Source organism: Thalassophryne amazonica, chromosome 2, assembly GCF_902500255.1.
Source record: "Thalassophryne amazonica chromosome 2, fThaAma1.1, whole genome shotgun sequence".
Lineage (NCBI taxonomy): Eukaryota > Metazoa > Chordata > Actinopteri > Batrachoidiformes > Batrachoididae > Thalassophryne > Thalassophryne amazonica.
The window spans coordinates 42,405,069-42,477,157 of NC_047104.1; positions in this window are offsets into that span (position 1 = coordinate 42,405,069).

A 72,089-nucleotide genomic window follows, 5' to 3' on the forward strand; every position below is an offset into this window, starting at 1 on the left:
GGTCACCTGAGTTGTTTTATTTGTCCTATTGGAAGTTAAAGTTATTTTCTTAATTTGTCTCGGTCGGTGTGATTCGATTGTTTGGGACGCGGCAGGTGTCGATATTCCTTCTTTGCATCCTCTCGACCTAATGAGTGGTTTTAAGTTCTATTGGCGACTGTGACGTCCCCGGCGAGTCCCATGGGGTTTTTGTGAGGCTTAATTTGGTTGCGGTGTACCCACTTGAAAACTGGTTCTCTTTGACCCTTGCTGACCTTGATTTGGTATACGATGGCAGAGAGTTTATCAGTCACCAAATACGGTCCGGTCCAACACGGTAGCAACTTGCGAGTTAACCTGGTTGTTTTCTGGCTGGGTTGCCTGAATGAGTAGTACCTGTTCAGTCAGGTCAGTCATGTGTTGTTGAGCCGTGTACACTGTCGCAATGTTTGCCTCACCTGGCTGATACAGCAGGTGCAGGGGGAGCGTCATTTGACGGCCTGTCATCATTTGAAAAGGGAAGAACCCCCTCGATTCATGAGGGGTCACCCGGATGGCCATGAGGACCAGGGGAAGTTTCACATCCCAGTCTCTGTGGTTGTCTGCCACATATTTGTGCAGGATGGTCACCACAATTCGGTTGGCCCTTTCCACCTGTCCTGATGACTGAGGGTGGTGGCTGATGTGGAAGTTCGCCTTCACCCCCAGCACTTGCCAGAGCTGTTGCATGACTTCGCTGGTGAAGTGGGTGTGTAGAAGAATTTTTAGGTCCATATTTGAACTGTGATGAACTATCAAGTGTCCTGATCCGAACTGTATGTCCTCTGGTTGAACTAGCAGGTGTTCAACCCAAAAAAAAGGGCTCTATTAGTCATTTAGTCTGTCAGGGGCTTTCCAAGGCCTTTTAGGTGCTTTCCCGCAGGCCGCGTGCAGGGGCCTCAGGCCAGCTGCACGTGTGGCTGAGGCCACGTGCGGAGGGGGCCTCAGGCCAGCTGCACCTGTGGCTGAAGGTCTTTTAAAAAAAATCAGTTGTAAATCCTTCATGTTTTAATGGGAGTGTTTGTCACATTGAAATAATGGCCTAACACCTGCTTAGGGTTCACTAGAGGACGCTTCCAATAGAAAACCATGTCTTGGGAATGAAATAAATAAAAAAGTCGAAGGAGGAGCGATGCCCGCGGGTCTCCAATAAATAGACGAGCGCGGTTGTCATATTCAGTCTCTCTAGAGGACTCAGTTTGTCTAAGCTTTGTGTCGAAGGCTTAAATAAACTTAAAAACTCTGTGCATTTTATCTTGCTTAAGGCTGAATTATTCTAAAGTGTTGTGTCATTTTCTAGCATATCACTTGCAATTAGTTTGTGTTATCTAAAAGACGACATCCTGAGAAGACTAAAGACGAGCCGCGACAGAACTTGGCGAGCCAGCTTCAGGAGGGTCCAGGGGCATTCCGGCAGCTTGGGGCAGTCCAGCTCATCCCTCCAGACCGTAAATAACAGTGATCACGACTAAAAGGTAAGCAGAAACCTTTTATAACTTCTGCACGATCTGGAGGAGTGAGTCGGGATTTCCGCCCAAGTTGACAGGTGATATTTTTAATTGCCTCTTACCCAAAAGAACCTGGACTAAGAAAATTGATAAGAGACTAAAAAAAGATAAGATTGAAAATTATCAGGCCTTGTAGATAAAATGCTCAGAAGGTGTGTGTGTTCCCGGGAAAAAGAATGTCTGTGTGAGTGAAAGGTCAGGAATGTTCATGAACTCTGGTGCGGAAAGAGTGCGTGGAGAACTAACCTGGATGCTTGGGGAATAATTGGTGTTGAAATTCGTTACTAACGTGCCGGCTGATAGCATGCGCTGTAGGGGTTAATTTAGGGGAGTATACTGACAAATAGATACAAGGTAATACAAGGTTATTTAAAGAGTTTAACAGAGACTGAAGTGAAATAAGTGAGAAAAAAGAGTTTAACAAGAGAATACGTGCAGAGAAAGCACAAGATAAGCGCCTGAGGGGGCGCAGTAGAAATACCGTACATGATAAAGAGATTTAAAGAGGAAAGTGCAAAGTGGCACCGCTGACAGTAAGTAAAAGAGCTCAATAAAGGACGTCATTTTTTAAGAAAAGAGAAAAACTATAAAAAAAAAATAAAATAAAATGAATGAAGAGTTAGTGCAGAATACATGAGAATTAATGAAGCAGAAAATAGTGCAGTAAGGCACCAGATACACGCTTGTGGGGCGTGGGAGAAGAATAAGTAATTAAGTACACAGTAATATGAGTTTTTTATAAGAAAAGAAAAAGAGAATATTTTCAGTGCAAAGGCACATTAAGCTCACGAGGAGCTCAGTAAGTGAAGAAAAAAGGTAGAAGAAAGTGCAGAAAAGCACAGGATACGCACGCGAGGCGCGGTAAGGCGCAGAAAAGCACAGGATACGCACGCGAGGCGCGGTAAGGCGTAGAAATAAATGAAATATTGTATGCTCAGAAAGGAGCTTGTGAAAATAATATAGTAAGCACAGGATACGCACGCGAGGCGCGGTAAGGCGTAGAAGTAAATGAAATATTGTATGCTCAGAAAGGAGCTTGTGAAAATAATATAGTAAGCACAGGATACGCACGCGAGGCGCGGTAAGGCGTAGAAGTAAATGAAATATTGTATGCTCAGAAAGGAGCTTGTGAAAATAATATAGTAAGCACAGGATACGCACGCGAGGCGCGGTAAGGCGTAGAAGTAAATGAAATATTGTATGCTCAGAAAGGAGCTGGTGAAAAATAATATATTAAGCACAGGATACGCACGCGAGGCGCGGTAAGGCGTAGAAGTAAATGAAATATTGTACGCTCAAAGAGGGCTTGAAAAAAGTAATATATGAAGTTGCTGACAGCGCCGGAGAAGCTGTCTAACGTGAAGAAGAGATACATGCTTAAACAGAACACATTGGTGTTAAGTGAATAAAAAGGTTGTTTAAAGCCGCAGAGTGAAAAGTGGCAGAAGTCTAGATAGAGATATATAGAAAGTTGTTTTTAATAATTTTTGTGTATAAAGCTTTTGAAGATTGGTGTGTGGGAGAGTGGAGAGTAATCTGTGTAAAGCTGTGAGAACTTGCAGGCTGGCTGACATACAAGATTAATGTGAAAGAGTACGAGGGGGAGGTATTTAGACCCAACAGGAGGACTTGGGAGGTGCATGACAGGCAGAGAGGAAAGTGTGAAACAGAGGCAGTGAAGAAAAAGACAGGAGAAGAGTGCTATGTAAATACAGAGAAGGTAGATATTATTTCAAAGAGAGAAAACTAATAAACAAACATAGCAGAAAAAGACGAGAAGCAGAAAGTTAAAAAAAAAAAAAAAAAAAAAAATAAAAATTAGAAGGGAAATAGAAAGTCGGGAGCAAAGACATTAGGAGGTGTTAGGGTTGTAAGAGGATTAAATAAATAAAGTTGGTTATAAATCAAAAGAGTTAAAGCTTAGATTATAGTGAAAAAGCTGACAGACTGATCAATGCTTGGGACAGTCATTGATGGGAGACTTAAGTGATGATGAAATAATACTCCCAGAACATTACTTGACTGACGGAGACATCGAAACCCAGGGAATCAGGACACATTTTTGGCTGGAAAGGACCTATTTTGACAGGGTAGGAGCAGAACATTGGCAGGACGAACAAGAGATCAATCAGAAATTATGGCAGATTACTAAGGTAATCAATCTGAAGCAAAAGAAAGAACAATTCCCTCTAATTAATTGGGAGCTGCTGATAAGACGTCTGTGGCATCAGGGTTTAACCCCGTGGCTGGAGCTGCTTTGTGCTGACCCTAATAAAGAACTTAGCATACCATTAAATCATTTAGTAACACTACCAACCGATCCAGGTGAAGAACTGTTTCCTAGGTTGACTCTGACTGTGGTCCCAAGGAAGGTTCGGTGGGAAACAGGTAAATTTTCATATTTAGTTAAAGAAAAAGAAGACGGGCATAGCAGTTGGAAATTTAATCCTTTTAAGGGTTTAAAATACAAAACAGGTGTTACAGCCAGCAAGTTATTGGTCTGGATCAGGACAGCCCCTGAGGGACTACCAGAACACCATAGAAACACCTCACATAGCGTTTGTCAGGGTTACATGGGTAACTCTCAAGGTCAAGGTCGGGAAAGTACCCCGCTAGACTTAGTACTAAGAAAATATCCAGGAAAACGCACTAAGGCCAACCAGTGTATGAGAAAGTGGCACAAAAGGTCACATGGGGGCAGGCAATGGCCTTTGGTGGGATCATTTGATCCGGTGATGTGTGAAGCAGTTGCGGTAGAAATACAGAAAAAAGAAATTAAAGATCAGCAGAAGAACGTAAAAAACAACAAAAAACGCACTGAAGAAAAAGAAGTTTTGGCCTTGTTCAAGCAGGAAGCACAGAGGCTACAGCAGAAAAGAGAAAAAATGACAGAGGAAAGATCCAAAGAGACTAAAGCCAGTGCACCGAGCTGGGAATCAGAGCCACCCCCATATAAACGTCATGATATGGGAAAGACAGCTGGACAATTTGTATTAGGAACTCGTGAAGAGGACCAAGGCATGGATGTGGAGGGCAAATTCACACTGACACTAAAAGCTCGAGAGCCACAAGGAGACAGGTCCTCAGTCTGTCAAATGGATCATACAAGGTCTCCAAGTCCGAAAGTAAGTGGTCGCTCACCACGACCAGCAGGGGGGGCCACAAATAACAGTGACATGGAGGCAGACGAGGATAAAGAGAGAGACCTGAAGGCTCCGCCTGCACATCGAGGTCCACTGAAAACCGTCCCCTCCCACCATAAGTCAGCCGACTGGACCTTCACAGGCTATAGAGGCTCCGAAGAGTGGCACAAGAGCTTCTGTGACACACTGGATCTGGCCAGAAGAGATAATGAAGAACTAGCTGAGCAACTTCGGCTAGCGAAGGAAAGAATACAAAGACATAGGGACGCCGAGGAAAGAAGAATATTCCAACAATCGACGCCCAATCAAGGGAATCACATTATAGAGCCACCCACCCGAAAAATTTCTGGTGAGATCATCATTGAGAGTGCAAAAGAGGCCCGACTCAGGCAAAGACAACAATGTGTAGGCAAAGACATAGCGGCTTTAGAACAGAATATAACCGACTGGATGGACTGCCTGGAACCAGTCAGTCGCACTCGATCTGGAAGACAGTATGGAGCCCCCACAGAAGAAGAGGAGGACGAAGACCTCATATGCCCATTGGTGGTTAGAAATGGTCATCATGTGTATACCCCATGGACCTGGACAGACATGGTGGGGCTGGCCAACAGGCTGCCAGACATCACCCAAGGAGCTGGGAGATGGATAACTGCCTTAGAAGAAGGCACTGCAGGGGTAACCTTGTCTTTAGGTGACATAAAAGCCTTGCTAATGCATGTCATGGGAAAACATGACACTGAAGAATTAGCAGGAAAGGTTGGACTAACACAGATGATGGGCACAAATCAACATGATGAAGTCCCCTTTAATCGCTATAGAAACTCCATGTGGGAAGGACTGAGAAGAAAGTACCCTGAGGTCTTGGATCCCTCTAAATTGGATGATGAGGAGTGGACACCTGAAGAGTGCCCAAAGAAGTTCCTGCACCGATTCCAGAAAAGATGGGCGGAGGAAACAGGAAATGCATGGAACCATTCTCCAGCAACAGAAATCCTGTTTAAAATAACTGTAAAAAAGGCTCTACCAGATGAGGTTCAGAAAGCCCTAGATGGAGTCGTGGGACTATCAAAAATGAATTGGGCTTTATACTCTGAGCATATTTGTCACCATCTTGAAATCTACAAGAAAGAAAAACAAAAAGAAGAAGATGCAGCAAAATCCCTGACGAAAAAATTGGTGCAGATGCAGTTGGGAGAGCTAACCAAAGTCAAGAAAGAAAAAACAAAGACCCAGGCACCAATGATGACCCCTGTTCCTTCTGAGTCGGCAAGCCTAGGCCCTACGGCAAACACTGCTGCCACCATACAGGCACCTGTGGTAACAGCCACACAGAGCCCCCGAGGAGCAGCAGGAAGCACTCCTACAGGAGAAGTCTCAGCACCAGTGGAGCATCACTATCACTACCATAGCACTGGCACACCCGGAAATGGACCCACCTACAGTCATGGGTGGAGAGGAGAGTCACGGAACTTTCAAGGTCAAAGAGGAGGGTGGCGAAGAGGATCTCGCCAACCTTCATTTGGAAGCAGATTCCAAAACTCAGCTCCCAGGAACAGTCAAGCGGGACCGCCTATGGGACCAACACCCCCAATAGGGGATCAACCCTCTAATGAGTGTTGGAGCTGTGGACAACCTGGACATCGAATGAGAAATTGTCCGGCCCGACCTTGGGTTGGACCCTCTGCCTATTGGCAATAGGGAGGCCTAGAGAAGACAGAGGGGGAAACGGTGGCATTGGCTATTTCGATGATACCTAAGGAAGAGCCAACCGTCACTGTTAATATACAAAACAGAGATTTCCCTTTCATGGTGGATACAGGGGCAACATACTCTTGCATAGGGAAAATGGGCGCTCATCTCCCCCTCTCTGGGTCTGTAATTAAGACCATCGGCTTCTCTGGGAAAACTCAAATAATACCTTTTACACGCCCACTTCCTGTAACGATTGCAGGAAAAACAATTGAAGCACCCCTGTTATACTCACAAAATACACCTGTGAATTTGCTGGGAAGAGACATTTTATGTAAGCTACAAACCCAGATAGTGTGTACCCATCAAGGACTGCAAATACACTTTCCTGACGAAGCACTCGCCAACATTATGGTGCTTATGGACATGGAAAACAAGGTCCGACCTGTGCAACCCATGGTATACTGGCTGAAGTTACAACCAGAAAATTCAAATCTTCAACTGGAATGGGAAAAATGGAAGCCCTGGGCAGAACAACACTATGAAGCAGTATGTACACCTAGTTTACCTTTACATGTCACCCTGATGTTCGATGCTAAACAAGAACAAACTGACTATGCATGCTGCTGGGATGCATTGATGAATCAACGGCTGTTTCACATAACCACCACAGAAATTTATTTAGGCCCCCAAGGGGCCGCAGCTTCTGTCAAGCTAACTTCAGCTGAACAACAATGGTATCAAGTGCCGAATGCCATGCCTCATGTGACCCTTTTAGTCTCAGAAAAGTATGAATCCCATGACCTAGGTCCAATGGTAAAGACAGCCTCAGAAGTTGAAGAATGGCAAAACATGGAAAGTCCACAAGTATATCTGTCAAAAGACCAGCAGTTTGTACGAATTAATTTAAAAGTAAATGATGAGGCTATAGCTCAAAAAGTGGAGCTCAATCCTAGACCAGAGGGACAGATGGTGTTATCGGCCCAACAAGAGAAATTGTTAGAGCAAATACCACCAGTGGTGTGGTCCAAAAGCAAAACGGATGTAGGACTAGTAAAAACAGCCTTACCAGTAAAAATAAAAGTAAAACCGGGAGCAAAACTGCCTCACCAAAGGCAGTATCCATTAAAACCTCAGGCTATTGAAGGCATAAAACCAGTAATCAAGGGACTAATGGCAGCTGGAGTTTTAATAAAAACTGCAAGCCCATGCAATACTCCTATCTACCCTATCCCTAAAAACAATACCAAAGAGTATCGGCTGGTACATGATTTGCGTCCTATCAATGCAATAATAGAAATGGATGCACCTATAGTACCTGATCCGCATACTATACTATCAAGCATCCCTGCTGGAGCAAAATGGTACACAGTAATAGATCTGTGTTCAGCCTATTTCAGTGTGCCTGTGCACCCAGACTCACAACATTTGTTTGCATTCACATTTCTGGGACAACAGCTAACGTATACACGGCTACCTCAGGGACTGAACCTGTCCCCAGCCATCTTTAACAAAGTCCTGGCTGAAGATTTACAACACCTTGACATACCCAGTACATTGGTGCAATATATGGATGATCTCCTTATTGCATCAGAGACTCAAGAACAGTGTGAAAAAGATTCATTAATTGTATTGCATGCATTGGCAGATGGAGGTCATAAAGTAAGTAAGGACAAATTGCAGTTCTGCAAACAACAAGTAGAATACTTGGGAAGACAGTTGTGTGGGACCACGCGATGTATAGCCCCAAGCCAAGTGGAGGCTATAATCAAGGCTCCCAAACCCCAAACAGTGGGACAGATGCTTTCATTCTTTGGGATGGCAGGGTACAGTCGGCCGTGGATTTGTGATTATGCTATAAAAACTGCACCTTTGCGTGCCATGATTAGAGCAGTGGGGCAAACAAGCAATGCAGCTCTCCTCGTCTGGACAGATGAGGCAACGGGAGCTTTTGAGGCCCTAAAAACAGACATGCAATCTGCTCCCGCGTTAGGTAACCCAGATTATGGGAAACCTTTCCATTTGTATGTTACTGAAAAAGCTGGTTATGCTTGTGCTGTACTAATGCAGGAAACAAATGAAGGAAAACAACCATTGGCCTATTATAGTACAAAGCTTGACAACATTGAAACAGGATTGCCACCATGCTATCAGGGTCTAGCAGCAGCTGCCTTTGCATTTCAAAAAGCATCATCCATAATCATGGGACATGCAGTAACGTTGTACACGTCGCATCAGTTACATGCCCTGCTAACCAGTCAACGTTTTGTCTTAACACAAGCTAGACGCACTGGATATGAAGTTGTGTTGTCCGCTCCAGAAATAACAATACAACGTTGTCACACGGTGAATCCCGCCACCAAATTGACCACACCGTTAGATGGTATTCCACATAACTGTGTGGCAGAGACAGAGAAATTTTTGAGAGCCAGAGAACATTTGTATAATCACGCCATAGATGCAGATCTAACCCTGTTCGTGGATGGCTCATGCTTTCGGGATGCCGCGGGATTGCATGCGGGTATGGGGATTGTTAAACTAAACACGGATGGTGAGACCTTTGAATTACTGGAGTCCCAAGGAATTGATCAGCCTTGTTCAGCCCAACTGGCAGAAATCAAAGCCTTAACTATGGCTTGCCAGATAGCTAAAGATCAACGTGTTAATATCTACACAGACTCAGCCTACGCTTATGGCGTATGTCATGTACATGCAAACATTTGGAAACAAAGGGGATTCCTGAGAGCAGATGGCACCCCTGTCACTCATGGAGAAGCGATTTCCCAACTGTTACAAGCTCTCCAATTACCGTCTGAGGTAGCCATCATTAAATGTGCAGGTCATCAAAAGAATAATAACATCAAAGCTCAAGGTAACAATCTAGCAGATGACGCAGCTCGCAAAGGAGCACAAGGAGAAAATATGTTTCCCCTGCTAACCATCCAAGATTGTACCCCACTGGTTTCACTTGACGCACTGATAGTGGCTCAAAGTAGGGCCAGTGGAGAAGAAAAACGAATGTGGGTTAAACGAGGCGCTATTGAGACACGCAGTCAGGGGCCAGCGGACAAGCTGTGGCGCAGTAGTCATGGACATTTTGTGTTACCCACCAATTTATTACGACATGCAATCATTTGGGCCCACGGACCCGATCATTGTTCGCGAGTCCAAATTATGAACAAACTAAAAGCTGTCTGGTGGTCACCATATATGGCAGCTACAGTGGACCATTTGTTGAATGAGTGTGAGGTATGTGCAAAGTACAATGTCCGGAAATCATTCACAGCCCCTTTAGCCCACATTCCGGTCCCTGATGGGCCATTCAGACATCTTATGATGGATTTCATAGACATGGGAGCTGAAAATCGAGTTAAACGAATGAGATATGTTTTGGTAGTGATATGCAGATTCAGCCGATGGATTGAGGCAGTAGCCTCTGCAAATCAAGACCATAAAACGGTAGCCAAATTCCTGTGCCGAGATGTCTTTCCAAGATTTGGCATTCCAGATACTATCTCATCTGACAACGGTAGGGCTTTTGTAGCCAAGGTTACACAAGAAACATTCAAACAATTGGGTATCAAACAGAAGTTTGGGTGTGTTTATCACCCCCAATCAAATGGGGCGGTGGAACGGGCTAATGGCATTTTAAAGAACAAACTAGCAAAAATCATAGCAGACAGTAATGGCAAACTAACCTGGCTGGATGCGTTGCCGCTTGCTTTATTGTCAATGCGCTCACAAACTAACCGACTAACCCATTTGACACCATTTGAAGCTCTTACAGGTCGGCCGATGCCTATTCCATACCTGAGAGGACCCTACGAAGGACCATCGCTGGAGCAGCTACAAGACGAATGGCATAATTATCTGAGACAGTTAACCCAAATACACAAAACTATCTTTTTGCAGGTCAAAGGTGCTACAGAAGACAGAGAAGCAGAGATTCCACTCGAAAATCAGAGCATCCAGCCTGGTGATCTGGTTTACGTCAAGGTGTTCAAAAAGAAGTGGGACAGGCCCTGCCGAGAAGGTCCTTTCAAAGTTATTCTTGCCTCACGTATAGCAGTCAAAGTAGACGGTAAGGACACTTGGTTTCATTTAAACCACTGCTGTAGGGTTGGTGGCCCAGCGCCCCTGCGGCCTCGGCAAGCTCGTCTTGGCAGGGCCGCCGGGCCAAGGGGGGAAGCAGGAGAAGCCAGAGACCCTACAGCAGCACCGAGGGACGGCCACGCCTCCCTGCAGCCAGAAGAAGCACAGAGGGAAGGCCACGCCTCCCTGCAGCCAGGCGAACACTGGCCAAGGCGCTCACAGAGACTGATTGAACAAAGACGACGCACAGCTTCAGAGAGTAGTGGATCCCTGCCAGATAGAGCAGCGACAGACTCAGATGCAGACTCAGAGACAACTGGAGACGCAGGCCAACAGACAGACAGAAATACAGACCGACAGATAGACAGGCCACAGGAGACATCAGACTCGGACAGCAACTCAGTAGATTTACCGACAGAAGAACCGCAGGAAGTACAACCCAGACAAAGCACAGATACACCACACATCCCTAGTGACAGCTCATCTAGTGACGGCTCACTTAGTAGCACATCTAGTAGCACATCTCAACAGTCATCAGAGCAATGATTAAGGAATTATTCAAGGGATTGACAATACTACTGGTGGTCAGTATGGGAGAAAATAGACATCCAAAATATACAACGGACTGTGCCGTGGCCATGGCCGCAATAGCAGCTAAACAAGGCATTCTAAACACAGGAAAAACATATAATTTGGTATACATTAAATCAAAAGCCTACAAGAACATAGGAATACAGGGAAAGCTGGGGGATTACATATTAGGCGAAGCCATTAGCATCAAATGTGAAGAGGAGGGAACACTCAACATAGAGGTAATTTGTGATAAAAGAGGATGCAGGGAAACCAAGCAAGACGTAACTGTTACAGTACATGAAGCCACAAAATGGGTAAAAATCAAACCAAGGAAAAAGAGGACAATTAGAAGCCTAGAAACAAGCAGTCACTTAGGGAGATGGGATCCCAGTACAGACCTAGCCCGCACACAAGGGTTGAAGACCAATTTATTTTACCAATGGTTGAAATTTTCGGCTAGGCAGATCAGTGAAAAGCCTTGCATAGCCTGTCACCGGAAAGGTGTGATACCTCAGGCTAAACCCCTACCTGATATCAACAACTGTTATAGGAGTCCCCAACATAACTCAGACCAAGCAGAATGCTATACACAATGTGTTATGAAAATGGCAGTAGGTGATGAAAAATATGCTGCCGACAGTAAACTTTGTCCAGTGCCCCTAAGTACAGAAGGAACCGTTCCACCTATGATTAAAATAGAGAAAGGGATGATACACCCATTCTGTATAGCTAAAGGCTTAGTAGCACAATACATAAGCGATTGGCAGGTAGGGACGACCCAGCCAAAACACCACATACAGTGTATGCAAAAGCAGCAAGAATACAAACCGGCCAAAACAGCATGGAACATTACCGTCTGTCACACCCTGCCAGCAGCAGGCATACAGTGTGAACAAATAGTACCGGCCACAGGGGGGTCTGTAATTGGACTGAATCTCACCCATGCTTCATGGGTATCTACTCCAAATTTAGCTAAGGGAACGGTACCCTTAGCTGACATCTTTTGGATATGCGGACAAAAAAGGAAACTCCTGTCATCGCTGTCCCCGAATTGGAAAGGCCTTTGTGCTCCTGTGATGCTCACAGGAGCAATAACAGTAATTGAAATGCCGAATTCAATACAACCCATGCCACAGAAACTTCGTAAGAAAAGAGGAATAATGACGTTTAAAACAGACTACAACATCACAGTAAGAAACGGGATACCAGAAGGGATACCCCGACAGTTAGAAGCCATAGACAGTAGCAGAGTTAAAGCAGATGAAGATGCGGATAAATGGGGATGGGCATTGGCTCTGTTTGGGGTTACTCCAAAAATCCGTTCTAGGTTCCAGGAGGTGCAGTGGATTAATTACTTGTGGTATAATCAGCAAAGATACCTGAACTGGACATTGGCAGCAGTAGGAGCCTTAACCGAACAACTGCACGCCACCTCGCTAATGACAATGCAAAATAGATTAGCTATCGAGATGATGATGGCTGATGAACAAGGAGTTTGTATTATGATCAAAGCCACCGAATGTTGCACAGCTATTCCCATGCGTACAGGGGAAGACGGAAATTTGACAGAGCTCTTAATCACACTTAAAGAGATGCAACAGGAACTGTTAAGTAACTCCATAGGAGGGAGAAATGAAACTGACGATTCTGGATACATTGTAGGGAATGGAATGAATATTGGCCCACTATTTTCACTGTTTGGGACTCTAAGGAGAGGGTGGATATCATGGAAAGACTGGTTATACCAGATAGGTGTAATCTTGGCACTAACAGGGGTGGCGGTCTTGCTGGTAATATGTTGTGGTATTCCCTTGATAAAATTTCTGGTCAATAAATTGATTTCATCCACAGTAGGACAGCTCCCACTGTTAGCCATCCGAGCCCTAGAAGAAAGCACAAACGAAACAGACAGAGAACCAGAATATATGGAAATGGATGAAATACCAATTATCCTCCCCGACAGCCCCAGCTCCCTAATATTGTGGCGTATACCCCAGATAGGGAGGACTGGGATGGACCGTGCTTGGTGATATTGTAGACGAGGAAGAAGACATGCACGCACATTTACATTCACACACATGCACCCACAGAAATGAGGGATAGGATAGACAATATCTGAAAGAATGACATGGAGCTGTAATAATGAACGTATATGTATATTACTAGGACAGAGGAGTATGGCTGAGAGACCAGACTCCCCTGATCAGGGACCTATGCCTGATCTGCCTCTATCAAGTCTGATTGGACTCTCAGAACTGTTTGGAGAAGAGGATATACAGGAGGGATGGTCGAGACATGATTGGTCGCCACAGCCGCCATCCATCCAGCAGCTAAACCAGTTGGCAACAGAAGGATCTTCATCGTTCCAGCACCTGGCGATGACGGCTTCACAGAATCTGCCTGCAGCAAGAGTCGGCCCGAGGACTCCACCATCACCTGAAGGACCCTTTGGACTCAGGAACACACCCCTTCCGCAGATGCCATGGAGACAGTCACATGTGCCAGTGGCAACGATACCCTCCAGGGGAGGCAGCCAAGGTCGGCCATATGCAGCAACCGCCCGAGTGCATCCTAGACCCAATTCACTGCTAGGACCTGTCCCCAGCTTTCCACCCCCAAGGCAGGAGAGATATTCTGATCAGCCCAGTACCTCTGGAGGAGGATCAGCAAGGGTAGACCTTAGCCGAACTCACCCACCAGGACAGAGGGGAGCTTTGTACAGGCTGCTAAATGCCCAGAGTGTCCCACCCACTTGCCTGTGCGACATCAACAATACTCCCCCCACACACGAAATGCCTTCCCCCTTGTACTTCCTGTCCCCTGGACTGCACAACCTTAATCTGGTCATGGTCACCCCACAGGACATGGCAATCTTGGTTCAAGAGCTTCGTCTTCCACAAGAGTCTGTTCCAAAAACCTTGGAGCAGCTCCTGCCCCTCACAAATCACATTCCCCATGAGCTATTTGAGGAAATCATGCCACAACTAAGTCAGACAGCTGCATACCTGTTCAGGATACACCGTGACAATGCCAACATCTCTTGTGCTCAGGAGGGCCTCCATACTCAACTGTGTGGTCTTCAGTCTAGTATGGACATGCTAGCCTGCATGATGGAGCATATGGAAAGGGAACAGCTAGGGCTGGCCACCACCACCCTGAATGTGGGCAAGAATTCTCTGGGGGCCCTGTACAACCTGGCCAAGCAGCACAAGGAGCTGGAAAGATCCATCAGAGAACTGCACGACTGTCTGAAAGCCAGAATTCCTGATCCTCCCCCCACTACCCCTGAAAGGCCAACCTCCCCATGTTCCCCAACTTCTCCCAAAACTTCAGATGCTGAGTAAATGCTGAGGAGCGCGGACTGACGTAATGGCACTGAACACGGACTATGATCTTGGTTCTTGAGTTTGAATTGCGGACTGGTTTCAGAAATCTGAGTGTAAATAAAACAAAGAAGGATATATGTTAGTAACGAAAGTTGGGTAAATGTCTGTCCTTACCATCATCTGCGTAACACAGTTAAAGCTAAATGCATACACATAGATATCACATTGCAAAGTTATAAAAAGGGGACCCTTACACGGCGTGTTTGTAGATTTAGTAGTAAAGATGCACCATAGGGACCCCTTTTTTCTTAAATTATAGCATGCCTCAAGAGACATGCATTGCCTAAATTTGGTGTCTGGCCAAAACGGGCATTAGAAAACAAGCTGAAAAAGAAGAAAAACAAAGTGGAGAATGTTGAGAAATGGCCTATAATGAAAACCATTATACGACTGACTAAGGCAAATGACTTCAGGACGGACATGAAGGGAAACCATTTATTGTGTTTATCATTTAACTAGACATAGCTGCGCTAACCTTAGAATAGTTACTTGATTGGTTGACTAAATAGTGGTAACGTAGGGGTTATTTGATGCATTTAAATAATAAATGTGTGACGCTTTAACAAAATAATATGTAGAACCAAGTATAATGGGTTGGAGCCTCTGGTTGAGTGAGTCAATAGATGCCAGAAGATGATTGGTTGCACTGATGTCAATGTGAAGCCTTTACTTTGCCATGATTAAGAGGTTGATGTAACTTGTTTTATGTGGCCATTTTAAGTGCCTTGAATTACACCAAAACTCAATGTTTGAATGTCACCTTGTGTTGATATAATCCAGCTAATTGCTCACCTTGTGCCTTAGTATGTAGGTTCACCTGCACTGCAATATATTTACCGTGTGAAGTATCACTGATATTCATATCCACACCAGAGTTATCAGTAAGTCGAGTGCTGTGTTTTTCTTTTATATTGCAATGCACAAATGAGGATGTCTTGTCAGTAAACAACCCAAGAGTATAGTTGATGTAATGGGACTCTTTCGAGTCCCAGAGGAGGGACTGTAGAAGAATTTTTAGGTCCATATTTGAACTGTGATGAACTATCAAGTGTCCTGATCCGAACTGTATGTCCTCTGGTTGAACTAGCAGGTGTTCAACCCAAAAAAAGGGCTCTATTAGTCATTTAGTCTGTCAGGGGCTTTCCAAGGCCTTTTAGGTGCTTTCCCGCAGGCCGCGTGCAGGGGCCTCAGGCCAGCTGCACGTGTGGCTGAGGCCACGTGCGGAGGGGGCCTCAGGCCAGCTGCACCTGTGGCTGAAGGTCTTTTAAAAAAAATCAGTTGTAAATCCTTCATGTTTTAATGGGAGCGTTTGTCACATTGAAATAATGGCCTAACACCTGCTTAGGGTTCACTAGAGGACGCTTCCAATAGAAAACCATGTCTTGGGAATGAAATAAATAAAAAAGTCGAAGGAGGAGCGATGCCCGCGGGTCTCCAATAAATAGACGAGCGCGGTTGTCATATTCAGTCTCTCTAGAGGACTCAGTTTGTCTAAGCTTTGTGTCGAAGGCTTAAATAAACGTAAAAACTCTGTGCATTTTATCTTGCTTAAGGCTGAATTATTCTAAAGTGTTGTGTCATTTTCTAGCATATCACTTGCAATTAGTTTGTGTTATCTAAAAGACGACATCCTGAGAAGACTAAAGACGAGCCGCGACAGGTGCCTCTATCCGAGTTTATGCTGATAGGTAGTCCAAATCGTGAAAAGATGTGATTCATCAACAAATAGGCTGTCATCAAGGCTGTATTGTTCGGAGTCGGTAGACATTCCAGCCATTTGGTGAAGTCACATGTGACAGTGAGGAAATGTTTGTTTCCTCTTGCAGACTTCGTGAGAGGTCCTACCCAGTCGATTTGTAGATCTGACCAAGGGAAAGAAATACCTCTTTTTTTGTAAGGGAACTCTGTGAATCGGGTTCACAGGTTGGAATTGGCAACAGACCAAGCAGCCTTTGATGTAATCGCTTACATCCTTCTGTATTTTTGGCCAATATGCCATCTGTCGTATCGCATTGTATGATGCTTTTGTTCCTCTGTGACCTGCGCATGCTGAATCGTGCCCGTGCATCAACATCACCCCCCCGGTGGTTACGAGGAACCACTAACGCAGGTGAAGAGAGATCCTCAGAAGCATAGAACAAGATGCCACGGAGCACTTGTAGGTTATCTCGGGCATGGTACAGCTGTTTTAAGTTGGGGATGGAAGTAAAATCATCCTCAGTGAGTGGGTGAACTTGAGGATCGGTGAGGTGTAGCACCATTTTGTTTATTGCCAGATCCAGAGCCTGGAGTGAAGCCAGGTCGGAGTCTGAGAGAGTTGGAGTGACCGAGGCTGTTGTGGGAACGGGAGATGTGGCAGGGTCTGTGGCAGCAGTCCTGGCACGAGTCACCACTGATACAGTATGGGTGGGTGGGGGGGGCAAAAGTGCCTCATCGAATGCCCGCGGCGTGCCGTCTAGAGCACCTTGCTTGGCTAGTGTGTCAGCCAAGTCATTAAATTCTTTGTCTTGACCTGGTGTGCGGGAGTGACCTCTGACCTTTTTCCAGTATATCTGGAGGTCGTGCGTGGTTATGAGGTTATGACAAGCCGCAAACAGTTCTTTATGTTAGACCAATTTCTTGTTGGAGGTCATGAAACTATTGCTTTTCCAGCAGGGTAGATGGCACAGAAAGCTAAGGCGTGCATAGTTCGAATCTGTGCATAGCACAAATGTTTTGACATTTTGCGCCACAGTTAACTGGCATGTTATGAGTATGCCCGCAATTTCGGCATACTGAGAGGACTGTGGTCACAGCTGGAATTTTTGTGGCTCATGTGGTGTGTTGTCAATCCACGCGACCCCCACTCCTGCCCAGGCGACTGTTTCATGGTGAAATGAGCAGCCGTCCACATACGCAGTGATCATGCAGGCATCTTGGCAGGCATTTTGGTTGAAGTAGTGGTGATTAGGGGAGTCGGGTGGTGACACGTCTTCATTAAACAGGTTTGCAGCTGGTGTGTCTTTGGTGCAGCGCTGGCAAGCAGCTAACCCTGTGCCTAGGGGAGTTTTGCGGTCTTGTGCGTACCGCACCTCCATGTCAAAGCTTTGCAATGCCATCAACCACGAGGCAACTCGGGAGTTGGTTACTACACCTTCTCGTAGTCTTTCACTGTTAAGGAAAGTCACTGGTTGATGATTGGTTTCTACAATGACTTTTTATCCGCCCAGGTAGTTGGCGAAATGTTTCACGGCCCAGACTGTTGCTTGTAGGGCTTTTTTGCAGTCACTGAATTTAAGTTCTGGCGGTTGTAGCGTTTTGCTTGCGTATGCGACCACTCACCTATCTTTGTCGTACATCTGGTACAGTCCCGCACTTAGGCATTGACTGGAGAATCCCACCTCTAGATGGAATTCTTTGCTACAATCAGGATATGCTAGGCATGGGGCTGAGCAGAGTTTGTCTTTCAGAGCCTGCGTGGCCTGTTCTTGGGGTTCACCCCATAGGAACTGCGTATCATTTTTGAGCAGGTCTGTCAGTGGTTTTGCCAAATCTGCATAGTTCTCAATGAATTGGCGGGAATAGTTGCACACTCCCAGAAAGCTGCGCAGCTCTGTTAGGTTCATAGGCGTTTTGATGTTGGTGATGCCTTGGACGCGTCCAACTTGTGGTTGCACTCCGTCTGGTCTGACAAGGAGGCCACATAGTTGACCTTGGTCCGACACCATTGACACTTTGAAATTGAGATTTTTGCACCAGCATTCGTGAGCTGGTTCAGGATGTGGTCTATCTCATCCAAATGTGTGTCTAATGTTGGGTTTCACATTAGGACATCGTCAACATAGATAAGGGTGCCTCACTCGTTTGCATCGGGGCACGCCTTGTTCAAGAAGATGTTAAACTCTGCAGGTGAGTTGGCATAGCCAAATGGGCACCTGGTGAAAGTGTACTGGCGGTTGGCGAAGGTGAATGCCAGTTTGTGTTGATCGTCTTCATGGACAGGGATTGTCCAGAACCCGGAGGCCATGTCAAGCCTGGAAAAGTATTTTGCGTCTTTTACTTTAGGAAGTTCCTGCTCTAACCGAGTCATCGGCCATCGAGATAGCCACACCTGTTGATTGAGTTTGCGGTAATCGATGGTAAGTCTCCACTTACCGTTTGGTTTGATTAGCGGCCATACAGGGGCTGAATAGGTGCTGTTGCACGGTCTTATGATCCCTTTTTCCAATAGGTCATCTCTGATTTCCTGTACGGGTTCATAGGATGCCAGAGTAATTTTGTACTGTTGCACGAAGGTGGGCGGTGCATTTGGAGGAGTTGGGATACGCACAGAGTGGATGTGGGTGAGTCCACAGTCCAATGAATCATTAGCAAAGGACGCTTGGTATTTATAGAGTAGGTCTCTTAGACGTCCTCGTTCCTCATCATTGTTTAAGGCATCTGCTGCTGCTACGACTTGTTCTATCTCAGATGCAAATTCAGAATCAGAACCTGGGTTAAGGTTCAGAGCTGGTTCAGTGTCATTTCCAGCATTCGTTTTGTTTGGCGAGTCGACCGTGAGGACCGTAAGGGTCTGGAGGACCATGTGGTCAGGGTCATCAAGGTCTATTCTGCTGACAGTGTCTTCCTCGTAGATGTTCACTGGAAATACAGCGATTGCTCCTGAGGGTTTGGAAAAGACAGCCCCCCACTGTGAACAGGGAAGAAGTGATGGAGGGACTTGGCCAAGAACTGGGATGTTCAGCTCAAAGTCCTGGAATTCGGTGCTGATTAACCAACCCAGTGGGGTGGCTTTGGGAATCAGGATATCTTCGTCAGCGTTGTTATGCACCATCAAGCGAGTTGTCCGACTTTCTAGGCTCAGAAGTGGAGTGGCTGCCAGAGATAGTCCCAGTTTGGTGAAGAGCTGGGATGGCTGGAAGACTGCCTGTGAGTGTTGGAGCCATTGTCCTGGATGTATCACGAGGTGGAGTGGTGCATTTTTCAGGTTGGCGGGTATCGTGATGTGACGAACACTCACTACCTGACATGCATCAGGGATCAATTGTCCAGACCTTAGATACTCTGGATCGGAGTAAGCGGGGTCATCGCATGCTCTGGTCAAGGACCAGAGGACCTGATTGACTCTGTCAATCTGCACCTCCAATCAGACAAGGAGGTCGCCTCCTACGTAGACAGAGCATGGTAAGTTTGGAACGACTAAGAATGAGTGGCTCAATTCTCGTTGGTTCCAGCGCATTCTGAGTGTGCAGATTCCAGTTGCCTTGAGTACGGTCTGGGGTAGAGGGTCCTTTGGAAAATGGAAAGATTTTTCCACATATAAAATGTCTTGGTTGGGTTTACTCAATGAGTCAAACATACTTTGACTAATAGCTGATCTTTCGGACCAAAGAGCCAGAGCTACATCAGCAGTGTGTGTGTTTTCCAAATGGAGATCATCTACTACCAGAGGGCAGTACTCACTCGCATTAGTGTCCTCTGACAGCTTACAGAGGAAAGTGTCCTTCTCGGCCAGCAGTGCATCTGGGGGCCATGAAGCGTTCCGTGGGTCGACAGCAGATGGAATGTCCACTGTGACCGTGTCGCGTGGGGGTTCTATATCATTTTGGATCTCAATGGCATAACATTGGGGCTTTGCTGGTTGAGTCACCTCAGGCGGGTGAGGGTGTCGGACCTGTGCCCACAGTTTTAACCGTTTGAAGTCGATAAGGGCTTTGAATCGGTTGAGAAAATCTTTCCCTATGAGGAAGGGAATGGTGTCAAGTGCTGATATGTACACGGGGTGTACCAGACTCATGGGTCCAACAGTGATGTTGACCAGAGCCATTGAGGACAAAGTTGCCGGGTTGTTCGTGTAGGGCTGGATCTCCAACGAACATGGCGATAGTTTGAGGTTTCTGTTGGCCTGCTGTGCTGCTGCCTACAGTTGTTTAAACAGTGAGGTAGACATCAAGGTGACATCGGCAGCAGTGTCCAGAAGAGCCTCATGTCTTAGTGAGTTTTCCAGGATTAGGGACAAATACAATTTCTTTGCAATCCCCTTCTCAGAGAGGTTGCCTAAGAATTTCCGTACAGGTGGTTGTCCAGTTATAACGGACGCTGGATCAGCGCATGATCTCTGGTCCTGATCAACCTGGACTACCAAGATTGCACTGGGAGGACCAGACTTGGTCTCTCCTGGTTCTTGATCCCCATCTGAAAGGTACAGTGTGAAGTTAACGGGTTGTCTACACTCTGGTATAGGTCTTCCTCAAGCGCCTCTGGCGGAGTTTGTGAAGACACCAGGTGGGTGGTTGGAGCTATGCGGTTTACACACAGCACGTTAGCTTTCTTTTTGGCCTTTTCGTCCTCAATTTCCTGGAGGAGGCTTTTCATGATCTTCCGGATTTCTTGGTGGAGGCTTGAGTCCACATACTTATCTGAGGGCTTGGACCAGTCTCTTTCTCTGGAGTCTAAGTTCCAAGTGCTCTTATTGTTGCATCCAGGTGGTCCCTGATGTGGGTGTCTGGAACCCTGCCATCCTTGGGATCGGTCACCTGGGTACTCACGTCTGTCATCGGGGTGATCTCCCTATGTGGTGGGCTTCTCCCACTGTCTGGGTTTGAACTTATTTCCCAGATTTTCAGCAGTTTCGGAGCCCTCTCTGGTTCCAAAGTCACTTTGGTTTTGTGGGGACCACTGCGGTTTTGCTCGTGGTCCACCTCGATCCTTGAGTCGGCTTTTGACAGATGGTTTCATCTGTTGAGGGGAGGTAGCGGCAAACCCAGCATAAGGATTAAATGACCCCCGGAGGTGCCTTCAAGCTCGAGGGTAGGCCTAGGTGCTTCAAGGCTGAGGATAATTTTGTCCTCGGATTTACCCTCTTTCTTAATTTGTTTTGCGAAACCTTTTGTAGCAAGGTCACGCAGGTACTGTATGGGAGCCTCATTGGGATCTCCCAGGATTCCCAGATGATGACTCGTATTAGGGTGGAGGTTCTCAAGGAACAAGGTTTTAAAATTAAGGTCTTCTTCCATACCTGGTTCATTTCGGGTGCCGAAATAGGTACAGAGGAGCCTGTTGTAATATTGTTGGGACAGTTTGCGCCTGCCTTGTTTGACGGCCATAGCGGCGGCTAGGCCTGTCTGAACGGAGTGATCCGAATATTCTTTTTCTAATGCTAAGCTAAGTTTAGCAAACTCTTGTCGTACCTCCGCGGATTGACGCTCAACGAACCGGCTGACCTCGCGGCTGGAAGTCCGCTTGATGAGGTAGACATAATGTTCACCAGTAGCATGAGTGAAATCCCTGAGATAATAGTGTATGTCGTTTAAATACGCACGTGTCGGAGTGTAATAAACAATAAAAAATTTTTCTTTATTGTTATTAAATGATCTCCTGATTAATCCTAATTAAATAGGATTGAAACTATAAAGTTCATTAGTTAGTTGTGAAAACAACAAGATTAAAAATATAAGTGTGTACACTTGGTTAGTATCCAGACAGTGGAATAAAAGATTAGTATTTCCAATTAGAATTGGAAAAGCGACATCAAAAGAGTAAAAAAAAATATTATGCAAGATAAGACTTGATAATAAATGTTTCAGTTAATGGTAGTTATTCTTTTAAATGGTAGTAAAAAGTTAAAAAGTCACTGGAAATTATTTACATGCAGTACAGGCTAGTTACCAGCAGTCGGCGGACTATCCGGTTACTGTAGCATGCTGTTACGTTGTTAACGGAAGCTAGGCTAACTGGTCAGGCCCTTAGCTGTGGTGGTTAGCACCTGGGTTAATTCAATGATCGGAGCCTCGGCGTTTGAGAATGGCTAACGGCCTGTTAGCACGCTATTGCCTCCGGCTTTCCGATGGCTGATTCGTGTTCAATCCGAGTTAAGGGGCCGTTAGCATGGCTGTAGAAGCTAGTGCGTGTTAGCACTTTGTTAGCAGGCCCATACTGTCGTGCGTTGCACCAACAGCGGAAATTGATTGAACGAAATTACTCGGACTGATTAACATGCAGGTTTCGTGCATTTAGTGACCGTTAGAAGCAGCTTCGTTCACCAAGTAATGCTTAATGAACAAATCGTTATGATTTTCAACACTGCTCATGGTTGCTCAGCCGTTCGGAATGGGTGCTAAGATGGCAACTGTTTACGTCGTGCGTGTGACGTAGCGCGGTTTGACAGCAGTGCATCAAGCTGTTGATGACGTCGTGACGTGTTTCACACACAGAGGGGGTTTGAAGCAAGTAACGCCTCCTCTTCAAACTTTTCCACTCGACAATAAATTCTTAAAAACGTGCTTGTTTTTCTTCACAAAATGGCGGACTCAGCGGTCCTTTGGAACAATACAGCACTTTTAAAACACAAGATGGTGGACACGGGGGTCCCCCTCCCTTTTCTCTCAAACAAGCTTTTGACCAGGACGTCTCCTGAGTCAGGGAAGTAACCAATGGCAATCCTTTCTGGACTATAGGCTCAGTGTAACATCAGAATCTCAGCTCAGGAAAGCCGTGGCTGGACAATCAGAGCACAACGTGCTGACTGACTCACATGTTTGTGACTGGTTAAGTAGCTAATTTAACTAGTCCCTTGGAGTCACGAATACAGTGATTACAATAATTGGAATTTCGCAGTTTTGCAATATGTATCCGGGTGACTAGTTTAAATCTGGAAACTCGCAGAATTTAACTGTCACAGAGGCCTCACATTAAACATGAATTTCTCATGTGAAAATAACACAGCGCTTTCTTTTTTCCTCTTTTTCTCTCTCATGCACACGCACACAGTTGAATAAAGACAGATTAAGTTGCTCTATATGCTTCCAACTTAATTAACTGTATTTTCTGTATGACTCATAGAGGTTCAGACCTGATAAGTGCGCCTCACACGGGCTTGCACCAATATACTGTAGGGGAAAAAACCACAGGATGAATATAATAATGTTTTGGAATATTGAAAATTATCACTTGTGGATAATTTTATAATGGGGCACCACTTATTTTAAAGGATAAGTCCTTATGAGTTAAACATTAATTAATTGATTAGTCTCAATTTAATTAATCAGTCTCAGTTTAATTAATCAGTCTCAGTTTCTAAAGGATAAGTTCCACAGGTCAGATCCGACACCCTCTGTCTACCATACAAAAATCACAGACAACTTCACACGTTTAAGATATTTATTTAACCCTGGCAGGAGTTAAATAACAGGACATATCACGGTGATAAATTTAATTATGACAACCTTCGATGAGCAATGATTATGTGATGTTCAGATAATTTGGTTTCGTAGCAGGAGTTTTAGGAATAAGATTTGTCCTAATTTAACAGGTAATTTACTTTGGTATTGTTAACCTGAGAGAAGATTAATGATTTTGAATAGAGTTAAATAAAGCCACTCTGTTTATCTGACAACATAGCCTGGTCTTACTTGCGCAGTGCAGCGAGTCTCCGTGAGATCCGATGCTGGAATCGTCTGGTTCAGTTGACGCTCTGTCCGCCACACAGCTTCGCCAGGGACCTTGACAAAGAGGCTCTGCCCGTCCGACCCGCTCAGTCTCGTCAGTGGCGGGGATGATTTCTGTTATTGCGGTGCTGTGATTTCGCGGTGGCAGTTCAAGTCGCTGTGGACCTGGATGTTTTTCCTCTGCAGCGCTCTGGTGTATGGCTCGTCAGAATAAAGATTTTGAGCGTCTTTATTCTCTATCAAAAATCAAAAATTCGTCTTTCGTCATCTTTTTGGAAGCTTGGTCGAATCAGAATTCAATGCAAAAATAGCTGACTTTAGAAGAAAAATGTTCGTGAAAGGAATTTGGAGTTTGAAAAAGAAAAAGGTTTTAATTTGAAAATTCAAAAAAGGAAGTTAAATGCGCCGGCGCGTTTAACTTGGCAAAGGTTGCAAAAGTTATCTGTCGGAAAAATAAAGTAAATTCTTGTCGGTACGCCAAACAAGAATGAGTCTTAAAGTAGCACGTGGCTTTAGACAAAGGGTCATAAATCTTAATGGCCAAGGCAGCATCTTTAGAAGAGAAGAAAAGAAGAGAGAAAGGGGCAAGAGCGTAAGAGAGGAGCGTAAGAGAGGAGCGTAAGAGAGCGATTTCCCAGGTGGGAACTCTTTTTAAAGGTTTAACAAGCTCCACCCCTAAGAATTCTGGGTGACGTAGTTTCTGGAGTTTCCTTTGTCTATATATATATATATATATATATATATATATATATATATATATATATATATATATATATATATATATATATATATATATATATATATATATATATATATATATATATAATAAATCAGCATGGCTCCAACATTCCGCTTTGAAACCAAACCAAGTCCTGCAGAATAAATCTTGTAACTGGTTTACCTGGAATTATATACCACACACATATATATAAAAGAGAACACATTAAGTAAACATTCCCCAATGAACAGCATGCATAGAAATGCATGCTGCATTCATGCATGCATAGAAAAGAGTGACATGTTTCCTTTTATCTTTTTTTTGTTCTTTTGCTACAACAATACAATGAAACTCCCTTTTTAAAATGAGGTTAGGAGTTTGAGTCTTGCAGGAAATCAATTAACCTGTCCTTCCCAAGTCGTTCCACAGGGGTCACTCTTGTTCCATGGTTAGACCTGGATTTATCTAGCAGAAATGCAAAATAGGTAATTTTGGGTTGATTTCAACCACAAAACCTTCGCAATAATCGTCACATCAAGAGTAATCTTTCAGTGAGCTGTTTTCTTTTGAGTTTAGTGTGAAAAACATCTTTTCAGGACATTTGGTGAAAAAGGTGTCTTTCTGTGGAGGTTTCTTTTTTTATGTGAGGGGGAAGTTGAGTTGCTCTGGTCTGGGGATCTGATAAGGATTCACAGCTATGTGTGGAATGTACTTTGGGGTAATCTTAAATCCTGAATATGGTGGGTTTTGTTGACAGATCCAAGCATGCATGGCTTAAACTGTCTCCTCTTTAGTACCTGGAGATATACCAGGCCTTGCTGTATGGGGTCTATCTTTTCTTTGAAAGAGTCCAAGGGCTCCATCTTAATGAAAGCTTAGGATGTTGGCTGTTTGATCACAGCTTTCCACTACACAATGTAGTAATGGCTATTAAGTTTGCAAAGCATATCCCTCTATGATTTTTATGGACACGTCTATGGAAGCAGGTCATAGTCTCAACTTGTTGAATTTCCCTCACCCGGCAGATAAACTGCACTATCACCATAGTGGATTTTCTGCACTAATTTCCCTGCTAAGCTAATGGATTCCACAACCACATTTGTCATAAGCCTTGCAGGGTCTCTAATCACCTGCACCGTGGCCTGCTGTAAATTCCTAATGTAACACTCCCTGTCGAACTCTATCTAAGTTCGCAGACAAGATGGCGGCCCCTTCCCCAGTAGGGTGGAAGCCATCCGGCCCCAGAATGAAGGCAAGTTATCAATAAATCTAAAGCCTTGCTGTCTACAAAATTGCACCAGCCACCTATTTAATGATGTCAGCCTGCTAAACGCCTCATCAGTACCCCGGGAGGGGACCAGAGACTATTAATCGATGCCAACACATCTTTCTGGCAAGGTCACAAGTCCTCTCTATGTCCATTTTGTGACCTCTGAGTGCGTCATCCTGACATCATTGGTGCCGACATGAATAACTATGTGACTATATCTCATGTCATGTTCCTTAGTCTGTCTTCCCTTCTGCAGCGTCAGCACCCTAAAATGGGATGCAATGCCAGGAGCTCTGGCCCCAGGAATACATTTAACATCAGCCGGCATCTGTAACCTTACTTTGTGGGTGATAGAATCTCCTATCACTAAAGTCCGGCGTTTCGGCCTGGAGACAGGAGTGGAAGTCACTCGTGGCCTCAGAGAAGTGGAAGTCACTCGTGAGCTCGGAGAATTCACTGCAGGCAAAACCAAGGGGGAGAACCGATTCACAGTTCGCAGTTGCGAGTGTGATCGGGGTACCACAACCGGGTACCAAGCCCTACGGGGCCTCCTCTGCCTAGCCACAGTCCGAAAGCTGTCCTCCACAGCCACTGTTTCTAGACTGGCACGCTAGCCGGCCCAACACTAACCTCATCTGGAGTGCCCGTAACATCTAACTCCATTGAGCTAAGAAGCTGTTCTAACTTATGGACATGGCTCTCTAAGAGAGGCACCCTATCTTCCAACATCACACAGGATTTCCGGAGGGTGTAAGGTAGTGTACTTTGTGCACTACGAAATTCAAGAGTATAGCCAAGCAAGCACAAGCTAACCAATAATGAATAAGCTAACCACTCCTAAGGCTCAGACAGGATTCACACAGATGTAAATAAATGAATTAAAATTCACAGCAGTTACACTGAAAAAGTAGCAGAAGTATTAGAAGTATTAGACTTGAGGAACAGTAAAAAATAAAAAACGCCTACGAGTAAACCACTCCTAAGATTAACACAAGAGTAAAGTACTAACCTTGGGGGGGGGGTTGAACTAGCTAACCACTAGAAAAAATGCTAGCTACTCCTAAGATTTACACAGGAGTAAAATAATGACCTAAAATTCACAGCAGTTACACTGAAAAACTATCAGAAGTATTAAACAGGTAAAAAAAGAAACAGCTATAAAAGTAATGGTGGGGGGGGGGAGCGACCTAACTCGCGAAAGCTAACAGCTAGCGGATGCTAATCACTACCAAATGCTAACCGCTAGTGATTCACAATAGGACTGTAGTTAAATAAGATTAGATACACTAGATAGCAGTGTACACATAGATACACTTAACAACCAGAAGAGTGCTAAATAGAAATAATAGAATCGTATACAACTGTGTAAAGTTTGGAAGAGCGTCATAACAGCAAACAATCCACTGGAAGCCACTGGTATGGTGATTCGGAAGTGTCAACGCAAAAATGATCTCATTCCGATCCTCTGTCTTCCTGCTACTCCTCCTCCCCTGTGTGAGGAGTTGTATAGTCTTATGTCCTGAGGGACAAAAGAGTTTTTCAGTCTGTTGGTCCTGCACTTGGGAAGGAGCAGTCTGTGGCTGTTGTTTCACTAGCAGCCAGTAGTGAGTGAGTGAGTAGTGGAGCGACAATTGATTTCTCTTCTTTTCAGTCTTCTAGCCACGCTGCAAAGTGTGAAAGAGGGAATCAGTAAGTCCCTTTCGGTCTGCTTTATCAATGTGGCACTGCAGCATGGTAGCTTCCATGAGAGAGAGCTCGTTTTCATGTTGACATGGCATGCTCGTTCTCAGCTTACGAAAGCCCAACTATTCATTGTCGCAAGTAATTATACAGTAATGTGGAGATGGTTATGAATGCGATATTCCACTTCTGCTAATAAACACCCCTCAATAGAGCACTGGTAGTTTCAAGAGACAAGTAAAAATTTTACATTACTTGTACTGAGTCATCATGAGCAATCTGTCCTCTGATAATTGCATCTTATGAGAAATTTCATTTTCAATAAGGGAATGCCAAAAACTATGAGACTCATATCCCAAATGCTTGTGACGACAGATATAAGGTTCAGTGGTGGTACTGAGTGCACGACACCCTTACACTCTAAATAAATATTACAGAACACAATCGCGCCATGTGATGATTAATGGTGAATTACAGTACTGCTACTTCAAGAGAGGCTTTTTGAAAAATCTCTAACCTTGTGATGTTGGTATTTTGTGGATCTTGTGTTGCCAGTTCGAATTAAGGTGGACGTACCAAAATGTAAAGTACATGAGAGTCTATGACTTCCCCTGAGCTAGTTTCAGGCAAGGCTGGTACCCATTTACGGCTGGATTGACTAAAACAATGCAGATGAAGTATCTTGTATCCCTACAATGTGCACATGATCAGAAACATTTGACCATTTTCAGGGAGACAAAAGAGCTCAACTTGTGTGCAATTTTATTTTATAATACTTCACATCAGAGGTCTTCAACTCATTCCAGAAAGGGCGGAGAGGATGCAGGTTTTCTTTGCAACCGCCCACTCCACCAGGTGATTTCACTGATTAACTGATTCCACCTGCTGAAAGTGATGTGAAATCACCTGGTGGAGTGGGTGGTTGCAAAGAAAACCTGCATCGTCTGTGTGTCTTTCTGTCATATGAGTAGGTGCTTCTGAACATGAGGACTACCAATTGCATTGTGAGGGAACGTTCATATCGACATTTTGTCCATGTGACACGTTTGTATATGCAAGATCCAGCACATAGGTGTCTGAGTGTTGAGGACCACAGTTGCTTGAGAAGGCCAAAGGCATATCCACGTTTCACCTGGCTGTGGCAGAGAGATGGTTTTAGAGACATGGAGATCGACCAGTTGTCTGCCTGGGTAGTTACCTTCCAGGACCAGAGACTGGTTCTGTGGTATCTTAACAGCACTAGACAACTGTGTGACCTTAATGCACATTGATGCAATGGAGAACCAGCCTTATTTTGACTTGGCTGTTGTTGTTGTTCATTCGGCTGCTCCCAGTTTTGTTTGGGGTCGCCACAGCGGATACAGCCAGATCCGCATTGGTATTTGGCACGGGTTTTACACCGGATGCCCTTCCTGTGTCAAGAAAGATGACTTTAAGCTTGCTTTCAGCTTGTTTTCATCTTGGAATATAATACGTGCCATGGGATTAATACACATGTTGTTGGATTAAACTGAACAGTGTTTGGTACTTTCCTGGAGTAAGTGAGGTCATACCGGACTTTTCCATTACAAATGGGGAGGCCCATGGAATGAACTCATTGGTGAAGATGATGGAATATGTCTAAGAATGATTCTAAAATGACCAAGTATGATTAAATGAACTATTAATGTAATAAAAGTAAGAGTTGATTAGAAAACGTATGTTACAAATAAGTGAAATGAATGATTGAAAGAGTTGTTTTTCATAAAGGGTGCAGAGAAAAAGAGGAAGTTAGTGATGTCGCAAGCGAGGCCAGAAGAGCTGACGAATAAACAACTTATCAAATAATTAAAATGTGATCAAATATGAAATGAATAATGAGGAATGAAAATGTTGTATATGATCATATGAATTGTTTTTATGTGAAAGAGAGTTGTAATGAAATGATTGAATATGATTGATGTGATTCTAAAGACATGATTTAAAAAGAATGAATTCTCAGAAAAGCTGATGTGTTAACAGATAAGAGGAACTTGAGAAATAAGTTACTGGCAGCCGAGAAATACGTTCTGCAGATGGCTTCCAGTAAGGGAAGGAGTAGGGAGGAGGTTTTGAGTCACCATCGTCCCCATGGTAACCAAGATCAACTGAACAACAAAGAATGGTCTCATATAAAAACTGTGGAACATCAGGAAACGGGGATATTCTTCCAGGGAGAGGTGCTGTTATCACTTCTCCCCTGCTACAAGGAGATCACAAGACTTGACCATCTTGTGAGCAGCAATTGGAATCGTGGAGTGAGAGGATTGGAGACATAAGAGATTATTTGAGAGAGTTTTCAACTCCCACTCAGGCCGTCCAGTCACGGAGTAGCAGAGCATTGGAGAATAATCACTGGCCTTAAGTCTGAGTGGGGAAGTTTCAACGTTTTCTCTCTCAAGGAACATCACAGCATACCAGAATGGATTAGATCAACTTTTGGTTGATTGAAGAAGGAATAAACTCTTATGTGGATTAATTTCCTGAAGGATTACAACATCACACAAGGATCGCGGTCAGCTAACAACTAATAGCTGATGAAGATTAAATCAAGTTCATTGAACTGGGGATTTTAACATCAAAAAAACATCCTTCCCTCACTCCTAGGAAAATTGTTAAGAAGTTAATCCAGTCCAGTCAGAGTAAGATCAGACAGCATTATTGAATCAAAAACAAAAATCTCTGCCAATTATTATTCTGATTATATTCGAATTACTGTTGTGAAATTATCATCATATAACCTATTTTGATTATGTTGTCAGCACTTGCAAAACCTGCAATAAATTTCTAAGCATGCAGTTAAAGTGTTAAGGCTCGGACATTGGATTTATTGATTCTTCTTAAAGTGTAAAAGTTAAAGTTTATTGGGTGTATAACATCAAAAAGTGCTCTAAAAGGTTAGTCTGGTTTTTAATGAAATTAACGCATCCTGGGGACTCGCTGTACAAGTCACTAAATTCACAATCTAGCAACATTCCAAGAGCCCTGATCCATAAGAGGAGAGCTGCCGTTAACGGGCGTGGCCGGCTCGTATCCTGGTTCCAGAGGAGGCTATTGGACCGGGGTGCGAGATCAGCGTCAGCGGGGTGGACGTCCGGATGGAGGCAGTGAGCGGCTAGACGAATCTCCTCGCCACCAGCTTGAACAGCCTTTGTGCAGCCCTGCCGGGTAATACCCGTGGAGACACGAAGGTCGGACCCCAGAGACGGAGAGCTGGTTTTTAGTACACAAACACATTCATCGGAGGGTGAGCATGTGCCGCGTGTATCTAAAAAATAATAATGGGATCTGACACGTGGCGCCCGAACAGGGACCTGACGAAGTGTAGTCGGGTCTGAGGAAGAATCCTGGCCAAAGGAGAGTCTTTTGCTATTGGATAGGTGGAAAGCCCCTGAGTAGATCACCAAGGGAGACAGAGTTGTGGAGAGTGTCGGCTGATGGCCTGTATAGGTCCAGTAACGGCTTGAAACACATCTGTTTTCCAGAGGTGTGAAAATTTGGAGGCGACCACCAGAAGGATGAAGTAAAGACAACAGGAGCAAGTATCCCAGGGAGCTGGGATCAAGGACGAGAAGCAGACGTGTCACTGCTGGATCGTCTGAACTGGGACGAGAAGCAGACGTGTCACTGCTGGATCGTCTGAACTGGGACGAGAAGCAGACGGAGATAGCCTGCTGGATCGTCACAAAACGACGAGGAAGGGAAGCAGACGAGGGAGCCTGCTGGATCAGATCGTCAAGAGAGCAGGTATGAGAGTATACCGTGCAAAATGGTGATCTACAAGAGAGAATAGGATCATCAACCCGTGAGGTTCCTGAGGGGAGAAGCGGGAAAAGGAGCAGCTGATTTGGAGTTAACCTTTGGAATTAGCGCTGAATAGCCAAGTAGTCTGTCACTAATCCCTGACTCAAGGCGCCAAGAGAGGCTTTGAGAGGCAGACGACTCGAGACGACAAGGACCATAGCTGAAGTCAAGGAGACGACAGTGGTGGAATCGACAATCTCAGCAACTGAGAGGATAATCAGTATGAAACAGTAAGGTTAGTGTTAAAAACAAGCAGTGAAAATATGGCTGAAGAAGAGTCAGGACCCGTAGCAACCCCTGAATCCGAACATGACGAGGAAAAAGAAGTGAATATTCGGCCACACAGAGTGGTATTGTATGGACGAGGATATGATTCTTGGGCAGAAACAGTTCAAAAATATGTCAGAGATCAAAGTGTAGAAACTGATGAAGAAAGTTTCAAAGAAGCTATGGTAGAAACAATACGCACATTAGGGATATATTATCCAGGTCAGCATAAAGAGGGGCAGATCCTGGCCGTTTTGGAAAGCCCACCAGTCCCAAAGGACAAGATGGGGACCAGAGAGTGGCTTGAGTGGTGGTGCAAACTTCTCGGAGAAGAGAGGAAAAGAGGACAAATCACCACCTTAATAAGTCCTGAGAAAAGTTATGACTCCGTAGTAAAAATGACAGCTGGGTTGTTGGGAATAGAGACGGTCCTAGTAGATGTTAAAGCAAAATCAGCGTCCGTGTATGCTGAGTTTAAGTCCACGGCAGAACGGCTAAAAGGGGTAGGAAGAATGCTTAAGGAACAATATCCTATAATGGAAGATAGGAATGGAAGTCAGATCTTCGACAATGCAGACGAGAGCAAGATAGATTTCCAGGCCAAACCCGAACAAAGTGATGAGGAAAACGAGCCAGAGGAAAGTGGAGATGAATTGACATCCCAGGGAGATCCTAATTCTGGGAGAAATGGTCAAGAATATAAAAGCCCGGACCAGCTCCACACAAGCTTTGACCCGGTGTGGCAAAAACTGCCCTTAGGAAGTGTGAGAGGAACAACCTCAACAGTTAAAAAACAGACAGAACGCTTAGTTGAGCAGGAGAAAAGACGAAGAAGCCTTCAGGGAGTATCTGGACAGATATTCCATCAATCGCCGGAATGTGGGCCCAGAAGCTTGGGACAGCTTAAATCTGAAGAATGTGCAGCCGGACCAAGTTACCATATTAAAGAGGAAGGGCGCTCGCAGGAAATCTTTAGAAAATCTAAAGCAAAAACCCACCATGTATACATTGAATCTGACTACATGGAGGACTTGAACCCTATGCCCGAAGGAACCAAAAAAATGGTGACCCAAGATGGAAGACGGGCATATCATTATTTTGGCAGTCCTTGGGATATAGATGGAGATAGTCTCATTGTCTTCACAAATCACAGACTGAAAACTGCCAACCGAAAATTCTGAGCAAAGCTCAAAGAGCGGGCAGGCAAAGAATACCAAGAGGAGCTTAAGAACATAAAGGGGAGAAGTCTGGACGGAAAATCGATGGTGATAACAAGCGCACCACGAATGGATTATCATGCACTCATACATGTGCCCTTTGAAAGCTACCCAGGGAGAGAAAATTCAATCGAATACAAGGAGAAAATGTTGAAAACTCTGGGAATAGCTATTGATTTGGCCAAAGAACGCCAGCATCGGCGAGTGGTGATATGTGTGGACGGACTACGATCTGGGCATATGACATGGGAAGAGGCAGAAAAGGTTGCCATGGCAGCCGTGAACCTACACATGCGTACCCCAAGAGTATGGGGATCAATGAGAGAGATTGTGGTGGTCACTAGCAATGAGCAGGAGCAAGATCAAGTGAGAAGGGCACTTGAAGCAGTGAATCTAGGACCAAATAGAGCAGGTCCAAAGAAGGGTGCAGTTGGAGCAAGTGGAGTGGCAACTAGTCCCCCGTTAGTGATGCAGCCCATTCCCATGGCGACAGTACATGCTGTGGGAGTGCAGCAATTAAGGATTAAAACCCCACGACCAACGTTAAAGCAAGTTGCAAGTGGGCTCCAGACTATCATACACCCGACAGGCTCCCAATCACGGATGAAAGAGCCTTTCCAGGCTCCTCCACCGGATAATGGAGAAGAGGATCCTATATTCATCCCTTTACCAGTCGGAAATACTGAAGCAACTGGGGCACCCCGAAAGTCAGAACAAAACGGGGACCCACAACCACAAGACCTATGTCCTCCCCATGAATCTGATATGGATGAGGACCAGGAAAGAGAGTCTGAAGAGGAGATCAATCCACAAGACTCAGAAGAGGATGTACCGCTATCAGTGGTAGGGGAAAGAGAAGTCTCACGCCCAGAACTACGAACTGGACGATACAGAGGACGAAAGAAAGAAGTTGGGGTGTATAATGTGCGTGTAGCCTCTGAGAGAATTGCAAGAGATGTCAGAGTCAACCCAGTGGAGACCCGAGATAAGCGACAAACCTATGCTCCAGAAGTTGGACAAACTGGGTATGACATACCAGAAGAGTGGATAGAGCGACAAGATGAAAAGAAAACTCTCGAGGTAACAGCTACTGTTGGAGAGTGGGCTAATATACTAATGTGGCCCTTCTATCCTACACTGACTGCCTGTAAAGAGTTAACAAATAACTTCAGAGTCGCCTATTTAGGCGTTGCCCATGATGTGATGTTGAGAAAACTAAAAACAGCAGCTTTACGCTGGTCACGGCAGGTGTTGAGAGAAACCAATGAAGAAAATCTGGATGATGAGGGAGAAACAATTCCACCATCGTCAGGATTACAAGCGAGCCTCCCAAATCAGAACTTTCCTGCTGGATCTAGAGAGCAAAGTCTGCCAGCAATTCAAGCTGAAATTCAAGCAGATGGCAGGGAATTCCGTGAATTCAAGAAATTAAAGATGCTGGTGAGAGAGAAAGAACCAAATGAAGACCTAAAGGACTATTTGAAAGAAGTGTGGCCCCTTATTGACAGAGCTTCGAACAGTGAAGAGGGTAAATCTATGTGGCTAGCCCAAGTTACCAGTCAACCCATCAGTCGGGGTGAACCAGCACGAAACCATTATGCCAGGTTAGTGTTGGAAGATCCCAACGATGAAGATTCCCATATTGCTCGAGCTAAAGCTGGACTAGACAAAGGTCAAACATTGGTTCAAGTTTGGCATGGGCTGAAACAGACGATTTTGCCACAACGCTATGTTAGGGCACTGAGAGAGGTCACTAAAGGAAGAAGAGGGGAGATAACTTTTGTAAAAATGCCCATAGACAGCACTACAGTCCCACAAATGGATGCGGTGGTAAAGAGCTGGGATCTGGAGCAGCAGTTCTATGAAGAAAAGAGGAAGAAGGAAAGCACACCGAGATCAGGACAAAAACCGATGGGAGTGGAGAAAAGAAATTCAGTGCCTAAACCTCCACCTCCTCAGTCACATCAAACACCACAGAGGAATAATCACAGGCCTCCAGCTGGACAATGGAGCTCTCGGCCGAGAGGTCCACCACCTCCACCACCACAATCGCGACCTACACCTGCACCTCGTAGTGGTGGCTATCTCCCTAAAGAGGAGTACGACAAATTAACTCCAGAACAAAGAAAAACCCTCCAGGAAGTCCGCCAAGTTACAGCGGCGGCTGGAGGGCAAAAGAAGTAATGGCTTCGGAGGCGCGGGTCACGCTAGACCATGCCTACTGGGAAGGGGACGATATCTACACTGATGTGGATGGAGAACCGTACCTGTTGGACACGGGAGCAGAGGTGTCCATGACCCGCAGAAACCTTGTTACCATAGGATACCTATTGATCCAGTATGCAAATGGGGCAACGGAGAGAACACCATTTGGAATATGGAAAGGGATAGTTTGGTTAAAAGGCCCCTTTAATTTGATATCAGTCAAGGATTTGAAAGAATTGCATCGGCCCAAAAGACTTCGAACTCTAATAAGATGACGAGTGAAAAAATTACAAGCAAGAGTTATACGAATGGGAATAACTCCAATTGGAAAGAGCCCAGTAAGCTGGTACAAAGAAGTGGATGTACTGGTTGTCACAGAAGAAAAAATTGAAGAAAGTGATTTCTCTGAAGCAGGGAAATTATCTCCGAAGCTAAAGTAGCACGATTTAAAAATGATTGTGGAGATTTGGGGACTAAACACATTCATGTCATCGAAGGAGGAGTACATCCACCGGTGCGACAATATCCCTTGAACCCTGGAGCGGTTGAGGAAATGGCTAAAATAGTAAAAGAATTGGAAGCTTTGGGGATCATTCGAGTGGAATTAAATCCGATCACTAACAGCCCCATCCAAGCAGTTAAGAAGCCAGAGTCGGCAGGAGGAGGCTGGAGACCTGTAATCAACTTCAAGGCTCTCAATCGACGAACAATAGCCAATAGAGCGAGTTTGATAAATCCCCAAGGAGCACTGAAAACGCTCCAAATTAAGAAATACAAATCATGCATTGATCTGGCAAATGGATTCTTTTCCCTACGATTAGCAAAACAGTCACAAGGGAAAACAGCATTCACACATAAGGGGAAAAGTTATGTGTGGCAACGACTCCCGCAGGGATGCAGAAATTCACCAAATGTGTTCCAAGCAGCAGTAATGGAAATATTGAAAGATCTGGGAGTAACAGTCTACATCGATGATGTGTTTATCACAGATGATGATGAAAATGAACACCTAATGCGGCTGCAAAAGGTGATACAGAAGCTCACAGAAGCTGGATTAAAACTCAACCTGAAGAAATGTCAGTTTGGACAATTCAAGGTTAACTATTTGAGATTCCAGGTATCATCAGACTTGGGACTCTCAGAAGTATACCGAGAAAAATTGAGTCAGATTAAACCACCACAATCTGAGAATGACCTACAGAAAATATTGGGACTCTGTAACTATGTGAGAGATCACGTTCCACACTATCAGAAATACGCAAAGCCCCTTTATGCTCGTCTCAAGAAGAAACCTAATGGACGAGCAAAAGCAATGGATTTGGACAGCTGCAGATCAGGATTGCTTGGAAAAGCTAAAGAAAGCCATTCAAGACGCAGTTAGGCTGGAGCCGCGTAGTCTGACTACTCGTCTGCTAGCCGAAATAAGCTGTGAAGAAGTGGATTCGGTGGTAAAAGTGAGCAATGAAGGAGGGAGTATGGTAACATTGTGGAGCTATACTCTGTCTTCGATTGAGAGAAAATATCCACCGGAAGAAAAAGAACTGGCAGTCCTGGCTAGATATTGGAGTGTGTTGAAAGAACTTGCACAAGGTCAGGGAATAAAAGTTATCACTCAAAGCCAAGTCCACCGATTCCTAAGAAAAGGAACAATTGAGAGTACTAAAGCCACAAATGCCAGATGGGGAAGGTGGGAGGACATCCTGCTAGACCCTGAGCTGGAAATTGGGCCAAACCAGTCGGCGACAAAAAAGTTACCGAAGGAGAGGCAACTCCCTATGGAGCCATATGACTGGACTATGTACACTGATGGGTCGAAGAAAGGTACAGACAATATAGCTTATTGGGGCTATATTCTGAAGTATCAAGATAAGGAGAAATATCGTCGAAAAGGTCAAACGCCAGGGAGTGCCCAAGGTGGAGACGTTACAGCAATACTGGAAGGACTCTTGGAGTTAAACAAGAGGAAAGTAAAAAGGGCTAAAGTGGTTACAGACAGTCATTACTGCACACAAGCCCTGAAAGAGGACTTATCCATTTGGGAAGAAAATGGATTTGAGGGAGCTAAGGGGAAGCCTGTAGCTCATATGGATTTGTGGAGGAAAATAGCCGAGTTGAGGCTAACAATGGACTTAGATGTGGTACATCAGAAGGCCCATGTAAAAGAAGGAGCACACTGGAGCAGGAACGAAGAAGTGGACCGCTATGTGCAGCTGAGAAAAGTCGTCGTTGTCGGGATCGAGAAGTGGGAACAGACACCCAAGGGAAGGGTAGTTCCAAAAGAGTCCGTGAAAGAAGTGGTGCTGGCCGTACATGAAGCGCTTGGCCATGCAGGCACCATTCCCACACGGAAGGAGCTGGAGAAGCTGCAACTTTGGATTCCGAGAAACCGAGTCTGCCGAGTCCTCAAAGACTGTGAAGTATGTGGTCGATACAATGCAGGACGACGAGGATAAAGGGTGGATGGTTTCACCATAAAGAGTACTGTTCGATGGGGATCAGTATGCATGGATGTTGCCGGGCCCATGGGGGTGACCGGTAAGAAAGGAGAAAAGTATCTGTTGGTGCTTGTGGACTCTATGTCAGGCTATGTGATTGTTAAGCCTGTGAGAAAAGCCAACGGCAGCAGTGTGATCAACATGTTGGATCAAGTGTGCTCAAATCTGGGGATACCTAAGGAGCTGAGAACGGACAATGGGACACATTTCCGTAACGCTCAGGTCGACCAGTGGTGCCAGAAAAATGGAGTAATGAGAATTTACTCGCCCCCATACACTCCACAAGCAAATGGAGTTGTGGAAAGGGCTATTGGACTGCTGAAAAACTGGATTGGAAAAAATGCTAACACGAAGGAATGGAGTACTAAGGCCCTGGAAATTGGACAGGCCCTGAATGACCGCCAACGTGCCGGCAGGCCCACCCCTTCGCAAGAACTGAACCAACGCCCATTTTCGACACCGGAAGTGGGGCGGAGTCAGATTGAAAGGGACAGAGAACCAGAACCAAAGATCCCATTCAAGGTGGGACAGAAGGTGTGGGTGAGAGCACGAGATCACCCAACAAACACTGCTGTTAAACCTAAGTATGAGACCACAGATACAGTAGTGAAGATACTGGACAGTAACACAGTAGAGTTGAAGAGGAAAGGAATCCAAGGAGTGGAGCAGCTGAAGCCAACTCCTAACTAGACGAAACCAGGAGCTAAACATGGCCAAAAACACCCAAGATCTTCCACCCTTCGTCAGAATGGCCACTGTCAATGGGGTGGTTGCCTTAAGAAGAACAAGAGAAGGCCTCTGGGCAGGCAGAGCCCTGAGGATACTATCTCATGCAAAGAATGGATTTTTATCTAATGAAAAGGAGTTATTACAGTGGAAAAAAGTTGAGAATCACTGTGTGGTTTGCCGTGGAAAAGTACCCCTGACGGTCCAATGGTCGGGACCTGGAGTTAGAAAACCCCCAATTCCAAACGGGGCAAAAAATGAATTCAAGCAATTACTTCACAAGCCGGTGAAGGTTTTGGATGCACTTGTATGTGGGTTATGCCGACTAACCCACTTGCCGAGAATGGTCTTTTACACCCAGTGGGACTTACGTGGAGACAATGTGGATATGCAGGTGTGTTCATGCTATTGGAATGGACGTGAGATCGAGTATTGCCTGGTGTGTAAAGCAAGAACTCATATGGGAAGACTACTGCATGTGGCAAAGGCAGATGGATGGCAAGTGAGAAGGTTTTTAGACCCTCTGAGGACCTTTCACACCGATGAAACCTGTTGGGCTAATCCTGCAGTGACAACTGCGCTTGATCAAGCTGAGGGGAATCAAGGCGGCGGTGACGTGAGTCCAACGGCCCCAAGTGTCTATCTGATGTTGGACACAACTAGAGCAGGAGGAAGTGATCAAGCTGCAGGAGGTAATGAGCAAAAGCCGTCTTGGTTGCATGAAGCTATACATCAAAGTTGGTCCCAGGGTCCAGAGTATGGGCAAACCTGTGACCCTCCGTTAGATGTAATGCAAATTCCACTGGTGTTCAGAGTGTATAGAGATCCGGAGCGACCCGGATATACAGACATGATGGAAGGACTGACTGATGATCAACAGCAAAAAGCTCAAGAAGAAGGATGGATCGGCCCTTGGGAATTGACAACTTGGGCAAAATTGATAGAAGAAGTTCTAAAAAACCCAGAAGTTCTACTGGAAGATGCAGAAGAGGTGCCACAAGAAAAAGGGGGCAGAGAAACCCTTATGTATTATTTTACCACTGGATTAGACGCCTGGGGAAATAAAGCAGCAAAACCAAAGAAGAAGTCAGCCGAGTACCACGTGACACCCGAAGAATGGGTGAGGAAAAGGAGGATACAATCTAGAGGGGGAGTGGCTAGCAGAGCGGACACTCCTAGTAGGCCGGACCAAACAATTAGGGTGCGGCTCACAGTGCTGATGGTGTTGGTTCCCTATGTGGGGGTTTATTCTGTCGGAGCACACGTTGACCTCCTGGAGGAACAGCAGCAGTCGTTAGACCAACCGACTCAAGGTGAGGAAAAATCAAGAAAGTCTCGGAGTCGTTGGATGTTTCCCTCCATTTTCTGCGGGACAAGGAAGAAGTAAAAAGAAGCGGCTGTTTGCAAAATGTCGCAAGGACCAAATGTATATAGAGTACCCATTATTAATAATCGAGGAAGACTTGGACCCTACATACAAAGTGTCCTCGGTGCTGAGAAACTATACTTAAATTGGCCAGAAAAAGATTTTGAAGAAGAAGACTGGGAACTAGCATCTAAAGGATATTTTGTCTCAAATTATGAATATAAAAGAGATGCCGAATTAACAGAGACAACAGGACAAAAATTACTCGCTGAACGAGTGCTGAGCGATGCAAGTCTGCGGCATTGGTACATGAAAGGACGCCGAAGAATGCCCCAATCGGTTCCAAGATGTCCAGATACCTACCCGTGGATATTAAATGTGATTTACCTACAACTCAAAGACCTAAGATTCACATTGAGATGGGGGATTAATTACGTTGAGCCACTCCAAGGAGTCTATGTTGAAATATACCTTAACCAGTGCTTGATCTGGACGACAAGCCCCAACATGCAACGTCAATTGCACAAACGACTGCAAGACCCAAGATATCCCGTATTAGATAACCAGACATTAAATTTGAGAATTATTGATCAACCCCTGGCCTGTATGACCTGCCTACCCCCAACCATACCACCAATTTTTGAAAATCAAAACTTCTGCTACCTGTACAAAAGGAGTCTTTTGTACAGGAAGATTCAGCTTCAAATTGAGCCTAAGGATCAAGAAGACAAGCCTACAGTTCCCCTTTTTCTTGCCCTATCACAAACCAGGTATTCTGGATACCAGTTTTGGCAGCATTGGCAAGATCTATGGGACTATGTACCCCCACATCAAGTACAGAGGATCCCTGAGGGACCCCTCCCTAAACCTGATAGAATGATTGTTACGATGTGGAAGTGGGCGTGGAAAGGAATGGATTCAGAACTTAAGCACCCATCTCCCATCTACACTCATCTCTCTAAGAGACAACAACTGTTCCCTATGGTGGTGCATCTTGGCAGGAAGAGAAGGAGACCGATGGCGGAGTAACAACTCACTCTGAATCATGCTGCGGACATTCAAATTGGATGAAAATAATGTAAATAGTCTACGCTCTGGGCCGAGAGGACTTACACCATATTTGGAATTACCCTACAAGAAAATATGTTTAAGTTGGCCGCAAAAGGATTACAAAGAAAAAGGATGGTTGCTGGGAACAGGAGGATACTTTGTAGATAATGACTCATATAAAAGAACTGCTGACCTTGCAGCGCCTGGAATATACACTCCTCTAGAAGCTATCATGGACAGAGTTGGACAACATTGGAATTGTCCCGGGGTCGGATGGAAGTTTTACCCAATTCCCCGGTGTCCAGACTTATACCCCTGCATCTTAAACGTGGTGTATATACAGAAACGGGGCTACAGATTTAAAATAAGATGGGGACCTAATTATGTCGATCCATTACAAGGAATGTATGTGGATATTTGGCTCGGATCTTTCCAGATTTGGACCAGTAGTCCCTATATGTTTAAAAGACTTCAACAAAAAGAGGCACGTTCAACTTTTTATTTGATTGAGAACCAAACTTTGCCAATATGTACGACGGTACAGTACCTTGACATCGAAAAAGGCGGAAGTGTTCCGCCTATTAGAAGTGGATGGTGAACCAGAGTACTAGTGGGGCTTTGGCAACCCCCAAAGGCTATACTGATACGACTTGGCATAAAGTCGGGTAGAGGATTATTTCGGAGATCGACTCCTCTGTACTCTGTGATGGCACAGTATGTCTACAATGGAGCGGCATATTGGAACGCCTATGAGGATATCTTGCACCTACGTAGAGAATTGAATCCTGCATCTTCACAGTGTTTCTTCACACCCCAGGGACCACCGCCTGAAATGAAGGAGGTGACAGTTGTCACTTGGCAATGGGCGTGGCGAGGACTAGATATTAGACTCCCGTGGCCATCTCCCTTGTTAAACATTCTTCTTCAGCAACGAGCATCAAGTGTCCCTGGTGGGAGCACGGGACAAACAACAGCACCTAAGATCATCTATCTCCGAGATGGGAGAACCGCAGGAAGACAACGTGATCACCACGCAACCTCGAAGGATCAATGACAGACCAAGAGAAGGAGAATCTGGCATAGAAATGCCACTACTGCGACAACCTCGAGGGCAGGAGCCGCTGCCACCAGTACCAAGTGAATTCTACTACGAAAATGTTTGAATAAGGCAGCAGCAACAAAAGCGGCCTTGGAAGAAAAACTGCCTCCAATGTTTGAGTTGGATGGCCAGACTTACAGCATTATTAGTCGGCATTGCTGTACTTCTAGCTATCCTGTACCATTATGGTAGTACGCCCTGGACCTTAACCCATATCAGGGTCCAGTACGCAACAACTAAAACTTTTCAACAGACATGTTGGGGAGTTGAATCAAGAAACACCTACATGATATGGGACCAGAATTCTACAGAGAAATGGGCAAAGATGAAGAACCTAACTCAGCATATGCAAAAAACTAAGTGGCTGCAATACTTGAATGACAGTGGGGAATTTCCATCCGTCACTACCAATCACAACCTAACCACCGGAGCAGAAATCCTTCAAAACCTACAAGTGAGGGAGAAAGAAATTATCGTGGCGACCATCTTACGGCTAAAACAGAAAGAGCGAAGAGAAGTAGGCTGCACTTGGATAAGACCTGAACCTGGCGAGCCAGCCTGGTATTGCTCATGGGGATGCAGAGTACTGCTGGGCTATCGAGCAGGATATTGGGAGAAAGAAGCTGTTTTTCCAGCATTACCAAGACATGATGTTTGCAGAATGATAATGCCTACCTGGAAACATTGGGGAAATTATAACCTCACCTGTGACAACACCCGCAGCAGAGTGCCGAAAGTGGATACTACATCTACACTAATCCCTCCGTTGAACAACGCTACCGACATAGGAACAGGAATACCATATTCCAAACCAACCGTCATCTCACCAGTAGGATTGGTGGGATCCACAACGATATCACCAACACAGAGAAAAATTAAACCACTCCCTACGTCGCCAAAACAAGATACTCAGCAAGTATTAGAACCAAAAGTTAAAAGTATTGATAATGAGATTAAAAATAGATGGAAGAAGATTAATGATTATTGTGTAAAAGAAAAAGTAGCAAAATTAGATAGATGTTATTGGAATCGACCTATTGGATGTAAATCTCAAAATTACATGGTGCTTGCACCAGTCATCGATTTGATAGACAGGATTACTTGGAAACAAATACAAGAGGCAAAATATGATGAATGGCTTAACGACACCTTTCCGTGGGTCTGGAGCGTTCCACTGATACATTTTGAGGGGAATCTTCCAAAGGGAAACACGTGGACTGGGCATAATTTGCGAGGTCCACATAAAGCAAAATTCTATGTGCAAAAACTACCAAAGCCTGATGAGTTAAGGTTAGTACCTCAGGATGATTTTAGCAAAATTGATCAATGCGTGGCGAATAAAATCTATGGAAGCTTACATGAGACAGAATACCATAATAATTCGGCTGAAGGTTCTGGTAAATCCCCCCGATGTCCCATAGACCAAATTAAGACAGGGAATTGGCTAAGATGGGTATATAACTGTACAAAGTTGTTACAGATTCCAACCATTAAGGCGACCCTTCAAGCATGGCAGGAAGGAGTTAAGCGTAGTAAGGATGTTACCTGGTGGGGAATGGAGAAATATGAAATTGAAGATTGGGTATTCCCCTGTTTAGATCAAAGTAATAATTATTGGGTTAAATATCAATACATTGCCACGGTCTACTCCAGAGATAGAGCTACTTGGTCTAGTGTACTCTGGAGACCAAATCCTTATGTTATGCCACGGCCATGGAAAATGATTTGTAATAAACTTAATACTACATGTACGATAAGCCTTGCCCGCCAAAATTGTAGAAAAGTTCCTGGTTGGGAAGAATATTGTGATGCTTACTATGACGGTGAATATGACACTTATGGCCATCAAACAGTTTGGGAGAAGAACAGTGCAGGCGAATGGATAAGAGCTTTTCCACCCAACGTTGGATGTGCCAAGGCTGTCCTGAGACATGGAATGTCGAAAAGGAAGCAGATCCTAGGCCACATAGTGTCATTTGTTGGAGATGCTTTGATAATGCTTGAAGAAGGATATGCTTTCAAGAAAAGTCTATGTGAAGGACAAGAAATTGTCAGTTACGAATGGTTGGGGTCCAATCGGATTTACAATAATGGTACATGTGAATCGCCTGCAGAACATTGGTTAAGCTGTGGAAAAGGGAGAAGTCGGCATGAATGTTCTTGGTGGGAAAGAACGCAAATAATCGCTGGAGGAATCATCACCACTTTCGCTGCAGAGACCGGAGAAGTCATCAAAGAAGGTCTCGAAGTAGTGACTGGTTGGATTGGACATTTGTTTGGATATCTTTGGCCCTATCTGTTAATCATAATAGGACTTATTATTGCTGCAGTAATTGGATATGTTTTGATAAAAGGAAGTTTCGCAGCCGCCCTGCGCTTGTGTGGGAGGAGCACACAACGCAGTGAAATGGAGCCCCTCCTCCGTTAGGGGAAGAGCTATGGAGCCTACAAAGCTCGACGCAGAGACACGCCCTGTTCATTCTGCCTTGGGGGAGTGAAGGAAGAAGAAGCATCTACATAACAGCATACCAACTTAAGGAGATAAGTAAAAAGAATAAGAGAGCACAATGTCCAACAATACTGGCGGCATAAATGACACCATCTTCAAAGTGAGTAGAGTGGAGTTTATTGCACTACTGTTAATATGGCTGCTATACTGCTGTGTCGGCCGTTGGGACTTACGACAACCACTGCGAATAGTAACGCTACTACATGGATGTGTCAGATTGGCGATCATCAATCTGCACTACGGTCAGAGTGACTTAGGGTTGTCTTTATTCATCACCCACGTCCTTGGTCGCTTTACTCTCCAGTTTGACTGTTGGGGAATATGGCAGTACACATCAATTACAATTTGGATGGTGATAGATATGACAGCAATCTTTTACGCCCCGGCAGTGATAGCTGACATTGTGTGCGAAGCTGTGATGGCCCTGACCCTATTGGCGTACATAGCTACGTTAACTGGAGCCGTACAACGCAAGAAACCCTGGCTCTAAAAACTTGGACTTATCATAATTTGGGCCTTAGGATGGGGATTATTATCAGCTTTATACTGGCTGTCCATGGTTAGTCAACTATTCCTGCTGTTATGGTTTACGACTTATGATGCTTGCTTCCCGCGTACAGCTCCTTCAGCTACAGCGGGAATGGTAACGTCATCACAGTCCCACTCTCCTACGGTGATCATGAGGCAGCTCTGGCGTGCATCTGAATAATCCCGACGATTGCTTGCTTGCAATATAATAGTTAAAAGACTAATGTTTCCTCTTACACTATAGGGGGATATAAGATGTATTCATTGTCAAGCCACCCTGGAACACGCAATCTACTTCTGGGAGGTAACACCGACTCTGTGGTGCCCGACGTGTTATAGCAACAACTTCGCTGTTCAAGTGGCATGAGGAATAATGGGACGGAAGGATACATCTTTTCTGCCCCAGGTACCAACAGCAACATACCTAAAAATTGAGGCTGAGGCAACCGTAATTTGGCATTCCCTTTTGGTTGATCAAATACGAGCTGACACTATAGTGTCTCCAGAAGGATATACGTATTGCCCCGTGTTTACCAAAATGTGGATGTACCCTACGGGAATAAGATTCTCCACAGCTCATCTTGCCGATGGCCGGATCGTGGCCATTGGTCCTTCATTACCACCAGCTCCACGTTCATCTCCACAGCACACTGTGGAGGTTGGAGTGCAGACAGAGGATATGAACTGGTGTTTGGAGGCCCTCACGCAGGTGTTCCTGGACGAACACCTTCAACAGCCTGAGCCTGAGGATATTCACGCTGAAGCTTCACCTCAACCGAAGGATACATCACCACGACCATCTACACCAGTTACACCGTGTTATACACCCGTCACCCCCACTTCACCATGCGCACCATCGTTCCCTGATGGATTATCATCTCAGGAATATGAGGCGACTCCATCTCCATCAGAATTACCATCACAAGCATCGCTACTGGAGGAGCAGCCTTCTGACGGCGACAGCAATCTACAGATGGGCGGAGAGGAGTACGTGGTGCTGGATGAGTGTCGTTCAACTCCAGCTCCTCCTGTTCTGTCGCCGATAGTGGATGAGAAAGAAGTGCTCACCCTTCACCCTGTCGACGACGACGGGGATGTTTTTATGGAAGTATAGAGAGTTCGGCAGAGCTTCAAGTCATGGAGGGGGTGTCAAGAAAGATGACTTTAAGCTTGCTTTCAGCTTGTTTTCATCTTGGAATATAATACGTGCCATGGGATTAATACACATGTTGTTGGATTAAACTGAACAGTGTTTGGTACTTTCCTGGAGTAAGTGAGGTCATACCGGACTTTTCCATTACAAATGGGGATGCCCATGGAATGAACTCATTGGTGAAGACGATGGAATATGTCTAAGAATGATTCTAAAATGACCAAGTATGATTAAATGAACTATTAATGTAATAAAAGTAAGAGTTGATTAGAAAACGTATGTTACAAATAAGTGAAATGAATGATTGAAAGAGTTGTTTTTCATAAAGGGTGCAGAGAAAAAGAGGAAGTTAGTGATGTCACAAGCGAGGCCAGAAGAGCTGACGAATAAACAACTTATCAAATAATTAAAATGTGATAAAATATGAAATGAATAATGAGGAATGAAAATGTTGTATATGATCATATGAATTGTTTTTATGTGAAAGAGAGTTGTAATGAAATGATTGAATATGATTGATGTGATTCTAAAGACATGATTTAAAAAGAATGAATTCTCAGAAAAGCTGATGTGTTAACAGAAAAGAGGAACTTGAGAAATAAGTTACTGGCAGCCGAGAAATAAGTTCTGTAGATGGCTTCCAGTAAGGGAAGGAGTAGGTAGGAGGTTTTGAGTCACCATCGTCCCCATGGTAACCAAGATCAACTGAACAACAAAGAATGGTCTCATATAAAAACTGTGGAACATCAGGAAATGGGGTTATTCTTCCAGGGAGAGGTGCTGTTATCACTTCTTCCCTGCTACGAGGAGATCACAAGACTTGACCATCTTGTGAGCAGCAATTGGAATCGTGGAGTGAGAGGAATGGAGACATAAGAGATTATTTGAGAGAGTTTTCAACTCCCACTCAAGCCGTCCAGTCACGGAGTAGCAGAGCATTGGAGAATAATCACTGGCCTTAAGTCTGAGTGGGGAAGTTTCAACGTTTTCTCTCTCAAGGAACATCACAGCATACCAGAATGGATTAGATCAACTTTTGGTTGATTGAAGAAGGAATAAACTCTTATGTGGATTAATTTCCTGAAGGATTACAACATCACACAAGGATCGTGGTCAGCTAACAACTAATAGCTGATGAAGAGGAAATCAAGTTCATCGAACTGGGGATTTTAACATCAAAAAAACCTCCTTCCCTCACTCCTAGGAAAATTGTTAAGAAGTTAATCCAGTCCAGTCAGAGTAAGATCAGACAGCATTACTGAATCAAAAACAAAAATCTCTGCCAATTATTATTCTGATTATATTCGAATTACTGTTGTGAAATTATCATCATATAACCTATTTTGATTATGTTGTCGGCACTTGCAAAACCTGCAATAAATTTCTAAGCATGCAGTTAAAGTGTTAAGGCTCGGACATTGGATTTATTGATTCTTCTTAAGGTGTAAAAGTTAAAGTTTATTGGGTGTATAACATCAAAAAGTGCTCTAAAAGGTTAGTCTGGTTTTTAATGAAATTAACGCATCCTGGGGACTCGCTGTACGAGTCACTAAATTCACAATCTAGCAACATTCCAAGAGCCCTGATCCATAAGAGGAGAGCTGCCGTTAACAGGCGTGGCCGGCTCGTATCCTGGTTCCAGAGGAGGCTATTCGACCGGGGTGCGAGATCAGCGTCAGCGGGGTGGACGTCCGGATGGAGGCAGTGAGCGGCTAGACGAATCTCCTCGCCACCAGCTTGAACAGCCTTTGTGCAGCCCTGCCGGGTAATACCCGTGGAGACACGAAGGTCGGACCCCAGAGACAGAGAGCTGGTTTTTAGTACACAAACACATTCATCGGAGGGTGAGCATGTGCCGCGTGTATCTAAAAAATAATAACGGGATCTGACACCTGACGCGACTTCAGTTTTACCTGGAGAAACACACACAGCCGTTGGTGTTCCAAAGAGGTCTCCCATCCAAGTACTAACCAGATACTGCTCTGCTTAGCTTCTGAGATCTGACGGGATCAGGCTGACACAGAGCAGACTGGCTGCCTTATTTTGACTTGGTAAAACCTTTTTTTTTTTTTTTTTTTACAAAATAGAACACTTATTTGGTAACTACAACTCAGTACACTGTTTTGAAGCTGGATGAATACATGTAGACTTCATCTAGAGGTGGGTGTAGAACAATTTTGGGGTAAGGAAGCAGCGATTGATAGTCATTTTGGGCAATATGTTTGTGGTTGAGGGAGTTTGTAGGGCAAAGCCTTCAATAGTTGTCGTCCGGATGCTCACTTGGCATCTTGAGTGCCAGTCAATTCATTATTAATGATTCAGGGTGTCACTGCAATCCATTCCGACGTTGTTGAGATGTCACCTGTGACATCAATATGGACACGCAGAGATGAACACCCCAGTGAATAAACACAATCAACAAAGATGAAAGCTGTGGAGCACCTGCCTGTTAAGGCATTTCGTTATTACTCTTTTTCTCTCCCAGCAGGCACAGAGCACTTCGTACATGCCCTGCATGCAGATAGCGAGCAGAGGAGGCTGAGGAGGTGGAGTACATTGTGGCTTCATTCACAAAGCCATGTGTTGCCAACTGGATGACAGACAGTAAGGGCGCTGCACGTAGAGGAGTGGAGAGCAGTGTGCTTGTCTGTCTGCATGCACTACCTAAAGGCTTTAAAGACCAAAAAAAAAGTAAGATAAAAAATATATAAAAATGGAAGTAGTGCAGGATATATCTATCGGAGATCTATAAGTCCTGGTGTCAGGACTCTGAAAGACAGTTAGCTGGGAGAGAGGGTAGGGAGATGCCAATGCCCTGACTTGAGCAAAGGTACCTTGGCACTTGCACAAATTTGATCCATGCACTGGTACGCAATCTGCTGTGCCAGAGAGTTAACTTGTTGTAAACTCACTGTAAACCGTTGTAAACTATGCGCAGCTTCATGCAACAGAAAATTTTGAAATTTCTGGCATGCATTAATTATATGAACTTCATGTGAACATAGCACAAACAACTAAAAAACGCGTCACTGTGAATGATTGCATCATTGCAAAGCATCGCAGTGCAGCTCATCTGAACGATTACAACGAGATGTTAAATCTATCATAAACATAATTTTATAGTTACTCATACAAAGGAATGAACACGCAACTGTTTTACCAAGCTATTACAATGTAAATTTACAAATAATTAGATGGTTCCAAATGCATTCGCCATCTCATGAAACATATACAGTAGCGTTCAGAATAATAGTAGTGCTATGTGACTAAAAAGATTAATCCAGGTTTTGAGTATTTTTCTTATTGTTACATGGGAAACAAGGTACCAGTAGATTCAGTAGATTCTCACAAATTCAACAAGACCAAGCATTCATGATATGCACACTCTTAAGGCTATGAAATTGGGCTATTAGTAAAAAAAAAAAAAAAAAAAAAAAAAAGTAGAAAAGGGGGTGTTCACAATAATAGTAGCATCTGCTGTTGATGTTACAAACTCAAAACTATTATGTTCAAACTGCTTTTTTAGCAATCCTGTGAATCACTAAACTAGTATTTAGTTGTATAACCACAGTTTTTCATGATTTCTTTACATCTGCGAGGCATTAATTTTGTTGGTTTGGAACCAAGATTTTGCTGGTTTTTCTAGTGTGCTTGGGGTCATTGTCTTGTTGAAACACCCATTTCAAGGGCATGTCCTCTTCAGCATAAGGCAACATGACCTCTTCAAGTACTTTGACATATCCAAACTGATCCATGATACCTGGTATGCGATATATAGGCCCAACACCATAGTTGGAGAAACATGCCCATATCATGATGCTTGCACCACCAGGCTTCACTGTCTTCACTGTGAACTGTGGCTTGAATTCAGAGTTTGGGGGTCGTCTCACAAACTGTCTACAGCCCTTGGACCCAAAAAGAACAGTTTTACTCTCATCAGTCCACAAAATATTCCTCCATTTCTCTTTAGGCCAGTTGATGTGTTCTTTGACAAATTGTAACCTCTTCTGCACATGTCTTTTATTTAACAGAGGGATTTTGTGGGGGATTCTTGCAAATAAATTAGCTTCACACAGGCGTCTTCTAACTGTCACAGCACTTACAGGTAACTCCAGACTGTCTTTGATCATCCTGGAGCTGATCAATGGGTGAGCCTTTGCCATTCTGGTTATTCTTCTATCCATTTTGATGTTTATTTTCCATTTTCTTCCACGCGTCTCTGTTTTTTTTTTTTTTTTTTTGTCCATTTTAAAGCATTGGAGATCATTGTAGATGAACAGCCTATAATTTTTTGCACCTGCGTATAAATTTTCCCCTCTCCAATCAACTTTTTATCAAACTAGGCTGTTCTTCTGAACAATGTCTTGAACATCCCATTTTCCTCAGGCTTTCAAAGAGAAAAGCATGTTCAACAGGTGCTGGCTTCATCCTTACATAGGGGACACTTGATTCACACCTGTTTGTTCCACAAAATTGATTAACTCACTGACTGAATGCCACACTACTGTTATTGTGAACACCCACCCAGTATAACATGGCGGCGCCTAGGTGGTGCAGCGGCTTTCCGGCTCTCCGTTCAGTGCTCGTTTGTTTTTATTTTCCTACAGTTTTATTTATTTTTGGACACTATCTGCGCTGCGAGCTTGCAGTACACCCGCCAGTCACTGTTGGATATCGGACATTTACATTAGATATGTTTCGAGCGACTTTCGCCACACGCACAACATCCGAGACGACAACGAGACTGCCGGGCTCTCCGTGGATTGTTATCGGATCTGGGAGGCGATGAAGATGGAGGAGAGAGAGGAAGCAGAAGCGAGGCCGCAGGTCTGGTGTTATGCTAAGGCTACGCAAACAAACACACAAGCCACCCCTCCCGAGCCTGTTTCTCTCCAATGCCAGATCCCTGGTGCATAAAACGGACGACCTGGTTTTACAACTCGCTGGAAATCGCTATGTTCATGACTGCTGTGTGCTTATTATCACTGAAACCTGGCTACACCCGGACATACCCGACGCTAGCATGCAGCTAGCTGGCCGCATGCTGCTACGCAGAGACAGGACAAAGGACTCCGGGAAGAGGAGAGGTGGGGGGGGGGCTCTGTATTTATGTGCATGATAACTGGTGCAACAACGGGACAATCATAGACAGTCACTGCTCCCCAGATGTCGAGTACATGTCTGTAAAGTGCTGGCCTTTTTTCCTCCCGAGAGAGCTAACTGTTGTTATATTCCACCCAACGCCAGTATAAACACAGCGCTCTCTCTCCTGCTGAGCACCGTGAACGAACAGCAGCGGGCTCACCCAGACGGAGTACATATCTTAGCAGGGGATTTTAACAAGGCCAACTTAAAGACTGTACTGCCTCACTTCTACCAGCACATGAAATGTGCTACATGAGGGGAGAACACACTGGATCATGTTTACTCCAACATCAAACTTGCATACAGAGCCGTTCCCCTCCCCCACCTCGGACAGTCAGACCATCTTTCCCTACTGCTCACACCAGCCTACACCCCCCTTAGATGCAGGCTTGAGCCCACAACAAAGACTGTTACAATCTGGCCTGACAACGCACTCCCCATACTCCAAGACTGCTTCCAACAGACAGATTGGGACCTATTTGAACATCATGAGCTGGAGACACACACAGGAACGGTTCTGGACTACAGTCAGTTCTGCATCGGGAATGTGACTGTGACAAAAACCATCCGGGCTTTTCAAATCAGAAACCCTGGATGACCAGCCAGGTCTGCTCACTCCTCAGGGCTTGCAACGCTGCCTTCAGGTCAGGTGACAGAGCTCTGTATAGTGCTGCCAGAGCTGACCTGAAGAGAGGAGTAAAAAGAGCAAAGGCGGACCACAGGATGCAGATAGAGTCCCATCTGTCTTGCAACAATGCACGGAGGGTGTGGCAGGGAATACATGACATCACAAAATTCCGGGGTTATGATGCTCCAACAGCGGACCTGAGTGCACCACTGGCAGAGGAGCTAAATGGCTTCTTTGCTCGTTTCGGATCTTCCCAGCTGCACTCACCTGCTCCTGCCCTCCTCCCCGCCCCGCACCTGGTCCCCGCACTACTCCACTCACTGTAAAAGAGCATGATGTCAGGTGAGTGCTCCTCACAGTGAACCCCAGGAAAGCTGCTGGCCCAGACGGAGTACCTGCCAAGGTGCTCAGAGCGTGTGTCAACCAGCTCGCCCCCACCTTCACCAGGATCTTCAACCTCTCCCTGGACCAAGCAGTCATCCCATCCTGCGTGATAACCTCCACTATAATCCCGGTGCCGAAGAAGTCTCCCATCACCAGCCTGAATGATTACCACCCGGTGGCCCTCACTCCGGTAATCATTAAGTGCTTTGAGAGACTGGTTCTTCAGCACATCAAGGACCACCTCCCCCCAGACCTCGACCGTCACCAGTTTGCATACAGGGCAAACAGATCCACAGAGGACGCCATCGCTGTAGCTCTCCACTCTGCTCTAAACCACCTGGAGCAGCCACAGTGCTACTTCCGAATGCTCTTTGTGGATTATAGTTCTGCCTTCAACACAATAATCCCAGACAGACTCACCACAAAACTGGACACTCTCGGCTTCCACCCTCTCACATGTGCCTGGATTAAAGACTTTCTTTCCAACCATCTCCAGATTGTGAGACTCGGCCCCCACCTCTCCTCCACCCGCACGCTGAGCATCGGCTCTCCACAGGGCTGCGTGCTGAGCCCCATCCTCTACTGCCTCTACACCTAGGACTGCAGACCAGCCCACAAGAACAACCTTATCATCAAGTTTGCAGACAATACCACAGTGGTCGGTCTCAGCTCCAGAGGTGATGAGGCTGCCTACAGAGAGGAGATCCGGCAGCTGGCAGCCTGGTGCTCAGAGAACAACCTTGCTCTGAACACTAGGAAGACCAGAGAGATCATCATTGAGTTCAGGAAACACTGCACCGACCCTGCCCCCCTTCTCATCAACGGCGAGCGTGTGGAAAGGGTCCACACCTTCAGGTATCTTGGCATTCTCATCTCAGACTGCATCTCCTGGTCCAACAACATCTCCTATATCCTCAAGAAGGCTCAGCAGCGGCTACACTTCCTGAGAGTCCTCAGGAAGTACACCCTCAACACCGACCTGCTGCTGGCCTTCTACCGCTTATCCATTGAGAACCTGCTGACCTACTGCATCACAGTATGGTTTGGTAGCTCCACCGCTGCTGACAGGGAGAGAATGCAGAGGGTTGTTAAGGCAGCACAGAAGATCATCGGCTGCCCTAACCCCTCTCTGTTGGACATTTACACCTCCCGCTGCCTCAGCAGAGCAAAAACGATCTCCAAAGACTGCTTTCACCCTGGCTCTGCCCTGTTTGACCTGATGCCCTCAGGGAGGCGCTACAGGCTCACAAGGACAAAAACAAACAGACTGAACAACAGTTTCTTCACCAAAGCCATAACCACAGTGAACTCTAGCATGCACTGATCCTCCTCGTGCAATCCTAACCATGTGCAATAACCCAATCACCCATGGACAATATACATTTCTGTGCAATATATTTATATCCTAGCTGCACCTTGCACTAGTGTCAACTGTATATATATTTTTCCTTACATTGTTGAATTTTTCTTTATATCTTGTTTTTGATACATACTCTTGCACTATTTTTATCTCTTTTTTTTGCACTCTTTTTATTTTTATTATATTTTATTGCACTGCAACTGGATGGCCCTAATCTCATTGTACCAATGTATAATGACAATAAAAGGCATTCTGATTCTGATTCTAATAGCCCAATTTCATAGCCTTAAGAGTGTGCATATCATGAATGCTTGGTCTTGTTGGTCTTGTTCGGCTCTATTCCTGAATCACAGAGGAGCATTCCAGCCAGAGCTGTTCAGTGCGCGCGCATGCTGAATTAGCTGGAGAAAACATTTGGAGCCGTCTAAAAAGGTAATTATTTGTCATGTTTACATTGTAATGGCTTGGTAAAACAGTTGCTTTTTCTTTCCTTCTTGTGAGCAGCTGTAAAAGTATGTTTATGATAGATTTAACATCTCATTATAATCGTTTAGACGAGCTGCACTCTGATGCGGTGCACTGACGGAATCACTCGCTCCTTTACTCGACTTAACGAGCTGCACATTGTGTTGGTGAGCAGATCGCGCCATGTTGCATGACATTTATGCGTGAAAGATTTTTTTTTAACATTTCAAAATTCTCTTTGCGCAATTGCACATGCCTGCGCCCCTCTCACAGTTAGTCTACACCCGTTAAAGATGAGTTTACTCTCCTGTACAATACAGGGTGGGCAAGTGCGTGTATCAAAGTCATGCAAGTGTCAGGGCACCTCAAGAAGCCAGAGGTTCGAAGCCCAGGTAGCTCCTTTAAGGGGAACAAGAGCAAGACCTACTGTCCATTTTGCAATAATGATGAGTATGATCTATCGCCTTTATAATTCATGTCTGGAGATGAGGGGATGGTGATTTGCTTTGTTGTCAGTCTCAACAATCACTGAGGGAATGGAGGAGGGTGTGTAGTTCAAAGGCACTCAGCCGTTCTGCCTTTCATACAAACCTGCTGGGACTGAGCCATTAAATCCAGTGGTGCTCTTAAACAGATTTCATCACATTATCCCTGTTTGTGACCTTTGTTCTTGGCGCCAGAATCGCTATCATAGCTAGCATGTCTGTCATTTAGACCTCGAAGTGGGATATGAAATACTAAATTTAAAGTCCAAATTTGATAACCATATCATCAGGAGATATACTGTTACATATGCAGACAATCACATCTATTTTAAAGTTGAAGTAAAACCGACTTTGGTGGCACCACGTAATTGTGTGCATTAATGTGAGTGCACATGGCACAGGGAGGGATCAGGATCTGAAAGCCAGTTTGGGAAATCTTAATACCCAGACCTGTTTTTAGTGAAATATTTACACATGTAAACTCACTGTATGTGTGCTGCTGCTCCATTTACAGGAGATATCTCGGCATCACACCAAAGCCAAAATCAATAAAACACAATTATAGCAGGACAACCCAAATGCCGGGTGTTGAATGAAAGGAAGGTGGTGGATTAACGTGTCAGGAACTAAATGCAAAAAACACTGCCTGGACTGTCATTCTGTGGCCTTACTACCTTCACTGGCAATATAAGCTGCTTAAATCCCTCTTTTATACAATGCCTTATTATTCACTGCGGCAAAGCCTTTCTATTCATTTATCTATTGATTACTGATACCTACCAGCTTTGGGGGCAATAGTTAATGTGCTACTGTGCCTCATTTCTCCAGATGAAATGACTTAGCCGTAGCTACAAGGTAATGATCCGTCTACAAAATGCCTCAAAAGTGGAAGAAAAACACCAAGAGACAAACGGTAACCTTGGAAAAGCACTGGTGGAGTTGAGCACCGCATTGACATTCATGGCAAATGCCCCCAACAAATCAAATGACCAACGAGTCAACAGCATTTGTTTTGAAAAGGAGCCTCTGGAGAAGCGTATAGCCAAGGTCACAGTCCAAGGAGCCATGTGGTTCAGATGTAATAGAGTTGAATTATATTACAGATGACTGATCTGCTACAAATCACAGGCGTTTCTGCAACATGCCAACAACGATTCTCCCGTATGCAAGTAATCGCGTATTACACGCAACCTTGAGGAAATGGCGTGTGTCATGTCAGTGTTTATACTGCATTCGCACTGTTGATATGTGAAGTGTGCAACAATGACAAAACAAGTGTAGATGGGGGTGGGTACGTGGTTGGTGGTCTGTCTGTCAGGTCACCGTAAACCTGCTGCACCACCTTCTACCCTCTAATAAGATTGAGCACCAAGCCATGCTGAACCACTGCCAGGCACTGAGACGCCACCCGAATAGTGAGGAGTGTTCGATGAGGGAGGAACATTTTCAAGGGAAAGCAGGTAGAAACATTTCCGTGGCTGCTCTGCCACCGATTCCAGTCAAGGAGAACTCAAAGAGCCCTTGTCAACTAAATCAAGTATGACTTTTATTTCTCTGGGAGGCGCGCGGTGGCTACAAAGGCGTCCTGGCACAAACCATCGGGGAGGTTATTCACAAGATTGCGGGGTGTGACATGAGCACGCACGCATGCACCCACACACCCACAAACACAGAGTCAAACACTTCTTTGCCTGAGTTTTATTGAAGCAGATAAAAAGAGAGATGTAAGTGTGACAAAATTTAGCAATGTGTGAAGCAGCAAAGATTTGACTGTCAAATCCAATCAAATTGAATTTCACTCTTTTGTAGATTTTAAATTTTCATTCTGTAAACACTTCTAGTCTGAAGTGCTGCTGGTTTTCAAGATGGTGCTCCAGTCTTTTTTCTTTTGCTGTGCTGGGGTCAATACTCTATTTTAATCCAATTGTAAGTAAACTGCAACAGAGTACCTTTCATTCTGAAGATAATGAAGCTATTTTACAAACATGCTTTTTATTTAGTCCTTTGTAAATGTTGCTGTATTTCAAGTATTCTCCTAGTTGTAAGTGTCAGAGATTAATTTTTTAATATGAATATTAAAAACACACACACACTTACTCTTGACATCTTCAGAATGATCGGTCATGGTGTAATTTCCTCTCCGTAAATACAGTCTTAACTTACGTAATGCAGTTCTTGACTATTAATCTGAAAGGTTAAGTCAAGTCGGGGAGGATTCACTAATGCCACGCATCACCAAATCCACCACAGCAGTGAACCACCCCAGATCCTGGATGCCAACCACCTAAGCAAATGGCCCATCACCTCTTCTCAAAAGTAGCCATTGATCAGCCATAGATAAGCAGAACATGGGCGTCCCCTTGGTGTTTCCCAGTTGCTGGCGTTGTCAACTCTGAGACACCTGTGTGCTGCATCATGCCCAGAGAAACTCACCACATGGCCAAAATATCATAGGTGATGTTCCCTAGCAATGCAAGCAGTACTCCTCATCTGGTGGTACTTGATGGTACATAGAAATACCAGTGTATTGTGCCACTCCTTTTGTCCAACATTCTTTTTTCTGTGCAATATCTTAGAAGCTATTAAAATTATTTTTTTTCCCAAAAAATTTGGTTGGTTTGCTATAAAAACATGCAGTGCAATGTTGCATTTAATTTTATTACATTTTTGAATAGAGGTTTTTTTTTTGGGGGGGGGGGGGGGGCAGCACAGTGTTGCAAGTGTCTCATGCGCTTGCTTCCCAATCAAGATTCCTGATTCAAGACCGCATCTGTTTGTGTTCCATGTATTGTGTAGTAGTGTCATGAATGGCATCCGGTGTAAAAGTTGTGCCAATAAAGCCCATATCTGATCGGCTGTGGCCGCCCTGAGCAAAAAGAGAGAGGCCAAAAGAAATTACTTACCTACTTACAATATTTCGAATTCTCTGCCATCACCTGCTTACTATAAATATTGGGAAACTGTTGAGTGGCCATTGGAGGTCCATCAGTGACCAAGCAGAAAGGATGTTTGGCACTGGCATGTCTAATTCTGACAGCAGATGTTTGAGGCACTGACATGCTCACTGGCAATTACATGGGTGGCACCTGGGGGGCACTAGAGCTCCCCCTAGATTTGTCACAGCACCCCCATAGCACCCCCAGAGAAAATAATTCCTCATTTATTATTTTAATTTAATTTCATCCTGTTTTTAAGGCCTTGTCTACACTGAAAATGAACTTCTGCTATGCAACCTTTTTCTTTATCATTTTCAAAAAGTGTTTCATTCAATAAATATCTCTGTTCTCACAGATCCAGTGAAACCGTGTGAAATTTGTCAGGAAGTGCCTGTCAGTGATGGGGAGGGAGGCGGTCTCTGTGGGTGAACTGGTGGAGTCCAGGTTGAGGTGTATTATGAATTCTGTTATTAACAAAAAATCTCATCCTCTACACGATACTGTGGTTGCTCAGAAAAGCAACCGCAGTGACAGATTCCTCTCCATGAGATGCAGGACTGAGAGATATAGAAGATCATTTGTCCCGGCCACCATGAGATTGTTTAACGCTTCTTGTTAATGTAGTTTTACTTCCATGTGTTTTTATATTTGTCTTATTTATTGGTATTTTATTATATGGATGAATTGTGTATGTATGTATGCTCTCGGGCAGATGAATTTCCCCTTATAGGGGATGAATAAAGTATCTATCTATCTATCTATCTATCTATCTATCTATCTATCTATCTATCTATCTATCTATCTATCTATCTATCTATCTATCTATCTATCTATCTATCTATCTATCTAGCTATCTATCTATCTATCTATCTATCTAGCTATCTAGCTATCTATCTAGCTATCTAGCTATCTATCTATCTAGCTATCTAGCTATCTGTCTGTCTGTCTGTCTGTCTATCTACTAATCAATATATACTCAACAAAAATATAAACGCAAAACCACTCAACAAAAATATAAATGCAACACTTTTGGTTTTGCTCCCATTTTGTATGAGATGAACTCAAAGATCTAAAACTTTTTCCACATACACAGTATCACCATTTCCCTCAAATATTGTTCACAAACCAGTCTAAATCTGTGATAGTGAGCACTTCTCCTTTGCTGAGATAATCCATCCCACCTCACAGGTGTGCCATATCAAGATGCTGATTAGACACCATGATTAATGCACAGGTGTGCCTTAGACTGCCCACAATAAAAGGCCACTCTGAAAGGTGCAGTTTTGTTTTATTGGGGGGGGATACCAGTCAGTATCTGGTGTGACCACCATTTGCCTCATGCAGTGCAACACATCTCCTTCGCATAGAGTTGATCAGGTTGTCAATTATGGCCTGTGGAATGTTGGTCCACTCCTCTTCAATGGCTGTGCAAAGTTGCTGGATATTGGCAGGAACTGGTACACGCTGTCATATACGCCGGTCCAGAGCATCCCAAACATGCTCAATGGGTGACATGTCCGGTGAGTATGCCGACCATGCAAGAACTGGGACATTTTCAGCTTCCAAGAATTGTGTACAGATCGTTGCAACATGGGGCCGTGCATTATCCTGCTGCAACATGAGGTGATGTTCTTGGATGTATGGCACAACAATGGGCCTCAGGATCTCGTCACGGTATCTCTGTGCATTCAAAATGCCATCAATAAAATGCACCTGTGTTCTTCATCCATAACAGACGCCTGCCCATACCATAACCCCACCGCCACCATGGGCCACTCGATCCACAACATTGACATCAGAAAACCGCTCACCCACACGACGCCACACACGCTGTCTGCCATCTGCCCTGAACAGTGTGAACCGGGATTCATCCGTGAAGAGAACACCTCTCCAACGTGCCAAACGCCAGCGAATGTGAGCATTTGCCCACTCAAGTCGGTTACGACGACGAACTGGAGTCAGGTCGAGACCCTGATGAGGACGACGAGCATGCAGATGAGCTTCCCTGAGACGGTTTCTGACAGTTTGTGCAGAAATGTTTTGGTTATGCAAACCGATTGTTTCAGCAGATCTTGGAGGTGAACATGCTGGATGTGGAGGTCCTGGGCTGGTGCGGTTACACGTGGTCTGCGGTTGTGAGGCTGGTTGGATGTACTGGCAAATTCTCTGAAACGCCTTTGGAGACGGTTTATGGTAGAGAAATGAACATTCAATACACAAGCAACAGCTCTGGTTGACATTCCTGCTGTCAGCATGACAATTGCACGCTCCCTCAAATCTTGCGACATCTGTGGCATTGTGCTGTGTGATAAAACTGCACCTTTCAGAGTGGCCTTTTATTGTGGACAGTCTAAGGCACAACTGTGCACTAATCATGGTGTCTAATCAGCATCTTGATATGGCACACCTGTGAGGTGGGATGGATTATCTCAGCAAAGGAGAAGTGCTCACTATCACAGATTTAGACTGGTTTGTGAACAATATTTGAGGGAAATGGTGATATTGTGTATGTGGAAAAAGTTTTAGATCTTTGAGTTCATCTCATACAAAATGGGAGCAAAACCAAAAGTGTTGCGTTTATACTTTTGTTGAGTGTATATGACCAGCACCTGTATGTATGTTTTGGGCTGCATGTAGTTCTGTTAACCTTATATTTCTTTTTCAAATTCTTCCATTTTTTGCATCCATCCCTATTTCCTTTAGAAATTTTCTTGACAATATCAGTCTATTAGGACGTCAGGTTATGTGTTACACATATACATGTGTGTGTACATATTTTCCAACTTTCTCCCATTGATGAAACTTCTCCTGATTTTCTGCCTGAAAGCTTATTAGGAGACAAGTGTGCTCAGGGCTCCCTGTTTGTTTACAAAATACACACACGTTCCAAAAAAAAAAAAAAAATGGAGTTCCAGGCCAAACTAGAGGAGAGACTGGGTGAAGAAGGCCTGCCTGACGACCCTGAACAACAGTGGATGAGATTAAAGACCATCCTTCAGGAGACGGCAGCAGAAGTAGTGGGCTTCTCAGCCAGGAAAAATAAAGACTGGTTTTATGAGTCTGATGCACAGATCCAGGAACTACTAGAAAAGAAATGTGCATGCCACAAGACTCTTTTAGCTAAACCTGATTACCACTCTGCCAAGACAGCTTACAGAAATGCCTGCTCCACACTGCAAAGCAAGCTCCGCATACTGCAGAACGACTGGTGGCTAGCTTTTGCAGAGAAGACACAACAACATGCCGATGCCGGAGACATGCACTCCTTTTATGAAGCCCTTAAGACCATCCATGGGCCGGCACATCAAGTGCAAGCACCCCTGCGCTCCTCAGATGGCTCCACCCTTATGACGGACAAGGAAACCATTATGCAGCATTGGTCAGAACACTTTGAAAACCTCTTCAGTGACAAGCGCACTGTGCAAGAGTCATCAATCGAGAAGATTCCCCAGGTGGAGGTGAAATGGGAACTTGATGACCCCCCAACACTTGAAGACATCCGAAAGGCCACCACGCAGCTGAATCCAGGGAAGTCTCCTGGCATATATGGCATCCCAGCAGAGGTGTACCAAAATGGAGGTGAGGCAGTCCTCGACAAGCTTCAGATTCTCTTCTCCAATTGCTGGGAAAAAGGAATGGTTCCACAAAGACAGAAGTGCTATATCAGCCGGTCCCCCATACAGCATATACCCCACCCTAAATCAACATCGAGGGTACCAGCCTGAATGCAGTAGAGCACTTCACGTATCTCGGTAGTGTTATCTCAAACGACGCATCTGTTGCCAAGGACCTAGACAGTCGCCTTGCCAAGGCCAGCAGTTCTTTTGCTCGACTCTCTAAGAAAGTCTGGCAGAATCATGCACTGCGCCTTTCCACAAAAGTGCAGGTCTACAGAGCCATTGTGGTCCCTGTGGTCAGATTACTGGAACGCTTTCATCAGCGTTGTCTCCGAAACATCTTCGGGATCAAGTGGCAGGACTACGTCTCAAATGAGGACATCCTTACCAGAGCCAAATTGCCCAGCATGGAGTCTATTATACTCAAACAACAGCTTCGTTGGGCAGGTCACGTAGCCAGGATGGATGATACACGCATGCCGAAATTAATTCTCTTTGGCGAGCTCAAGGAAGGGAGACAAAACCAAGGGGCCCCCAAAAAGCGCTATAAGGACCAGCTGAAGAAACAGCTCTCCCTTGCAGGCATTCAGCATCAGTCATGGCAGCATCTAGCTACAGATAGACTCAGCTGGCGTTCCAGCATCAAATCCGCCAGCCTGAAGTTTGAGGCAGAAAGAAGTGAGGCCTCACGCCAGAAGCGTCAAAGACAGAAAGAGCGGGCAACAGCACAAGCCCAGCCTACTCAAGTGTTTATTTGCCCCAAGTGTAACAGGTCTTGTGCATCCCGCATCAGACTTTTCAGCCACCAGAGGGCTTGTAGAAAATAAACTTAAAAAAAAATTTAAAAAAAAGGCCTTCCCACTATCCTTGCAAGCGAGGAAACTGCCAACACGTTACAGACCTTGAAATCCAACAGCAGGGATCGATATTATCCAAAGATTTATGAACATACAAATTAACGTGCTTATCCTTTATCACGATTTTCTCCATTGTGAGATATAAAAGTGTCTTATCATAGTGTCTGTGTGTATATGCATTATAACGCATATACACACGAACACTACGCCGAATACTGCACCTCAGCGCATGAGCGATGTTAGATATTCTTCAGAATGACAATATACGCAACATGCATCCAGCAGCATACACGTTGCTGTCATAGACAATTGCCTGTAAAGTTTTTTTGGCAAGTTCTAACTTTCTAAACAGCGTAATTTGTAATGAAAGCCGCTTCATTTGTCCGGCTCTGGGCACCATGTTTGTTTCTTTGGAGACAGCAGAAGCTCCTCCTACCCCTCCAAACGGAGTGTGCATCCAGATTCATTCCGTTTGGAGGGGTTTGTAGCCCTCCGCCTACCCCTCCGCCTCGCTCCAAAAAAGAGAATTGAGACACCCCTCTGTCTCTCGTGCCCATGCAAAATGAGGGGAAGGAGTAAGGGGAAGGGCCGAGGGGTAGAATTGAGATTCAGCCTTAATCTGTCCTGTTGCCAGAATTCATCATCACAGATAAAAAAAACTGTTCTGCACATGGCACCCTTGTTTTGGAAGATAACATCTGGAAATGCGTTAATTCCTTATGATGGAAGTTACTTGTTAAAGGGTTTTTTTAAAAGAGTTTTTTTTAAAGATGCCCCTCAGTGTCTGTCTGCTCTGGGTGAGTTTCTCAGCTGGAGGACGCCAGCCCTATGTCACCACCAACAAGAAGAAAAAAAAATAATATGCTAAATTAGACTGTTAAATTACACTGCTAACAACATGTTACAGAGGCAGGGCGATGACATCATCCTTTCAGTTTTCCACAGTAAGACACTTCTGGTGTTTTCAGATTTATGTGTAAAATATTCCACTCATACACGAAAATAAACATTCATGTGTAAAATATTCCACTCATACACGAAAATAAACATTCATCAACACAACTGATTGTTTTACACAAAATAAGTGTAATGTGATGTTCAATGACATCACATTCAACAATTTCATGATAATAAAGTCCCTTCGGCTGCTCCCTTGTTTTCACTCAGGGTCGCCACAGCAGATCCAACCACTAACCACTTGGCCATCACCCCTGCTCAACAATTTCATGATAATAATAATAATAATAATAATAATAATAATAATAATAATAATAATAATAAATTTAATTTATAATGCACCTTTCATTAATAAAAATCACAATGTGCTACAGGAAAAAATCCCAAGGATAAATAAGAGAATAAAAACAGAAAATGCTAAGATAAAAACAGTCATCAGAATAGAATAAAACCAAAATAAAATACAATAAAAAGACTAAGATACAACAGATTCAAATTATTGAGACCTGTGATAGGCCTGCCTCAACAGATACATCTTGAGGCTTTTTTAACAGCTGCCACAGTTTGTGGAGCCCTCAGATGGTCAGGGAGGGAGTTCCAAATATGAGGGCAGCTGAACAGAAGGCCCTGTCTCCCATGATGTGAAGTTTGGTGCGAGGGGTTCGGTAAAGATTAGTGTTGTATGCACAGAGGGAATGAGAGGATGTGTGGGGAGTGAGGAGGTCTTTCAGGTATGTGGGGGCATTGCCATGGATGCAGTGGTGGGTGATGATAGCAATCTTAAAATGGATTCTGTAGGTGATGGAGAGCCAGTGAAGGTTATGGAGTATAGGTGTAATGTGTTCCTGTTTATGTATTCTCATCAGAATTCTAGCTGCACTGTTTTGAATGTATTGGAGCCTTTGAAGGTTTTTTCCAGATATACCAAAGAGCAGGGAGTTGCAGTAGTCATGCCTAGAGGAGACAAAGGCATGGATGACATTTTCAGCATCAATGATGACATTGTACTGTAGTGACTGTAGTTTAAAGTTTCTGAAATGGTTCGGTTTTTGCTGCCCAAATATCTATGAGTGGAATTTGAAAGAAGTTAAGTCTGTGTCACCTAAAGAACTACCTGAAGAACAGCAGTGGGCACGGCCAAACCAGTGACCCGGTGTTACTCCTAGCAAGTAACCCTCAGAGAACATGGCCCCTGGACAGCAACCAAATCAGTGATGCATTTGCTCTTTAACCACAAAAAGGCCATTGTACTGTTATGAAGACATCAATGGTCGGGAAAAGATTTTCTCTCTGCCTGCTGTTAGAATTTTTCTCCTGAGGCTACAGACTACATGTGGAGGTCTGTGGATATTTGCAATGAACAATAGCCTAGGTTTGTGTGTGTGAGATTTTGGTCATTCTGTATGTCATTAGTGACTGTCACAGATCAGAATGTGGCTATGTGTATGCATGCCCGTGAATGTGGCAGAGGTGTACCAGAGAGCCGTCGTGACACAAGAACCCATAGCACCCTCATAAAAATGGCATGTATACGTCCAGCATGGGTGGGGGTGGTATGCTTCCATGTTGTGTGGTGGGGCTGCCAGGGGCTCTCAGAAGTATTGGTCACTCACCTAAAGTCAGCACTTGTTAAGGTTATGGTTAAGGTTAGGGTCAGGGGTAGGAGTAGGGTTAGGAATAGTGAGTTTAAAAAAACCCCGTCACGAAAATTTGACTCATTTTGTCACTGAAGCACGAAAAAAAAAAAAAAAAAACTGAGACTGGGCTGCACATGCATGCACATGTGCATTCATGCCAGCTCAATATGTGCTTTAACTAATGTGAAACAGACATGGTTTTTGTGTTTATGCATCAGTGTCATGGTTTTTTAATGGTTCGTTTGTGTTTTACTGCCTTAATTCATTAAGAAAAGGGGGGAGGCAGCAAATCATTGCTGCAGTATTATAACTGTATATATCCTTAATGGTATGAGCCAGCTGTGACTCACACCAGACTGATATATGTACACAACATACATACATCAATCGTCATGTGCATGCATTGTTTGTAAGTCTGTGTGACACCCAGAAATCAATATGGTGAAACAGCCATGCAGGTATGTCCATGAAGTTCTCAGTACCACCACTATGCCAAACTCCTGCAGATACCTATTACCCTGGACAACTCTCATCTGCATGTAAGGTTGTCTTCCCTTGTCGATATGGGATGCCAAAGGCTCAGACGAAAGCATCATTAGGATGAAGCTCAAATCTTAAACATCGCTGATCTAATGCCTGCAGCTGGCCTTCTCCTCTCGGTGTGTCTGTGAAATCACAGATGGCGTGTCACTGCAGCCTTGCCCTGCAAATATTTCAGCCAAATGCACAAAATAATTTACTTTAAATGGTTTTTAAAGATCGTCTGTCTGCTTCAGGTGCATATTACTTTGCTTAAGCAAATGGCAATTTGTAGGACATCAGATCAGACCTCTGCATAATGACTCCTGAATCACATTCAGGAACTCCATTAATGTAACAGAGCTTCATCTCAGCAGTCATGGATGCACACAGTGTCTGTTGTGCAGCAAACAGCCTGCAGAAGGCCACACTCTTTTACGCTGAATAATATAGTAAGAATTTCACTTTGCACCTCATAAGTAATAAAAAAACCCGTTACATTTATTCTTGCAAAAGTCTTTTTAAAAACCTGTGATCATTACACTCAACCCAGTACTGCAACCACTGTTTAAACTGCAAATAACACCTACACTTGTTGTTTTAAGTCATGTATTTCGCAGTATTAGTTTAATATAGTGCCTATATATTACAGCAGCACCTTGTGTGGGAGTTGAGGATTGATTCTCTGAACTGTGGAGTTGCCTTGTGCATAAAAACCTGCAGTTCAATAATGAGATATGAGAGACACACTGGTGATGATAAAGACATGCACCAGGAGTATGCCAAGGATGACAAGCAAAACAACACACATGCCATTCCACACACCTGCACATGGAAGACATGTCGAACCAGGAGCTGGTCTGGCTTTGGGAAGCGGGCTTATCCAGAAAGGTAGCCATCCAAGCCATACTTGAGGTGACTAATGAGAGAGGGGTCCATCTTGAGACAGCAGATTAATCCAGGGATTGGATGGTCCAAGGCTGTAAGGAAGGTGAACAGAACCACAGACTGAGAGAAAAAAAAACAAAACAAAAACAAGGGCAACAGGAAAAAAGACAATTGTGATGTGCTGGTGTAGCCCTTAAAACTGGTCCGCCCTGCCTTCACTGTGCATGCATCATTTGGGACCACAGCAGCACATCTGAGTCTTGACTCTCTACACCCAAAGCGATCAAAGGGAATAATGTGATTATTAACCATCTGATGACAAAGTAAAACTTCTTAAATCATTCTAAAGTCATTAAATAAATCATTAAATTCAGGAGACGGGTGGACCAAGCGAGTGGCATCTTATTCAAGAAGACATGAGGCTGTAATTGCTGCCAAGAGTACATCAGCAAAGTATTGCGCAAAGGATGTGAATTTGAATTGAATTGAATTTATTAGACACCCATGCATAACATAAATTCACTTGTATACAAACAACCAAACTCATGACAGAAAAGTCAAAGGCAAAAAGAAATATAAGAAAATAAACAAAATACATGGTGGCTAAAGGTGAAGGCAGAAGCAACGCTTATCAACGCCTACACCCTGTATAAGATCAAATTAGTTTTTTATTTTTCTAAATTTGCAAAAATCTCAAAAACATGTTTTTCACATTGTTATTATGGGGTATTGTGTGTAGAATTTTGGGGATCAAAATGCATTTACTCCATTTTGGAACAAGGCTGTTATGTAGTGAAATGTGGAAAAAGTGAAGCGCTGTAAATACTTTCCTGATGCACTGTAGTTTCTATGCCTTTTGCATTTTGCAACTTGGTCATATGAATGAAGAAAAATCAAGAGGAATCCATGGTTACGCCACTATACACTGGCTAGTGGTCGGTAGTGAAGTGTTGTGAAATGGAGGATAATACATAATGCTGACCACAAGAGAGGGCAAGGTCATATGAATAGTTTTCACCAAAGAAGTGAAATCATTAAGGGAAACAAAATCTTAACTGCTGACAGGATAATGCAGTCTGCAACCTCAGCACTAGATAACACTGCACACCTACACACTGTAATTTTAAGCATTGTGTTAACATTCATAGAATTTGTGGAGATGTACTGTATTAAGTTCCCATTTTTCTTCCTCTTAAATGAAAGCTTTTACACACTTGGACAAAATTGTTGATACCCTTCTGTGAAAGAAAGAAAAACCCACAACGGTCACTGAAATAACATGAAACTGACACAAGTAATAATTCATAAAACTCAAAATAATTTGACTCTAGGGACATGTTAAATAAGGTGTGTCCTGTAATTAACATTACAGGTATCTTCAAACTTAGAATTGGTCAGTCTGCCTATTTAAAGGGTCAAAAGCAGTCACTGTGCTGGTGGGTACCACACTGAACATGGACAATGGAAAGCTTGTGTCAGCAGCAGAGAGGTGTATCAGGAGATTAGAAAGACAATTATTGACAAGCATGTTAAAGATAAAGGCTATAAGACCATCTCCAAGCAGCTTCATGTCCCTGTGACTACAGTTTCACATATTATTCAAACGTTTAAGGTCTACGTGACTGTAGCCAACCTCCCTGGACGTGTCTGTAAGAGGAAAATTGATGACAAACTGAAGAGATGGATAATACAGGTAACAACTTCCAAAGAAATTAGAGGTGAACTCCAAGGTCAAGGTACATCAGTGTCAGATCTCGTCAGTCATCTTCCATTAAGTCCACTTTGGCTTCAACAGCCAAAGTGGACTTAATGGAAGATGACTGAGGCTGACACCACTGTTGAAAACAAATCATACAAAAGCGAGACTGGAATTTGCCAAAATGCATATTAACAAGCCACAAACCTTCTGGGAGAATGTCCTTTGGACAGATGAGACAAAACTCGAGTTTTCGGGTAAGTCACATCAGCTCTATGTTCACAGATGCAAAAATGAAGCATACAAAGAAAAGAACACTGTATCTACTGTGAAACACGGGGGAGGCTCAGTTATATTCAGGGGCTGCTTTGATGCATCTGGCACAGGGTGTCTTGAATCTGTGCAGGGTACAATAAAATCTCAAGACTCTCAGGGCATTCTGGAGCAAAATGTGCTGCCTAGTGTCAGAAAGCTTGGTCTCAGTCGCAGGCCATGGGTCCTCCAACAGGATACAGACTCAAAGCTCACAGCTAAAAACACCCAAGAATGACTAAGAACAAAACAATGGACTATTCTGAACTGGCCTTCTACGAGCCCTGATCTAAATCCTATTGAATATCTGTGGGAGGAGCTGAAACATGCAGAAGAAGACAACCTTCAAACCTGAGACAGCTGGACCAGTTTGATCACAAGGAGTGGACCAAAAAACCTCTTGACAGGTGCAGAAGTCTCACTGAGTGTAACAGAAATCACTTGATTGCAATGACTGCCTCAAAAGGTCATGCAACAAAAAGGGATTATCATTTTTGTCGAGGCCAGTTTCATTAGTTTGTTTTTTAAAAATGATTCAATGCAGACCATGATTCAAAATAAATGTCTAATTTTCATTTGTCAATTTTCTGTAATTGTGAATTTATTTTTACTTTTATCAGTTTCAAGTTGTTTCATTGACCATTCTGGGTAATTCTTTCTTTAACGGAAGGGTGCCCACAATTTCATTAACGTGTAAAAGGCCAAGAATCTGTGGATCATCAGAACCACAGTTGGACTCCAAACCAGAAGAATCCCTACGGCAACCCAGGCTAGTCAACCAGGCAATAGTGCAGAGAGAGACCTGGAGACAGCCACCCAGATCCCACCAGTACAGAGGATGGTGCGTGGGAGTGGCCAGGTGGAAACGTGTCATAATAAATCTGTTTGGGATAAAAACCTTATTTCTGTGCAAAATTTTCCATCATAGTTAGCAATGTATGATGGATGCACCAATTCAAGATAGAACAGTAAAAGGTGTTATGGATAAGACGCGGATTGAGGAGCGGTCCAGTATCTGACTGAACCAGGCATGGAATAATCAGAAGCAGTTCCAAAAAGAAAACATTTATTTTTCTCCCTTTGTGCTATACATGAAATACTAAATAAATAAAGTTTTGGTGAGGTGAAAAGGCGGCGCGCTCTCTCAGCGTCTCAACAGTCGGAGTCCGAACGTTCAGGACTCAGGAGTTCCGCCAACACCCCCCCAGGTGACTTTCCCAGACTGTACTCTGCGAAGGAGGAACAGAGATGAGATTATTCAACACTTATTACTACGAAATATCGTTTAGAGGCAAACTTATCAGCTACACGTTTAGGTCTGGTTTCAAACTTAGTTCAAAGAGGCTGCTGCTCACAGCTAGTGGAGGATCATTAATCCGCACGCCACTGCCGTGAGGAGCACACCAAACAATTTCCACCAATAATTACTTATAGCTGCGTATAAACGCCAATTTACATTCACGGATAAACTTTTCAGAATATTCACCTCTGTCATGTGCTGACAACGTTTGCCTCTCACCCTCGTCCTCCTTCACAGGCGCGATGTCAGACTCTGAAACGGCCCTCAGCGTCCCCACATGGTCGTCACAAGGTCGTATTCTCCGGCAATCTTATCCAATTCACTGCTGGTTTAAATGTAGTTCTTCATCACTACATTGGTACCAGCTGGAAGTCCTCAGATCTGCATGTGAACATCACAGGTTTCGTGGATTGTCCTGATAGAGAGCTGCACGAGAATGCAACAGGTGCAGCCAATCATTGTAACAGAGGAGAGAGACTCTTCTGCAGCACATTTTCCTCAGAGAACAGCCCCAAATCACCTGGGAAGGAAAACAAACACAAAACAACCCAACCTTGTCCAGCCAAACCCCCCCCCCCCAACACACAACAAAAGGTTTATAAAAAAAATACTTTCTCAATCTAATTTTGTAATCTTAAAATAACAATGCATGCTTGTGTGCAAATAATTCCCTGCCTGTAATTTCCTACTATGCACCAGGAACTGATGCAGGAGTTGAACAGTGTGCAAATCTATATAATTCTTCTGGCCATATGGCTGGTAGGTTATTAAAAAACAAACAGACAAAAAAAAAGCAATGGCTGCTGGGGGACAATAATTGACAATAATCAGTAAGGTGTGCAATACTGTGTCAAGGGTCCTTCCAGGCTTTTGGTGAAAACTGTTCAGGGCCACATTTTAAATGATCTGATATACACTAATTTAGATCGTGTGGTTCAAATTTGGTGAAAATCAGATCAATTTTGCTGGAGGTATCATGTGTAAAAGAAAGTATGACACATGCATTCACAGAGTGCAATAGTCTCAGAATTCAAGACTGTAGTTATGGTAACAGCATATGAAACCTTCTCCTCAGTTTTCTGCAACATTTAAAACGAGTAAAACATGAGCATGCTCAGCCAAATTGTCCTTTGAGTCCATTGAGAAGATTCTGATCCTGTTTCAAGGTCATCTTATTGTTCAGTTCAGTTCAGTTCCTGTTTGATGTAGAGTCGAAGTTTGCTGGCACAAAGTCCTCAATGAAATGAAGGATATTGCCCATAATACAGTATTTATTCTGGTGCAATGACCAGAGATGAGTCAGTGCATCCTGTAAGGATTCACAGCGCTTCACTTTCTCTACATTTATGTTACAGCCTTATTCCAAAATGGAGTAAATTAATTTTTTCTCCTCAAAAGGGTATTCACAACACCTCATAATGACAACATGAAAAACGTTTTTTTAATTTTTTCAAATTTATTAAACACAAAAACTAAAAAAAATCACACGTAAGTAAGTATTCACACCCTTTGCTCTGTACTTTATTGATGCATCTTTGGCAACAATTACAGCCTCAAGTCTTCTTGAATAAGATGCCACAAGCTTGGTGCACCTATCTTTGGGCAGTTTTGCCCATTGCTCTTTGCAGCACCTCTCAAGCCCCATCAGGTTGGGTGGGGAGTGTCGGTGCACAGGCATTTTGAGATCTCTTCAGAGATGTTCAATCAGATCACTCAAGGACATTCACAGAGTTGTCCTGAAGCCACTCCTTTGATCTTGGCGGTGTGCTTAATGTCACTGACCTGCTGAAAGATGAACCTTCGCCCCAGTCTGAGGTCCAGAGTGGTCTGGAGCAGGTTTTCATCCAGGATGTCTCTGTACATTGCTGCATTCATCTTTCCCTCCAGCCTGACTAGTCTCCCAGTTCCTGCAATTGAAAAACATCCCCACAGCATGATGCTGCCACCATCATGCTTCACAGTAGGGATGGTGCCTGGTTTCCTCCAAACATGACACCTGGCATTCATGCCAATGGGTTCAATCTTTGTCTCAGACCAGAGAATTTTGTTTCTCATGGTCTGAGAGTCGTTCAGGTGCCTTTTGGCAAACTTCAGGTGGGCTTGCCAAGTCCCTTTTACTAAGGAGTGGCTTCTGTCTGGTCACTCTACCATATAGGCCTGATTGGTGGATTGCTGCAGAGATGATTGTCCTTCTGGAAGGTCTCTTCTCTCCACAGAGGAATGTTGGAGCTCTGACAGAGTGACCATCGGATTCTTGGTCACCTCCCTGACTAAGGCCCTTCTCCCCCGATCGTTTAGACATGTGGTCAGCTCCAGGAAGAGTCCTGGTGGATCCCAACTTCTTCCATTTACAGATGATGGAGGCCACTGTGCTCATTGGGACCTTGAAAGCAGCAGAAATGCTTCTGTACCCTTCCCCAGATTTGGGCCTCGAGACAATCCTGTCTCAGAGGTCTACAGACAATTCCTTTGACTTCATACTTGGTTTGTGCTCTGACGTGCACTGTCAACTGTGGAACCTTATATGTAGACAGGTGTGTGTCTTTCCAAATCATGTTCAATCAACTGAATTTACCTCAGGTGGACTCCAGTTAAGCTGTACAAACATCTCAAGGATGATCAGTGGAAACAGGATGCACCAGAGCTCACTTTTGAGCTTCATGGCAAAGGCTTTTTGTCATTATCATTTTGGGGTATTGTGTGTAGAACTTTGAGGGGAAAAATGAATTTCATTCATTTTGGAATGAGGCTGTAACATAAAATGTGGATAAAGTGAAGCACTGCAAATACTTGCCAGATGCACTGTATGTTATCTGCCTTTACATAACTGTAATACACAGAATATGAACCAGTGCTCTCAAGTCCAGTGTCAAGCAATCAATACTTTTTAGACTCATTGCTGAGTGCAAGTTATATTATAATATAATTTGCACTCAGTACTAACAGCATGAAAGCTGTTGA